Raw genomic sequence first — 72,089 nt, 5'->3', positions numbered from 1 at the left:
CACCTTTAAAACCAATAAGTATGGGTTGCCGTTATATGCAGCTGTTGTACCAAATAAAAAAGGTAATGGTATTCCCATATGTTTCATGTTATGTAGCAAAGATCCTAGACAACAACATGAAAATATTGCCTTGGAAACAACATTCACTATATTGTTTTCTAGACTTGGCTCTCTTAGGCCAGGAGCCATAGTTACAGATAAGTCTAAGGTGGTGTTCAATGCAATATATAAGGTTGTCAAGAATGATCCCTTTTGTCGGGATACAAACCATACAAGGAGATACCATTGCCATATTTTACTATGTTAGTTTCACATGAAGAAGGCATGGGTGGAATTAAGGATGAACTATATGCAGCCATGTATGGAATGATATATGCTCCCACCCTTGAGGAATTCAATACTCGGTATGAAGCACTATTAGGGGCATTCTCTGGATATCCAGGTGTGGGTCCCTATGTTACAAATTGTTGGTGTGGACCAAACTATAGGATGTGGGGCCGTTATGGTAGGTTATTTCCACATGGAGGAATGGAGACAACCAATCTTGTGGAGAGATTGTGGTAGTACTATTAAGTATACATTATTGGATGGGTAGGTAAATCTCATTAACGAGTTGTTGATAGCTTTGGTAGGAGATGTAAAGACAAGCTCATGCTCCCTTATTGTGGAGGCTTAGTAGTAGGTAGCCTAAAAGAGCAAAAATTACCAGATAGCCAACCGCTATCGTAGTTGTAAATGATTACAGATAAGGACTTATGTAAAAGCAATATATCCAACTATACAAGATACGGAAAGGAGACACTTCTCTGGCTATATTTATCATAAAAAATTCCTCTATTGTGCACTTATTTGTTTTCCTTCAAGGTAAATCTCATAAGCCTCAAAACACATATAAGATATCCTTACCATAAGCACCCGAAGACTTAGCATCTTGATTATTCATTTTCAAAAGTGACACAAGGGCCCTTCGGCGAGATAGAGCATCTTCCTTCTTGAACGAGGCTCTTGCACCACATAAAAGAAATGGACACTCCCTGTCAGCTCTTCGAGTTGGAAGAGGGGGGCCACGATATAATACGGGGCAGTAGCTTAGAAAGCTAGAGGTGGATTCTTCTCCCTTCAAGCACAAAAGGATACTTCTTGCTTTGCTAGTCTAGGATGGAAAGATATCAAAGATATGAAAAGACGAGCCAGCTCCAAAGCAAATCAACAGTAAACGAGGAAACTCTAGCTTAGATCTCTTGAGAACTTGATCGAGGTGAAAGAGGAAAGGGAAGAGCCAGCGAGATGGAGAAGGATGTAAAGAAGGAACTAGTGCCTCCAGAGGTGTTCGAAGAACAAATCAAAGAGACCCCCGAAGCGGGGATGACAGGGGGCGTGGAAGAGAACATGAAGGAAATGAAAAGAACTTTCACGATGAGGAAGAAAAGAAAGACCCACAGGACCCAGGCAATTGCTCCACCCCCGTGTGGACTAACAATAGAGGACTAAGAATTGGAAAGGGAAATGGCAAATGCATGAGGTGCCCCTTTATAAATGAAGATATTTTCCATCTCTTTGTTGCCTGTCCTGTTGCTAGAAAGGTGTGGAAAATAGTACAATTTGAAACAGGGGAGCCAATAAATTGGAAGGCCATAATACTAGGAGACTCTTCAAGGACAAAACATGAGATGTGGACACCTATCAGAGCACATGCACTATAGTTTATTTGGATAACCAGAAACAATTCTCAATTTGTCGAATAGAAAAAATGAGCTTCCAAAAATTCTAAAAATGTGTAGCAGGCCAAAAAAATGTCGATGTAATGAGGAAAAGTATTTATCAAATGCTCATTAGAGAATGGAAATCGCTTAGTCAAAGACCGAAGGTATCTTCCACACGTTGCTTTGAGCATTATCTTTACATTGCCTGCTAAACCTTCCCATTCGCTATGGCTTCGCCCCTTCCTACACGTTTCGACTCTCGGCCGTTGATTCTCCGTCGTTGCGCTCCCTTGTGGTTGTCCACCCTGCTGCTCTTCCTTCCCCACGCTTCTTCGCAGCCTTGCTCCAACCAGCAGTGTGGCAATGTTACCTTCGGCTACCCTTTCAGTGCAAGTCCTGCCTGCCCTGCTTTCTCCACTCATTTTGAGTTACTATGCAAGTCTGGTGGCGTCGCGGGCGATATACTGTACTTGAATACAACCGTAAGCGGGAGTAACTTTCCAGTTCTCCACATATCCAGTGATAGCGTGATCGTTAATATCACAGACGCAAGATCCATCTTACCTGCTGATAACTGCGGAGCATCCAACTCTTCAGGGAATCTTACAACTCTAGCACTCCCTGACTATCCTGGTCCATTTCTTCTATCTGGCGACAACAAATTCGGAAGCTTCAATTGTACTATTGGTGAGCTCCTTACACCGGATACAGCTTCTCTTGCGGACTATGCCGTAGGAGGATGCGAAATAGTCTGTTCGGGAAACAATTCCAACCCGGAATGTGGCAATAGGACCTGTTGTGTTACCTCTTTTCCGTCGGACATTCGGACAACCTTTTATCAAGTGTCAACCTTCAGTGTCTTGAACGGCACCTGTGCAGGCTTCTGCACGCCATTCTACAAGAACTACACAGACTTCGAAAGTCTGTTCGGTTTGAAGCTCGAATGGGCATTGCCCTCTAAGGGGAACGACCCAGAGTCTATCACAAAAGAAGCGAACTACGCTTGCACCCAATACTCCAATATTACCCTTGTATCGGCAGTTCCCGGATACCGGTGCGATTGCTTGGTCGGGTTTCAGGGAGACGGATACTCTCAGGGAAGAGGCTGTACAGGTAAAATCCAGGAATCCTAGTTTACACCTGTGAGTTCCGTATTTAAAATCGAGAGTCCAGGAATGCGTTGATATCATCTTTATGCTAAATTTGGACGATGTAAGGAGCCTGTCGTTGATAAACTGTAATTTGACACAGATATCGACGAGTGTGCAAATTCGACTCTGAACGACTGCATCGTAGGTCGCACAGTTTGTGAAAATTCAATCGGCAACTATCGATGCCGTTGCAAATCGCGTTTATTTGTGGGTGATGGAACTAGAAACGGATCGGGCTGCCGGCTTTCGCCCGCCCTGAGGAAAGCTGTGGGCATCAGTGGTGGTAAGAAGACCTCTGTTTCTGTTGTATCTATTGAGGACGCCAAAGATAGGGTATTTTACCGTAAAAGAACTATGTGGAGAAATTTCAAAAGACTGGATTTTTATCAGGTTTCGTCGGCTGTATCGTTTTTGTCTTGGTTGTTATCCTCATCGCCCTATACTGGAGAAGGCGGCGACGACGCAAGTACTTTCTCTTAAACGGGGGTTTGCAGCTGGAGGCGTACATCGCCGGGAGCACAGGAAGACAAACCACCAGGCTTTTCACCATCGAGGAGCTCCAATTGGCGACCCAAAACTTCTCGGAGCAGTTCAAGGTCGGGACGGGGGGCTTCGGCACAGTATTCAAGGCCACGTTGAGGGATGGGAGGATCGTCGCCATCAAGAGGGCAAACCGTTCGGGAGACGAGAGAGACAGCCAGCAATTTCTGAACGAGGTAGCCATTCTGACGCAGATCAATCACAGGCATATAGTGCGGCTACTGGGGTGCTGTTTGGAGACGGCAACGCCGCTGCTGGTGTACGAGTTCGTGTCGAACGGAACGCTCGCGGAGCACCTACAGGGAGGGAAGCCGGAGAAGCAATATATGGGGTGGAGGAGGAGGCTACAGGTAGCGATTCAGACAGCGGAAGCGCTGGCATATTTGCATGGGGCGGCGTCACCGTCCATATTGCACAGGGATGTGAAGACGGCGAATATATTGCTGGACGGGAATTTGGAGGTGAAGGTGGCGGATTTTGGGGTGTCGAAGCTGGTGCCGGAAGGGGAGAAGCAGGTATCGACAGCAGTACAAGGAACGATAGGATACTTGGATCCGGAGTACTTCCAGACGCTGCAGTTGACGGACAAGAGCGACGTATACAGCATGGGGATGGTGCTCATCGAGCTGATCACGGGGCTCAAGCCGGTTGACAACCACGATCGGGAGGCTCAGTTCGCTAATCTGGCGCTCCTCTTCATCGAGAGGATGAGAGAGGGCAGGGTCCCAGAGCTCATCGACCTCCGCCTCGTGGCCGAGGCGGAAGAGACGGCGGCAGAGGCGGCGCTCACAGCCTCTGTCATGCGTCTAGGCAGACTCGCTCGTCGGTGCTTGGCCCTTCGAGGAGCGGAGCGTCCCTCAATGGGCGAGGTAGCCGAGGATCTCCGTCGCATTGAACGCGACTTGCCAGGTCTGGATGCATTTGAGGAGGCAGCGCCGTTGCTTGCCGCTGCCAAATGCAACTCACAAAACGGCAATGACTCGCCTGAGGCGGGCGCAATTGTGGCGTCGAAGTCTACTTTCTACGTACAATCGTCGCCCTCATCCTCTTCCGTCACCACAATGTCCTTCAGCTTAGCGTCTTTGCTACCCGGTTATGCATCTCCTCGCTAAAGATCACCCCTTGTAGTAGAATGTATATTATAGAACCCTATGCAAATGTAAAGGAGTAAATTCTCTACACATGGATTGGGCTAAGCACTTTAGAAGCTATTACAATGACATGATTTGAGTGTTCGTCCACATGAGTTATCTTCGAATGGCCCTAGCCACACTAAATTGTATATTTTACTACCTCGACTATTCACCTTATGGAAATGTGAAGTAGATTCTACATATATGGCTTTAACTAAGAATGATCACACTTTGCCCTAGACTCATTCTCAATTGTACATTGGTAATGGAAATATGGTTTCTTTCTAAGATCATCTTGAAGAACTCTCCTTCTACTACTTGGTTTCTTGTGCACACTTTGTGTCCATCTTTTGAGTGTAGCCTCTTTCTAGCTTAAGTAGTGTATGCCCCCTAATACTTAGGGGGGGTTTAAATGTTCTTCCTATCAAGACATACATCGAAGTCTTGCTTAGATACTCCAAGAAATGTTGGTTTACACAACAAGGTTATGGAATTCATTTACACCAAGGGCTTTGTTGCTTCTTCAAGCCTCCTCTTTATTTATTTATATATAGATCTGGATTCATCCATGAACATGTCTAAAGGCATCCTCTACAAGGATTTTCAAGGGATTTAAACCATTTGATTCACAACAGTCAATTTCTGAAATTAAAAATCACTTTACAAAATTGCTCAATCAAGAGTATTTTTAGTTGATGTTTGGTGGATTGAGCTTATATTCAAACATGGTTTTCTTACTACCATGTGGTAGATATTACTTTTATCTAGCATACCATGAAAGAAAGCCAAGATATGAAATGGTATATTCTTGGTCAAATAATTACCGCATTTTGCAAGTGATTTTAATTATTGAAATCTCTTGAATCGATTTAAATTGATGTAAAACATATTTTTTGAAGAAAAAATGTTATTTAAAATCTCCTTGCAAGGGATTTAAATCATTTGGCTTAAAATTATGATTGATATTGATTGAATCCTTTGGTTTAAAATGGGGGTTGCATTAAAAATATTGCTCAATCAAGGAAAAAAAATTCCTTGGTGATTGGTGAATTCGTTAATTCTTATCAAGACATGGTTTTCTTACTACCATGTGCTAAATTATTTTTATATAGTATACCATGCAAAAACGCAGATTGATTTGAAAGTATTTTTTGAATGAAGAACGTTTCAAAGATTCCTTTGGAAACAAATACTATATCGACATAAACAACTTGGTCACTTGTGTGTAAACTTATATTGTGTATGTGAACCTCTTCAAGTACGAGCATATATGCTCATCAGTGACATCATCTTGATCACATACTCATCACACTACAAGTTCTCCAATTCTTTAAGAAGCCTTAGTATGTAGCATGGATGGTTAGTTTTGTTAGGAAGTGAAACTCTCATATTGGAATGGAAGTTTGAGTGGCCTAATAAAAACAATAAAATTTGTAAACATTTTAAAACTTTTAATATAAAATTCTTATAGTATTACCCAGATATAAATTTGCAAACATTTGCTAGTAAGTAAAAATTGTATTATAAAATTCTTGTAGTGTTATCAAGATTTACATCGAAAAGAGAATACCTCTTACTTTAGAGATTCTTTTACATATTATATTATTACCAAAACACATTTCATCAATTTTGGACTATGCAATGTGCAAAATCATTTTTGTAAGTACTTTTGGAAAGTGTACTCTCCAAAATCATTTGTATACATATTTTGAAGTACTTTTAGACGTATTTTTTAAAACATATCCACCCTTAAAGAAACAAATTAAAACAAGAAAGTAAGCTAATTTTGTAAGTTTTTGGAAGTGCAAAAAATAAAAATTGTAAAAATTAATGCAACATGTGATAGATGCTTAGACCTAAATTTTTCTTGCCTTATGAACAATTTAAAATTCTAAAAATAATTTTAATGCATACATATAAATATAAATATAAATAAATAAATATATATATGTATGTATGTATGTATGTATGTACGTACGACCCATGCAGGACATTAATTTACCATAAAATCTTCAAGATATCATAACGGTATTGATAAACACCGTTTGAGAGTTTCAAAACTCTAAAATCTAGAAGATATGGCTGCACATGCATGCATGGCACGAACATTCCTTTGGTTCATCGATGGAAGGCCATTGGTACATATGACAGGACAGGTGCACTACACTTGCCCATGTGGCACATCGATGGAAGGCCATTGGTACATATATGGCGAGACAGGTGCATTGCACTTGCCCACGTGGCACTGACATGCCTGCGGGGTTTTTAGCTCATTCGTGTCAGTGTGGGATTCATGCAATAGCTATTGATAGAGGGGAGGGAGGAGGAAAGAGAGATATGCTTTGGATGGTCAAAATTGCCATAAACCCTTTTTTTAACCAAGTGTTATGCACAACCATCAAAAAATCTCCAAAAAATAGAATCTGAGGTGTGTTATTCAAACATACTCACAGCCGATGGGCACGATGTTTTGCAACTGCATCAATCCTAGCTATGTTGAGATGCCCGTAGAGTATCATGTGCATCTGATATGATTTGGCTGGTGGAAGTTGCCATAAACCCTATTTACCACTAAGTGTTATGCACACCATCAAAAAACACGCTTTGAGTTGTGTTATTCGAACAAGTACATACCCGATGGGCACAATACTTTGCATGCATATCAATCCCAATGCAAAGTAATGTGCCCATCAGATATGCTTGGGATGCTTGAGGTCACCACAAATCCCATTTTCCACTAAGTGTAATATACAACCGTCAACAAACACGCTCTCAAGTGTGTTATTCGTATGCGCACATATCCAATGGGCATGAAACTTTTCACATGTGTCAATCCCATTTATGCTGAGGTGTGTGCAAAGTATCATTCCCATCAGATATTCTTTGGATGATCAAAGTCACCATAAACCCCATTTTTCACCAAGGATTATGCACAACTATAAAAAAATATGTTGTTACTCGAACGTGTGCATACCCCATGGGCACGATACTTTGCACGCACATCAACTCCACATCTATTGAGGTACGTGCAAAGTGTCATGCACATAATATATGATTTGTACTATTGAAGTTGCCACAAACCCCGTTTTGCACCAAGTGTTACATATGCATGCACAGAACCATAAAAAAATAGTATCTGAGGTGTGTTATTCGAAAACACACATACCTAATGGGCATGATAATCTCCACACATATCAAACCCACATATATTGAGGTGCATTCAAAGTATTTTGTCCATCAGATATGATTTGGATGGTTGAAGTTGCCACAAATCCTATTTCTTACCAAGTGTTATGTGCATCGTCAAAAACACGCTTTGAGGTGTGATTCGAATGCACACATACCAAATGGGAACGATCCTTTGCACACACATCAGTACAACCTAAATTTAGATGTGTAAAAATTACCAGGCCCATCGAATATGCTTTGGCTGGTGGAAGTCGCCACAAATCCCATTTTTCACCATGTGTTATGCACAACCATCAAAAAACATGCTCAAAGGTGTATTATTCGAATGCATACATACCCTATGGGCACGACACTTTTCACGCGCTTGAATCCCACTTATGTTGAGATGCTTGTAAAGTATCATAACCATCAGACATGCCATGGATGGTCCAGGTTTCCACAAACCTCATTTTTCACTAAGTGTTACGCACAACCATTATTCAAACACGCACATACACGATGGGTACGAAACTTTTCATGCATATAAATCCCACATACATTGAGGTTTGTGCAAAGTTTCATGCCCATCAGATATGATTTGAATGGTCGAAGTTGCCATAACCCCAAATTTTCACCATGTTGTATACACAATCATTACAAAACATGCTCTGAGGTGTGTTATATTCAAATGCACACTGCATGCCCGATAGGCATAATACTTTGCACATTCATCAATATCACCTACACTAAGTCATGTGCAAACTATCATGCCGGTTGGATATGATTTTAATGGTCAAAGTCACCACAAACACTATTTTTCACCAAGTATTATGCACAACCGTAAAAAAATATGCTTTAATGAAGTGTGTTAGTCGTATGGGGTATATACCCTGATGGGCATGATAATTTGCAAGTGAATCAATCCCACATATGTTGAGGTGAAATTAAATTATTGTGCCCATCAGATATGTTTTGAATGGTGGAAGTCACCACAAACCCTGTTTTGCACCAAGCATTATGCACAATGGTAAAAAAATAGTATGTGAGGTGTTATTCAAACACGCACATATCCCATGGGGAAGATACTTTGCATGCATTTCAATCCCACCTATGTTTAGGCTCCTGCAAAGTATCATTCCTGTCCGATATGATTTGGAATGGTCAAAGTCACCACAAACCCCGTTTTTCACAAAGTGTTATGACAACCATCAAAAAATATGCTTTGAAGTGCATTTGTTGAACGTAAGAACACGTGGTAATGATATGCCCTTACTATACTCACATCCGGAAAGCATTTAGCTCTCTTCTCGAGGGACATAATAGACTGGCTGATATGCTACATAGCGGGTCACCCCCAGCTTTAGGAACGTTTGTCTATAAGCTTTTCAAGCACAGGAACTCACCTAAGACATAAAGGTAGTTTCTCTTAATACCCTCCCCTCCAAGGGAGGAGTCTTTGTGTACGAGGATTTTGTATTGCTCAGGTCCAATAGGCCGATTTTTTGGTCTTCAGAGGACGATAATATATTCTTCTTCTTCTTCTTCTTCTCTCTCCCTAAGTCTCCCTCCTCTCTTCTCTCTCATCTCTCTCTCTCTCTCTCTTTCTCTCTCTCTCCCTCTCTCTCCCTCTCTCTCTTTCTCTCTCCCTAAGTCTCCCTCCTCTCTTCTCTCTCTCTCTCTCCCTCTCCCTCCCTACTCTCTCCCTCCCTCTAGCACAGAAGTTTCATTCCCTCTCTCTCCCTCTCTCTCTTTCTCTCTCTCTCTGTCTCTCTTTCTCTCTCCCTCTCTCTCTTTCTCTCTCCCTAAGTCTCCCTCCTCTCTTCTCCTTGGGGGGGTCACTCATCATATGTAACCCTATCACGTGAGTTCAACATAAGGATTTTTTTTATTTCTAAAATTTGAGAAATAAATATACATAAGGGACTATTTAAAATAGTTTCGAAAAAAATTTACAGATTTGTATAGAAAAGGGGTACATTTTATTCATGAAATTTTTTACTGATAAGGGACTTTAAATATAGGCCTTGAACGCACGTGATATAGAGGGTTTATACATAGTGACCCCCCCGAGCTCTTCTCTCTCTCTCTCCCTCTCCCTCCGTCTAGCAGCCATGGCCGCCAGGAGACTCTCTTCTCTCTCTTAATCTCTCTCTCCCTCTCTCAGTTCTCTCTTTCTTTCCCTCCCTACTCTTCTCTCTCATTGCCGCCAGGAGACTCTCTTCTCTCTCTCCCTCTCTCAGCTCTCTCTTTCTTTCCCTCCCTACTCTTCTCTCTCATTTAAGGAGCCCCTCTTCTCTCTCTTAATCTCTTGTCTCTCTCCCTCTCTCTCTTTCTCTCCCTCCCTACTCTTCTCTCTCATTTCTCATTCTCTCTCTCCCTTTGGCGGCCACGGCCGCGAAGAGCCCCTCTTCTCTCTCTTAATTTCTCTCTTTCCCTCTCTCCTCTCGCCACATTTCATTCTCTTAAACTTCTCTCTCTCTCCCTCTCTCTCCCTCTCTCTCTTTCTCTCTCTCTCCCTCTCTCTCCCTCTCTCTCTTTCTCTCTCTCTCCCTCTCTCTCCCTACTCTCTCCCTCCCTCTAGCAGCCACGACCGCCAGGAGACCCTCTTCTCTCCCTTAATCTCTCTCCCCCTCTCTCCTCTCTCTCTTTCTTTCCCTCCCTACTCTTCTCTCTCATTTAAGGAGCCCCTCTTCTCTCTCTGAATCTCTCTCTCTCTCTCTCCCTCTCTCCTCTCTCTCTTTCTCTCCCTCCCTACTCCTCTCTCATTTCTCATTCTCTCTCTCATTTCTATTCTCTCTCTCCCTTTGGCAGCCACGGCCGCCAAGAGCCCCTCTTCTCTCTCTTTCTCTCTCATTTCTCAAATTTACAAACTCAAATATAAATAAGAAACTAATTAAAATAGAACTCAAAAACTCAAATAAGAAACTAATTTAAAAAGAATTGTAATGCCTTCTAAAAAAACCCCCTCCTCTAGCTGCCACGGCCGCCAAGAGTTTGCTCTCTCTCCCTTCGCCCCTCTTCTCTCTCTTAATCTCTCTCTCTCTTTCTCTCTCTCTCTTTCACTCTCTCTCTCTCTCTCTCTCTCTCTCTCTCTCCTACTTTCTCTCCCTCCTTTCTTTTCTCTCTTAATCTGGTGCTATCTCTCTCACACACTCTCTCTCTCCTCTCTCTCTCTAGCTCTCTCTTTCTCTCTATCTCTCTTTTCAAATTTAGAACACAAATTTCAATAAGAAATTAATTCAAATAGAACTCAAAAACTTTAACAAGAAACTAATTGAAAAAGAATTGTAAGTAAAGAAAAAGAATTACAAGACGAATGAAAAAGAATGCAAGTACCTAGAAAAAGTGAAAAAAGTAAGGCTTCGCTTATCCTTTCTCTTCCGCTCTTGGTTGCTTCAATGAAATGAGGAGAGAATGAGAATGAATGAATGGAAAGAAGAGTATATATAAGAAAAACTAGCCCATTCCTCCCACGCATAAATTTGATTTTTTAAAAAAGAGAGGGAAATTTGAGTTCATTATAAATTTGAATTCAAATTTGTGTTCAACATTCTTCTTGATACTTTCTTCTCGTACGTTCCTTTTGAATTCAAATTTGTGTTCAACATTCTTCTTGATACTTTCTTCTCGTAAGTCCCTTTCATTCTTCTCGTAAGTCAAATCTTATTTGTTGCTCTTGCTCGTGATAGTAAGTTAAATCTTATTTGTCTCTCTTGCTCGTGATAGTAAGTCAAATCTTATTTGTCGCTCTTGCTCGTGATAGTTCTACTTTTAGTTGTAAGAATTCAAATTTGTGTTGAAGAGCTCATGATAGTTCTACTCTCAGTTGTAAGAATTCAAATTTTTGTTCAACATTCTTCTTGATACTTTCTTCTTGTAAGTCCCTTTCATTCTTTTCCTAAGTCAAATCTTATTTGTCGCTCTTGTAAGAATTCGACCTCTCTCCCTCTAATCCTCTTCTCTATGTAGTGGCTCTCTCTCTCTCTAATGGAGCTCCCTCTCTATGCGATGGAGCTCCCTCTCTAGTTGCATATCTCTCTCTCTCTAGTCCCATACCTTCCCAACCTCTCACTCTCTCTCTCTCTTTCTCTCTCCCTCACTCTCTCTCTTGCTCCCATACCTTCCCCCCCTCACTCGCTCACTTTCTCTCTCCCTCCCCTCACTCTCTCTCTCCCTCCCCCCCTCTCTCTCTCTCTCTCCCTCCCCTCCCTCCTCTTCCCTCTCTCTCCTTCTGCTCCCTCCTCTGCCCTCCCTCTCTCTCTCTCTCTCCCTCCCCTCCCTACTCTCCCCTCTCTCTCCTTCCGCTCCCTCCTCTCCCCTCCCTCTCACTCTGGCGGTCGCGGCCGCCAGGACCCCCCCTCCCCTCCCTCCTCTCCCCTCCCTCCTCTCGCTTTCTCTCTCCCTCCCCTCCCCTCTCTCTTTCCCTCCTCTCCCCTCCCTCCCGTCCTCGTGGCCGCGACTGCCAGGACCCCCCCCCCTCCATCCCCTCCCTCCCTTGAACCCCCCCGCCCCTCCCTCCCATCCTGTCGGCCGCCACTGCCAGGACCCCCCCCATCCATCCCCTCCCTCCCTCCCGCCTCCCTCCCCTCCCTCCCCTCCCTCCCGTCCTGGCGGCCGCGGCCGCCAGCACCCCCCTCCATCCCCTCCCTCCCTCGACCCCCCCTCGCCCCTCCCTCCCATCTTGGCGACTGCGGCCGCCAAGACCCCCCCTCCATCCTCTCCCTCCCCTCCCTCCCGTCCTAGGGACCGCGGCCGCTAGGACCCCCCCCTCCATCCCCTCCCTCCCTCGACCCCCCGCGCCCCCTCCTCTCGACCCCGTCCCCCCTCCCCCCCCTCCATCAACCCCGCCCCCCCTCCATCCCCTCCCTCCCTCGACCCCCCCCGCCCCTCCCTCCCCTCCCTCCCGTCCTGGCAGCCGCGGCCGCCAGGAACCCCCTCCCTCCATCCCCTCCCTCCCTCGATCCCCCTCGCCCCTCCCTCCCCTCCCTCTTGCCCTAGCGGCCGCGGCCGCCAGGACCCCCCCCTCCATCCCCTCCCTTCCTCAACCCCCCCCGCCCCTCCCTCCCCTCCCTCCCGTCCTGGCGGCTGCGGCCACCTGGACCCCCCCCATCCCCACCCTCCCTCCCGCCCCCCTCCCCTCCGAGCCTCCTGCCTCCCTCCCCTCCCTCCCGTCCTGGTGGCCGCGAGGACCCCCCCTCCATCCCCTCCCTCCCTCGACCCCCCCTGCCCCTCCCTCCCCTCCCTCCCGTTCTGGCGGTCGCAGCCACCAGGACCCCCCCTCCATCCCCTCCCTCCCTTGACCCCCCCCCCGCCCCTCCCTCCCGTCCTAGCGGCCGCGGCCGCCAGGACCCCTCCCCCCCCTCCATCCCCTCCCTCCCTCGACCCCCCTTGCCCCCTCCTCTCGACCCCGCCCCCCCTCCCCCCCCCTCCATCCCTTCCCTCCCTCCACCCCCCCCGGCCCCTCCTCTTACCCCGCCCCCCCTCCTCTGGATGCCGCCCCCCCCTCGTCGCCCCTCCCTCCTCTCGACCCAGCTGCCCCCCCTCTCCTCTCGACGCCGCTCCCCCTATGGATGCCGCCCCCCCTCCCTCCAGTCCCGCCTTCCTCCCTCCCTCTTCCTCCCTCCTCCTACCTCCCTCCCTCTCTCCCCCTACATCCGCTCCTCCCTCCCTCTCTCCCTCTTCCTCCCTCCCCTCTTCCGTCGCTCCTCCGTCCCTCCTTGGCTCCTCCCTCTCATCCCCCTCCACTTCCCTCTTCCTCCTGGAGGCCGCGGCCTCCAAGGCTTCTCTCCTTCTCTCTAAACTTTCTCTCTCTCTCTAGTTTCTCTCTCTCTTTCTGTCTTTCTCTCTCTTCAAATTTTTAAAAAAAAATCTAGATAAAGAATTAATCAAAAAAATTTACAAGTACCTGGAAAAAGTTTGTAAGTTTCCTCTTTCTTGCTTTCTTGCTCTTCCTTCCTTGCTTTCTTGCTCGTCCTTGCTTTCTTGCTTTCTTGCTTCAATGAATGAAATGAGGGGAGAATGAATGAAGAAGGAAGAATATATATAAGAAAAATTAGGTTTTCCTCCTCTCCTATTGGCTTTCCATTCCTCTCCTCTCTCCTATTGGCTTTTCATTTCTCCCCTCTCCCATTGGCTCCCATTACTCCCCCTCTCCCATTGGACCCCCATCCCTCATCCCAATCTTCCATTGGCCCTCCCCCCATCCATTTCTTCTTCCTCCCCCATTGCCACCACTCCCATCCCACATTTCCACCACGTCCCATACTCCTCCCATTTCCCAAAATCCCATATTTCCCCATCTCACCCTCCTCTTTTTCATCCCCTATTAACTCCCCTCACTCATTTCACTCTGTTATTATCCTACTCCCCTATTACCTCCCCCTCTCCCATTCCATTCTTCCCTCCCCATTCTCACTTCCACTTCCCATTACTCACTTGCCATTTGAAAACTATCAATATATTATTATACTATTTTTAATACTTATTATCATACACCCCTATTACTTCTCTCTCCCATTCCACTCCTCCCTTCTCACTCCCACTTCCACTTCCCATTACTCACACATTTGCAAACTATTAATATATTATTATATGATCTTTTATACTATTTGCAAACTTACATGTGGGCAAAATCACAGGTGTCAAAGCGATCCTATTATGGTCATACAACAACTGTGCTTTTATTCAAGGGCGTATTTACAAGAGTGTATTTATCCTCATCAACAAGCTTATTTCAGCTTTTATTTTGACACAATACTCAAGGTATGAAGTGCATAATTTGTGCACTAGGTGTTTACTTTGTTGTATCAAAATTTGTTTGCCACACACACGCACATATACACATACCGAGAATTTTCTAATCTTATCGCATCTACATTTCTCTGATGGGCACAAAAATTTGTACACAGCTCAACCTAGGTCGTATTGACTTGCATACAAAGTGGTGCACTCATCCCATAAGTACTTGTTCAGATAACACACCTCCAAACGTATTTTATGACGATTGTGCATAACACTAGGAACAAAATGGTGTATAATGTGCGATCGACTATGCAAAGCATATCCAATGGATACAAGACTTTGTACATTCCTTAACCTAGGCAGTATTGACTTGTGTGCAAAGTGGCATCCCCATCCGATAAGTACTTGTTTGAAAAATACACCTAGAATCATGTTTTTTGACGGTTGTACATGACACCAAGGCAAAAACGGTATTTAATACTCAATCTACCATGTAAAGCATATCCGATGGGCACAATACTTTGCACGTGCCTCAAAAGCGGTGTTATGGTGTTCCATGCAAAGTGGAATGCCCATTCAATAAGTACTTGGTATGATAATACACCTAAGAGCGTGTTCTTTGACGGATGTGCATAACACTAGGGGGAAAACCGTGTATAATGTGTGATCCCCCATGCAAAGCATAACCCATAGACACAATACTATGCATGCACATCAACCTAGTTGAAATTGAATTTCTTCAAAGTGGCTCCCCCATCTGACAAGTACTTTTTAGAATATCACACCTAGGACCATGTTTTTTATTGGTTGTTGTCCATGACACTAAGGCAAAAACGTTGTTTTATGCTTAATCGACAATGCAACGCATATCCGATCATCACAATACTTTGCACACATCTCAACCTAGGTATTATTGACTTACATGCAAAGTGGCGTGCCCATCCCATAAGTTCTTAGTCGAATTACACATCTAGGACCACGTTTTTTGACGGTTGTGCATGACACTAAGACCAAAACAGTGTTTAATGCTTGTTCGACAATGCAAAGCATATCCGATGGGCACAATACTTTGCATGAGTCTCAAAAATTGTGGTATTGCATTGCATGGAAAGTGGTACAACCATCTGATAAGCAGTTGGTCGGATAACACACCTAAAAGCGTGTTTTTTTATGGTTGTGCATGACATTAATGCACAAACGGAGTTTAATACGTGATATACGATGCAAAGTACATCCGATGGGCACAATACTTTGAACCCACCTCAACCAAGGTGTTATTGAGTTGCATGAAAAGAGTCGTGTCGGTTAGATAAGTACTTGATCCGATAACACACCTAGGACCGTGTTTTTTTACAAATGTGCTTGACACTAAGGCAAAAATGGTGTTTTATGTTTGATCGACAATGCAAAGCATATCCGATGTGCACAATAATTTGCACACACCTTCAACTAGGTGGAATTGACTTACATGCAAAGTGGCACACCCAACCCATAAGTGCTTGATCAGATAACATACCTAGCAGTGGGTTCTTTTACAGATGTGCATGACACTAGAGCAAAAATAGTAATTAATGCTCGATCGACCATGCAAAGGATATCCAATGGGCACAACACTTTTCCTACACTACTGCAACCTAGGTGGTATTGAAATGTTCTTAAAGAGGCACACCCATCCGATAAGTTCTTGGTTAGATAACACACCTAAGGGCGTGTTTTTTTACGGATGTGCATATCACTAGGGGGAAAACGGTGTATAATGCATGATCGACCATGCAAAGCATATCCGATGGTGACAATACTTTGCACGCACCTCAACATAGTTGAAATAGACTTGCGTGCAAAGTGGAGCCCCCATCCGATAAGTATTTGTTTGATTAACACACCTAGGACCGTGTTTTTTCATGGTTGTGCATGACACTAAGGCAAAAAATGTGTTTTATGCTTGATCGACAATGCAAAGCATATCCGATGGGCACAATACTTTTCACACACCTTCAACTAGGTGGAATTGACTTACATGCAAAGTGGCACTCCCATCCCATAAGTGCTTGATCAGATAACATACCTAGCAGCAAAAATAGAGCAAAAATAGTATTTAATGCTCGATCGACCATGCAAAGGATATTCGATGGGCACAACACTTTTCCTATGCTTCAACCTAGGTGGTATTGAAATGTTCTCAAACAGGCACACCCATCCGATAAGTACTTGGTCAGATAACACACCTAAGGGCGTGTTTTTTTGCGGATGTGCATATCACTAGGGAAAAAATGGTGTATAATGCGTGATCGACCATGCAAAGCATATCCGATGGTGACAATACTTTGCACGCACCTCAACGTGCAAAGTGGAGCCCCCATCCGATAAGTACTTGTTTGAATAACACACCGAGGGCCGTGTTTCTATATGGTTGTGTATGACACTAAGGAAAAAACGGAGTTTTATGCTTGATCGACAATGCAAAGCATCTCAAATGGGAAAAATACTTTGCACACACCTTCAACTAGGTGGAATTGAATTACTTGCAAAGTGGCATTCCCATCGCAAAAGTACTTGATCGGATAACACACCTAGCAACGTGTTTTTTTACGGATGTGCCATGACACTAAGGCAAAAATGGTATTAATGTTGGATCGACCATTCAAAGCATAACCGATGGGCACAATACTTTTTCTATGCCTTAGCCTAGGTGGTATTGAAATGTTCTCAAAGAGGCACACCCATCCGATAAGTACTTGGTTAGATAACATACCTAAGGGCGTGTTTTTTTGCGAATGTGCATATCACTACGGGAAAAACGTTGTATACTGCGTAATCAACCATGCAGAGCATATCCGATGGTGACAATACTTTGAATGCATCTAAACCTTGTAAAAACCACTTGCGTAGCGCCCATCCGATAAGTACTTGTTTGATTAACACACCTAGGACCGTGTTTTTTCACGGTTGTGCATGACACTAAGACAAAAACGGAGTTTTATGCTTGATCGACTATCCAACGCATATCAGATAGGCACAATACTTTGCACACACCTTCAACTAGGTGGAATTGACTTACATGCAAAGTGGCATGCCCATCCCATAACTCCTTGATCGGATAACATAACTAGTAGCTTGTTTTTTTACGGATGTGCATGACACTAGAGCAAAAATAGTATTTAATGCTCGATCGACCATGCAAAGGATATCCGATGGGCACAACACTTTTCCTACGCCTAAACCTAGGTGAAATTCAAATGTTATCAAAGAGGCACATCCATCCGATAAGTACCTGGTCGGATAACACACCTAAGGGCGTGTTTTTTTGCGGAAGTACATATCACTAGGGGAAAAACGGTGTATAATGCGTGATCGGCCATGCAAAGCATATCCGATGGTGACAATACTTTGCACGCACCTCAACCTAGTTGAAATGGACTTGTGTGCAAAGTGGAGCCCCCATCCGATAAGTACTTGTTTGAATAACACACCTAGGACCGTGTGTTTATATGGTTGTGCATGACACTAAGGCAAAAACGGTGTTTTATGCTTGATCCACAATGCAAAGCATATTCGATGGGCACAATACTTTGCACACACCTTCAACTAGGTGGAATTGACTTACATGCAAAGTGGCATTCCCATCGCACAAGTACTTGATCGGATAACACACCTAGCAGCGTGTTTTTTTACGGATGTGCATGACACTAAGGCAGAAATGGTATTTAATGCTCGATCGACCATGCAAAGCATATCCGATGGGCACAATACTATTTCTATGCCTTAACCTAGGTGGTATTGAAATGTTCTCAAATAGAGACACCCATCCGATAAGTACTTGGTCAGATAACATACTAAGGGCGTGTTTTTTTGCGGATGTGCTTCACTACCGAAAAAACGTTGTATAATGCGTAATTTACCATGCAGAGCATATCCGATGGTGACAATACTTTGCATGCATCTCAACCTAGTTGAAACCGACTTGCGTGCAAAGTGGAGCCCCCATCCAATAAGTACTTGTTTGATTAACACACCTAGGACCATGGTTTTTTATGGTTGTGCATGACACTAAGGAAAAAAGGTGTTTTATGCTTGATCGACAATGCAAAGCATATCCGATGGGCACAATACTTTCCACACACCTTCAACTAGGTGGAATTGGCTTACATGCAAAGTGGCACACCCATCCCATAAACGCTTGATCAGATAACTTACCTAGTAGTGTGTTTTTTTTGGATGTGCATGACGCTAGAGCAAAAATAGTGTTTAATGCTCGATCGACCATGCAAAGGATATCGGATGGGCACAACACTTTTCCTATGCCTCAACCTAGGTGGTATTGAATTATTCTAAAAGAGGCACACCCATCCGATAAGTATTTTGTTAGATAACACACCTAAGGGCATGTTTTTTTGCGGATGTGCATATGACTAGGGGAAAAACGGTGTATAATGCGTGATCGGCCATGCAAAGCACATCTGATGGTGACAATACTTTGCATGCACCTCAATCTAGTTGAAAAGGGCTTGCATACAAAGTGGAGCCCCCATCCGATAAGTACTTGTTTCATTAACACACCTAGGACCGTGTTTTTTCATGGTTGTGGATGACACTAAGGTAAAAACGATGTTTTATGCTTGATCGACAATGCAAAGAATATCCGATGGGAAGAATACTTTGCACACACCTTCAACTAGGTGGAATTGACTTACATGCAAAGTAGCAGGCCCATCCCATAAGTCCATGATCGGAAGTCCATGATCGGATAGCATACCTAGCAGTGTGTTTTGTTACGGATGTGCATGACACTAGAGCAAAAATAGTATTTAATGCTCAATCAGCCATGTAAAGGATATCCGATGGGCACAACACTTTTCCTACGCCTCAACCTAGGTGGTATTGAAATGTTCTCAAAGAGGCACACCCATCCGATAAGTACTCAATGTCAGATAACACACTTAAGGGTGTGTTTTTTTGCGGATGTGCATATCACTAAGGAAAAAACAGTGTATAATGCGTGATCGACCATGCAAAGCATATCCGATGGTAACAATACTTTGCATGCACCTAAAAGTAGTTGAAACGGACTTGCGTGCAAAGTAGTGCCCCCATCCGATAAGTACTTGTTTGAATAACACACCTAGGGCTGTGTTTTTATATGGTTGTGCATGACACTAAGGCAAAAACGGTGTTTTATGCTTGATCCACAATGCAAAGCATATCGAATGGGCACAATACTTTGCACACACCTTCAAATAGGTGGAATTGACTCACATGCAAAGTGGCATTCCCATCGCATAAGTACTTGATCGGATAATACACCTAGCAGCGTGTTTTTTTACGGATGTGCATGACACCAAGGCAAAAATGGTATTTAATGCTCGATCGACCATGCAAAGCATATCCGATGGGCACAATACTTTTCCTACACCTTCAACTTGGTGGTATTGAAATGTTCCCAAAGATGCACACCCATCCGATAAGTACTTGGTTAGATAACATACCTAAGGGTGTGTTTTTTTGCGGATGTGCATATCACTACGGGAAAAACGTTGTATAAGGTGTAATCGACCATTCAGAACGTATCCGATGGTGACAATATTTTGCACGCATCTCAACCTAGTTGAAATGGACTTGCGTGCAAAGTGGAGCCCCCATCCGATAAGTACTTATTTGATTAACACACTTAGGACCGTGTTTTTTCATGGTTGTGCATGACACTAAGGCAAAAACGGTGTTTTATGCTTGATCGACAATGCAAAGAATATCTGATGGGCACAATACTTTGCACACACCTTCAACTAGGTGGAATTGACTTACATGCAAAGTCGCACGCCCATCCCATAAGTGCTTGATTGGATAACATACCTAGCAGCGTGTTTTTTTACGGATGTGCATGACACTTATAGAGCAAAAATAGTATTTAATGCTCGATCAACCATGCAAAGGATATCGGATGGGCACAACACTTTTCCTACGCCTCAACCTAGGTGGTATTGAAATGTTCTTAAAGAGGCACACCCATCCGATAAGTACATGGTCAGATAACGCACCTAAGGGCCTTTTTTTTTGCGGATGTGCATATCAATAGGGAAAAAACGGTGTATAATGCGTGATCGACCATGAAACTGATGGTCACAATACTTTGCACGCACCTCAACGTAGTTGAAACGGACTTGCGTGCAAAGTGGAGCCCCCATCCGATAAGTACTTGTTTGAATAACACACCTAGGGCTGTGTTTTTATATGGTTGTGCATGACACTAAGGCAAAAATGGTGTTTTATGCTTGATCCACAATGCAAAGCATATCCGATGGGCACAATACTTGGCACACACCTTCAACTAGGTGGAATTGACTTACATGCAAAGTGGAGTGGATCCCCCATCCGATAAGTACTTGTTTGATTAACACACTTAGGAACGTGTTTTTTCATGGTTGTGCATGACACTAAGCCAAAAAAGGTGTTTTATGCTTGATCGACGATGCAAAGCATATCTGATGGGCACAATACTATGCACACACCTTCAACTAGGTGGAATTGACTTACATGCAAAGTGGCACACCCATCCCATAAGTGATTGATCGGATAACATACCTACCAGCGTGTTTTTTTAGAATGTGCATGACACGAGCAAAAATAGTATTTAATGCTCGATCGACCATGCAAAGGATATCCGATGGGCACAACACTTTTCCTACGCCTCAACCTAGGTGGTATTGAAATGTTCTCAAAGAGGCACACCCATTCGATGAGTACTTGGTCAGATAACACACCTAAGGGCGTGTTTTTTTTGGATGTGCATATCACTAGGGAAAAAATGATGTATAATGAGTGATCGGCCATGAAAAGCATATACGATGGTCACATTACTTTGCACGCACCTCAATCTAGTTGAAAGGTACTTGCGTACAAAGTGGAGCCCCCATTTGATAAGTACTTGTTTGAATAACACACCTAGGACCGTGTTTTTTTATGGTTTGCATTACACTAAGGCAAAAACGGTGTTTTATGCTTGATCCACAATGCAAAGCATATCCGATGGGCACAATACTTTGTACACGCCTTCAACTAGGTGGAATTGAATAACATGCAAAGTGGCATTCCCATCGCATAAGTACTTGATCGGATAACACACCTAGCGGCGTGTTTTTTTACGGATGTGCATGCGACTAAGGCAAAAATGGTATTTAATGCTCGATCAACCATGCAAAGCATATCCCATGGGCACAATACTTTTCCTATAACTTAACCTAGGTGGTATTGAAATGTTCTTAAAGAGGCACACCCATCCGATAAGTACTTGGTCAGATAACATACCTAAGGGCGTGTTACCTCATAGTAAATGGGAATGACACACATGCAAATTATCATGCCCATCGGGTATGTGCGCATATGAATAACAGAGCTCAAAGCGCGTTTTTTGATGATTGTACAATATAAGACAGTGGAAAATGGGATTTGTGGTGACTTTAAGGATCCTAAGCATATCTAATGGGAAAAATAATTTGAACACACCTCGAAGTAGGTGGAATTTGTGCGTGTGCGAAGTATTGTGCCCATTGGGTATGTACACATGTTTTCTGATGGCGTGCATAATCCTTGGTGGAAATAGGGTTTATGGCACCTTCCACCAACCAAAACATATCTAATGCACATGATACTTTGAATGTGCCTAAACATAGATGATGTTGATGCAAGTGCAAATTATTGTGCCCATCGGGTATGAGCATGTTCGAATAACATGCCTCAGATACTATTTTTTGACGGTTGTGCATAACACTTGGTAAAAAACAAGGTTTGTGGCAATTTCGACCATCTAAATCATATCCAATGGGCACAATACTTTTCCCATGCCTCAAAATAGGTGGATTTCATGTGCTTGCAAAGTATCATGCCCATCGGGTATGTACACGTTCAACAAATGCACTTCAAAGCATATTTTTTGATGGTTGTCATAACACTTTGTGAAAAACGGGGTTTGTGGTGACTTTGACCATTCCAAATCATATCGGACAGGAATGATACTTTGCAGGAGCCTAAACATAGGTGGGATTGAAATGCATGCAAAGTATCTTCCCCATGGGATATGTGCGTGTTTGAATAACACCTCACATACTATTTTTTTACCATTGTGCATAATGCTTGGTGCAAAACAGGGTTTGTGGTGACTTCCACCATTCAAAACATATCTGATGGGCACAATAATTTAATTTCACCTCAACATATGTGGGATTGATTCACTTGCAAATTATCATGCCCATCAGGGTATATACCCCATACGACTAACACACTTCATTAAAGCATATTTTTTTATAGTTGTGCATAATACTTGGTGAAAAATAGTGTTTGTGGTGACTTTGACCATTAAAATCATATCCAACCGGCATGATAGTTTGCACATGACTTAGTGTAGGTGATATTGATGAATGTGCAAAGTATTATGCCTATCGGGCATGCAGTGTGCATTTGAATATAACACACCTCAGAGCATGTTTTGTAATGATTGTGTATACAACATGGTGAAAATTTGGGGTTATGGCAACTTCGACCATTCAAATCATATCTGATGGGCATGAAACTTTGCACAAACCTCAATGTATGTGGGATTTATATGCATGAAAAGTTTCGTACCCATCGTGTATGTGCGTGTTTGAATAATGGTTGTGCGTAACACTTAGTGAAAAATGAGGTTTGTGGAAACCTGGACCATCCATGGCATGTCTGATGGTTATGATACTTTACAAGCATCTCAACATAAGTGGGATTCAAGCGCGTGAAAAGTGTCGTGCCCATAGGGTATGTATGCATTCGAATAATACACCTTTGAGCATGTTTTTTGATGGTTGTGCATAACACATGGTGAAAAATGGGATTTGTGGCGACTTCCACCAGCCAAAGCATATTCGATGGGCCTGGTAATTTTTACACATCTAAATTTAGGTTGTACTGATGTGTGTGCAAAGGATCGTTCCCATTTGGTATGTGTGCATTCGAATCACACCTCAAAGCGTGTTTTTGACGATGCACATAACACTTGGTAAGAAATAGGATTTGTGGCAACTTCAACCATCCAAATCATATCTGATGGACAAAATACTTTGAATGCACCTCAATATATGTGGGTTTGATATGTGTGGAGATTATCATGCCCATTAGGTATGTGTGTTTTCGAATAACACACCTCAGATACTATTTTTTTATGGTTCTGTGCATGCATATGTAACACTTGGTGCAAAACGGGGTTTGTGGCAACTTCAATAGTACAAATCATATATTATGTGCATGACACTTTGCACGTACCTCAATAGATGTGGAGTTGATGTGCGTGCAAAGTATCGTGCCCATGGGGTATGCACACGTTCGAGTAACAACATATTTTTTTATAGTTGTGCATAATCCTTGGTGAAAAATGGGGTTTATGGTGACTTTGATCATCCAAAGAATATCTGATGGGAATGATACTTTGCACACACCTCAGCATAAATGGGATTGACACATGTGAAAAGTTTCATGCCCATTAGATATGTGCGCATACGAATAACACACTTGAGAGCGTGTTTGTTGACGGTTGTATATTACACTTAGTGGAAAATGGGATTTGTGGTGACCTCAAGCATCCCAAGCATATCTGATGGGCACATTACTTTGCATTGGGATTGATATGCATGCAAAGTATTGTGCCCATCGGGTATGTACTTGTTCGAATAACACAACTCAAAGCGTGTTTTTTGATGGTGTGCATAACACTTAGTGGTAAATAGGGTTTATGGCAACTTCCACCAGCCAAATCATATCAGATGCACATGATACTCTACGGGCATCTCAACATAGCTGGGATTGATGCAGTTGCAAAACATCGTGCCCATCGGCTGTGAGTATGTTTGAATAACACACCTCAGATTCTATTTTTTGGAGATTTTTTGATGGTTGTGCATAACACTTGGTTAAAAAAAGGGTTTATGGCAATTTTGACCATCCAAAGCATATCTCTCTTTCCTCCTCCCTCCCCTCTATCAATAGCTATTGCATGAATCCCACACTGACACGAATGAGCTAAAAACCCCGCAGGCATGTCAGTGCCACGTGGGCAAGTGCAATGCACCTGTCTCGCCATATATGTACCAATGGCCTTCCATCGATGTGCCACATGGGCAAGTGTAGTGCACCTGTCCTGTCATATGTACCAATGGCCTTCCATCGATGAACCAAAGGAATGTTCGTGCCATGCATGCATGTGCAGCCATATCTTCTAGATTTTAGAGTTTTGAAACTCTCAAACGGTGTTTATCAATACCGTTATGATATCTTGAAGATTTTATGGTAAATTAATGTCCTGCATGGGTCGTACGTACATACATACATACATACATACATATATATATTTATTTATTTATATTTATATTTATATGTATGCATTAAAATTATTTTTAGAATTTTAAATTGTTCATAAGGCAAGAAAAATTTAGGTCTAAGCATCTATCACATGTTGCATTAATTTTTACAATTTTTATTTTTTGCACTTGATGAAATGTGTTTTGGTAATAATATAATATGTAAAAGAATCTCTAAAGTAAGAGGTATTCTCTTTTCGATGTAAATCTTGATAACACTACAAGAATTTTATAATACAAGTTTTACTTACTAGCAAATGTTTGCAAATTTATATCTGGGTAATACTATAAGAATTTTATATTAAAAGTTTTAAAATGTTTACAAATTTTATTGTTTTTATTAGGCCACTCAAACTTCCATTCCAATATGAGAGTTTCACTTCCTAACAAAACTAACCATCCATGCTACATACTAAGGCTTCTTAAAGAATTGGAGAACTTGTAGTGTGATGAGTATGTGATCAAGATGATGTCACTGATGAGCATATATGCTCGTACTTGAAGAGGTCTCCTTTTGAAAATTTAGGTAGTGAAATTATCGAGGCTGATGATGATAGGGTCACATACACAATATAAGTTTACACACAAGTGACCAAGTTGTTTATGTCGATATAGTATTTGTTTCCAAAGGAATCTTTGAAACGTTCTTCATTCAAAAAATACTTTCAAATCAATCTGCGTTTTTGCATGGTATACTATATAAAAATAATTTAGCACATGGTAGTAAGAAAACCATGTCTTGATAAGAATTAACGAATTCACCAATCACCAAGGAATTTTTTTTCCTTGATTGAGCAATATTTTTAATGCAATCCCCATTTTAAACCAAAGGATTCAATCAATATCAATCATAATTTTAAGCCAAATGATTTAAATCCCTTGCAAGGAGATTTTAAATAACATTTTTTCTTCAAAATATTTGAGCTCCAAAGAGTCTTCCGATGAGATATGTGGCTTAAATGAGAAAATTTCTTTAAAAATCAACATGCAGGTGTAGGCAACTCTCCACCCACAACTATGCCCATCTTCTTGCTCTACTACTAAATGCTTTTGGAATTTTGTATTGTCCTGTTTCTCTGATAGCAAATACCAAATTCTCAATCGACCTACTCATCATGACATATTAAAAAAACTTAGTGTGTCTATTACATAAGGTACATAATATAGAAGTAACAACAGATTAATAGAATACTTACATTTGCACTGAGCCATGAAAGCCTGCAATCGAGTTAACAAACCAACAATAGTTGTCTTCAAGGTCCCAAACCACCAGACTTCTCAATCGACCTGCTCATCATGACATATTAAAAAAACTTAGTATGTCTATTACATAGGGTACATAATATAGAAGTAACAATAGATTAATAGAATACTTACGTTTGTATTGAGCCATGAAAGCTTGCAATCGAGTTGACAAACCAACAATAGTTGTGTTCAAGGTCCCAAACCACTAGACTCCAATGTTCTCTACACGAATAATTAAGAACCATTATTATTTAACACAATGTTGCCAGTATAAGATGAAAATAAAGGTTGCCATGATACTTACATCTCGTGATATGCCATAAATAGGACTCGCACGCCATGTAACTGTAAAGGCTGTAACCATATACAAACATCGGCTATCGTCTTTCTGCTATCGCTAAGTATAGGAGAAAGGAGGGAATCCAACATATACACACGGTTTTGTACGGCTCTACAAAATCATGAGATAACTATAGTGCACCAACAAATAAATGAATATTAGCTTATTAGATTTAATCAAAATATTGAATTATCAAGCAGAGAAAAAGTTTGTATCAAACCTGAGAATGGCCATCATAACATTGTTATTGACCTCATTTGAAGCTCTAGAGAGGATTGAAATCTCCTCTCCCCCAAATTCAAGATACTGAGGTCTATGTTGAATCATAACCCTAAAATTAAAAGAGCTTCCCAATTCTTCCAATGAAGCCATGTTTGTAGAGTTGAGGTCTTCTTTCCCCGTTGACTCTTTGACAGCATTCATTTCGCACTCCTCTTAGCCATTATCTATTTGCCTTGTGGGAGGGTCCATAATGTCGCCCTTAATGATTGCTCGAATGGTACATGTTATAAATGCATAGAGATGCAAATCCATATATGTTGACAGTGTGGTGTCATTTTGTATCTCAAAAATTTGACCAAGTACCAAAAAGCAATTGTAGCCCACCCTCCATCCACAATTATAGATGTGGCATTACTATGTCGATAGCACCTACTAAGTTTCGAGCTGATCTACACATCAAAACATATAACAATAGTGAATATGTGCATTGCATATCAATCTACATGTCAAGAAGTGACAACAAGTGTAGTCTATACTTACTCTAACACAGTGCCATGGACGGATGTCATTGCGTTGGCAAAGAAGCACTTCTTAGCAAATATGTCCACGACTACCAAACTCCAATGTGAGATGCATTAACAATAAAGAATAATTACTGTGTTTGAGACAATTCTAGCAATGCAACAGAAAAAACAAGTAGGGTTTGATGCTTACTTCTCATAATATGCTGTAAAAATAACTCGTGCCTCATTCATAGGAACGTGCTTCAACCACTTGCAAACATCCTCTATGGTTTCTTCTTTGTTGCTAAGCACTTCTGAAATACGAGGATCGAGCATATATGAAACGCTTTGTATATTTTGCGGAAAATTTGCTATAACATTACTATATTTAAAAAAAAAGTATTAGCTTCTTGGGTTTAATCAAAATAAGCAAAGTATAAAGCCAAGGAAAAGGCTGCATCAAACCTGAGGATGGTTGTAATGACTTTGACATTAACCTCTTTCTTAGGATTCAAGAGGATTAAAATCTCTTCTTCACCAAATCTGCTCCAATAGATTCATATTTTCATGACTCATCTTATTAAGAGAGTAGTCTACATCGTATTCTTCTTCACTTGCTATGTCTTCTACATCCTCCTTCTACTATAAAAATATAAAAAAGTTATGCGATGTACACATCCCAAATAAAGGCTTAAACAAGCAGATAAGGTTTCATACATGCTTTCATTAGAGTGAGTCTCTCCTCCTCTTGGAGCAAAAATTTAAAAAGTAAGGTTTCATACATGCTTTCATTAGAGTGAGTCTCTCCTCCTCTTGGAGGAAAAATTTATAAAGTTATGAGATTTACACATCCCAAATAAAAATAAAGATTTAAATAATCATAGAAGTATAAAGATAGCATGCTTTCATTAGAGTCAGTCTCTTCTCCTCTTGGAGGAAAATATAAAGAAGTTATGAGATTTACACATCCCAATTAAAGGCTTGAACAAGCATACAAGTATAAAGATAAGGTTTTATACATGCTGCAATGTAGTCATATTTTCAGGTTGTTTCCCAATGGTAGCAATTAGACGCTGAATACTCAACCCGAAACGCTAGCAGATCGGCTTCTGTATATGATTTTATTTTGACTGGAAACTCCAAATCAAAAATCTCTCTAAGAAACAACATGCAGTTGTAGGCAACTCTCCACCCACAGCTGTGCCCATCTTTTTGCTCCACTAGTAGACATCTTTTGAATTCTACTTGGTCTTGTTGCTCCCTCGGGGGGGTCACTCATCATATGTAACCCTATCACGTGAGTTCAACAGAAGGATATTTTTTATTCCTAAAATTTACAGAAATAAATATACATAAGGGACTATTTAAAATAATTTTGGAAAAAATTTACAGATTTGTATAGAAAAGGGGTACATTTTATTAATAAAAAAAATTACAGATAAGGGATTTTAAATATAGGCCTTGAACGCACGTGATATAGAGGGTTTATACATAGTGACCCCCCCGAGGTTGCTCCGTGGTTGTTCTGATAGCAGATACTAGCCGATATGTAGCACTGTCCATCATGACATATCAAATATATTAATATGTCATGATCATAAGATACAAAATAAGAAAGTAACAAAAATATTAAGAGAATAATTACCTTGGGGAGTTGGCATGATAGCCTTCCATTGAATTCACAAACCACAAACGGTTGACTTCAAGGTCCCAAGCGATCAGACTCCAATGTGAGCTACACGACTAGAATAAAAATTATTATTGTTTTACACAAACATGCCAAAGAAATAGTAAAAATAAGGTTAGAGTTGATACTTACTCCTCATGATAAGGCATAAAGATGACTCGCACCCCATCTAAATTCAAAGGGCTTAACATCTTCTATAGTCTTTTGAGGAGAGCTAAGAATAGAAGAAAGGAGAGCATCGAGCATGTAGACACCATGCTACACTACTGCACTGGGAAGCTGAGAAATAACTACACTGCACCAAGAAATAAACAAACGTTAGCTCATAGAATTGATTTGCATTCTGCACTAGGAAACTGATATATAACTACACTGTAAACAAATAAACAAATGTTAGCTCATTGAAGTAGCAACAAATAAACAAACGTTACCTGAGAATGGCCAGGATAACATTGTCATTAACCTCTTTTAAAGGATTGGAGAGGATTGAAACCTCCTCTCTACCAAATCTCAAATACTGAGGTTCTCATTTCAAAACGATCCTAACTTCAAATGAGCTCTCCATTTTATCCAATGCAACTAAATTTGCAGAATGGGTCTCTGTCATAGCTTGTATTCTATGTTTGCGGTCATTCTGCTTTTCCATGGTGTCTTTAAAGCTCTTGTGCTCATGGGATTCTTCAATCAAATTTAGAGGTGGTTGCATTGCTGAAGTAGAAGGGAGTGCCTCCATATTGACTTCATCCAGTTCTTCTCCCTCTATTGCCTGTAAACAAATATGAGAGATTAGATTCATTATCTTTAAATTTAAATCTTATACAACATCCATAAGTGCATGCTAAAACATTGAGGTTTCCTAGGTTACACTATGGGAGTTTTTTTAATGATTTTGGGAAAATTTTACAGATTTATACAAAAAAAGGGTACATTTTATTAATGGAAAAATTACAGATAAGGGATTTTACAAATAGGCCTTGAACGCACGTGATATTGAGGGTTTATACATAGTGACCCCCCCGAGGTAAATGGTAAAAGGTCTTATTTAATAGCATGTTATGAGTGTTAAACTGCATGTGAGCGAAGGGACTGACAACGATTAGTAGGAACTAGTTAGAAAAATTTGAGCATGGCTTCGATTGGCAACTTGGAGAATTATCTCTCCTCTAAGGCAATCTAATCTATGCTAAACTATGCTAAACCAATCGTCGAAGCAAAAAAAAGCAAGAAATAATTTCTTTTTGTGTGTTCATTTTAATGTGCTGGGGTTTAAGAGGCTTAAATATGCAAAAGAAGGGGTTTTGATATAGAGGCTAGACCTGCATGTGAGACAAATGAAGAACAAGTATCTAAAGAAAAGTTAACATTTTTCAATTTAAAAGATGAATATATATATAAATATTATCTCACCTTCAAAACCAACCATAAATTCACTCTTTTATAATTTTTTAAAAGTATAATATAAAACATGTAAATATATAAAACTCTCTTTCCTCTGAACTTTCTCTCTCTCTCTCTCTCTCTCTCTCTCGACTCCTAATTCTCTTTGTAGCCATAGTCAAGACACCTCATTCTCTCTCTTAATCTCTCTCTCTCTCTCTCTCTCTCTCTCTCTCTGACAACTCTTATGTGTTTCCCTCTCTGTCCTCATCCCACCCATTCTCTCTCTTAGTTTATCTCAAGTCCTTCTTTCTCTCCCTCCCATGGCGGCTAAGATTTATCATTCTCTCTCTTTATCTCTCTCTCTCTCCCTAGGATTTGTAATTATTTCTCTCTCTCTCCACCTCTCTCCTCTCTCTCTCTCTCTCCTCTTCTCTCCTCTTCTCTCTCTCTCTCTCTCTCTCTCTCCTCTACCTCCCTACCTCTATCCTGTTGGCAGCTAGGATTTGTCATTCTTTCCCTCTCTATGTCTCTCTCTCTCTCTGAATTCTCTCTCTTAATCTCTCCCAGCCTTCCTCCCGCCCTCCCTCCATCCCTCTCTCCCTTTCTCTCTCTCCTCTGTCCCTCTTCTCACTCTTAATCTCTCTTTCTCTCCCTCCCGTCTTCTCTCTCATTTCTCATTCTCTCTCTCTCTCTCTCTCCCTCCCTCCCTCCCTTGGCGGCCACGGCCGCGAGAAGTCTCACCAGATGTATAGAAGTAGGTTGATATTCTCTATGAGGTTAACATGCAGTTAAAGCATAGTTTTGGTTGTAAGGAGATGTTAACTTCCATGTTCAACCGCATATGGAACTCTGAATTCAAGCATGTAACTTTGTAAAAAACATGTGAATTCTCTAAGTGTGGTTTATGTAGTGCAATCAAGGCTCATCTTGTAGTGACAAAATGCCAAAATATTTGAACGTAATAAGTTGATGGAAGATAGAAGAAAGCACATGTTACAACAAAAAAGTTATAGAAATGTGTACTTGTTAATTATCCATGATGAGATGGACCAAAAAAAGATAGCCATCCCTAGATTACGTAATCGTTCAAAGGACACAGACAAATCCTTTTAGCTTCCAGTGGCTTTCACTAGCATGATAACACATGGACATGGTCAAGGACATTATGGTCACTTTTCTTTATCCTTGTGGCCATCGGATCCTAACTTCACAATTGGTTCATTGGCTTTGTGTTTGAGAAATCTTGAAAGATTTGATAACCATGCACTTGGAGATTTGGTAAATGATGGGATGCCAAGGTCTAACAACGCTCTGCTAAATGCACTAACCTCAAGAGAAGCATTGGATTCTCACTATGTCTCTAATGACAAGCAACAACTTCATCTTGGAGCAGTGGGTGGAACATTGAAAGACCTTGGACTTGGAAGTTCCAATCAAGAAAGTCCTTATAAGAAACTACCCAAACAACTATTGTTGCAGTTGGATAATTGTGGTTCTGAAAACAAGAATAGGTACTTGTTTACATACCTATCATTACTTGTTGCTCGGGGGATTTTCAAGTCAATCCAATTGGGATTCTTGATGGTTGGGCATACACATGAGGATATTGATGCAATGTTTAGCAGGTTTTTAGAGAGGTTAAGAACTAGCCAAACATTGACATTTGCACATCTCATGGATACTTTTAGACAATGTGAGGAGTCTTCTCCAACACAATTTTTGGTAATGGAAGTCCCTGATTTCAAGAGCTATGTTGATGGATGCCTATGCGATGGGCAAGATGCCTTAGTGGGACACTCAAAGCCTCTCCAATTTTGGTTCTTTATGCAAAATGAAGTTCCTATCATGCAATATAAAGTGCATCCATGATCATTAGATTGGCAACCAAGTGAAGATGGCATTGAGTTGTGGAAGAGACATCCGAATGGTCATCCAATGCTACCAAGTGGAGAGCAAGGATGTTTTTATCAAAGATATGCTTATATATTATTAATATAAAATCTTGGCAAAAGTTTTTAAGATCATTTTTTTAGTTTCAGAGTACTAGTAGAATGTAGTATTTTTTTATATTTTTTCTTTTGAATTTTGAAGGAAAAAATGTAAATCTTGGCGAAATTTTATTTTTTTTGCATAAAAGTTTCAGAATTGGCAAATATTCTTAACATTTATTTTTATTAGGTCATACAAAATTTCAATGCCAAAATAAAAGTTTAGCTTCTTAACGAAACTAACATGAAAAAATCATCCATGGTGGAGAGCCACATTGTGTACCCATGTTTGAGTATGTGAAGGATCGCTCAGATGTGATAGTTGGTATTAAGGAGTCTATATACTTTTGGGAAAAATGGGCACACATGCAAGGTCCAGAAGCATCTTTCACAAAGTTTTACAAGCCGGTAGTGAAGTACTGGAAGAACATGATTGATGAGCTTGATAAACCAAACAATAGTGTAGAGGGCATGTACGAGAGATTTTGGCCAAAGACACAACATATCAATTGTGTGCAAGTAGTTAATAATGAAAATGATGAGTTTCAAGGAATTGAAGAGATGAATGATCACTATTGTGGACCTCAAAGGAAAAAGCCAAAACAATCGTTTGACCCAATGGTTGATGTACAAAAAGGACACTTTCTTTTGGTCCAAACAACAGAAAACATTTACCCAATTTGGCTAGGCATTGCTCAAACTGATGTACAGAAGAATAATAAATATGAAGGTTTTCATACAATATTGGGAACCTATGTGCAAAAGATGCAATGCACAAATTGAGGAGGTGGATGCAAATTGTTGGAACAAGATTTGGATGTGCAATAAATGTGATCCTCCACATTGGGAATATGTTGATGCTATTGTATGGTCATGGGTTACAAAAGGTAACCTCTCAACAAAGAAGGTTTCCTCGAAGAGCAACAACCTCCCCATCAAGGTGAAGATACCAACCATTGCACGCAAGCGAGCTTTATCCAATTTGTCTCATAGAACAAATGTCGACTTTGATGCTGACTCCACAATGAAGTGAAGGTACTTGAAAAGCATGACATTTTGTTTCTTGCACAACAATAATTTAATTTAATACTGGCAAATATTTTGGAAGGTATGGCATTGATCTTTTTTCTTTATCTTTTTTTTGCACACCATTGCTTTGTGTTGCAGGTCCCGCACACTTGGTAAAATATCAAGGACTAGTGTTGCATTCTTACTTTTTTTGCAACTAAACTAAAATGGTGTTTTTGAACGCCACCTTTTTTTAGAAGAGGCAAAAAATTCTTGGTTGAACTCGAACTTATGATGTTTTTTCCCCGACTAATGTAGAACATGCACACTCCAAATTGTGAGTTTCATATACACGGCCGAATCTAGGGAGAAAGTCAATGGAGTGCACTCAATGCATTGTAATTGCAACCCCTCAAAAAATACCATGCATTGGTTGAAACCTCAACATTTGACATTTTATTTATTTCGATGCAAACCATGCACATTTGCGAGATTTGGATGGACTGTCAAATCTAGGGGAAAAATCAATGAAAAATATTGAATGTTACATAATTGCAACCCCTCGAAAATTCCCAAATATCAAGATTTTCCCAAATTCTCTAATATGGTGTTAAGATATAAATGGATTCAAGTTCATAATCACAAAGTTTACCACATAAATGGAAGTCGTGCACAATAATAAGCTATAAATTGATTCAAGTTTCATAATCACAAAGCTCACCACATAAATGGAAGTCATGCCTGATAATAATAATTAGATTTAACAAAGATAACTCCGAATTCAATTTGTTGTGCAGTTTAAAGTAGAGACATGTTCTGTATGCCTATGCAAACGATTGTTGTTGCCCATGTGCTATCTAGACTACTGTATGCATGACTTATCTACTCTATCACTTTGTAATTATATTTTATGGGTTTGCAACATTGTATGCTCAAACATACTGATCAAATACAGAAACCATATCTTACTTCAAATACTCAACAATGAAATTCAATAATATTGTCTAATATCAACAATTTACTCAACACAACAAAGTGGAAAGGATTACAAATAAAAATGCCATCATCATTAGGATCTTTATTCCATTATATCATATAGTACAAGAACATCCTTAACAATAAGCAGCAAAATGTCAACTTGACTTTAAATTTGCAAAATCTTCTCTTTCAAAATGTTCTAGGATATCCTTCTCAGAGGAGCCACTTGAAAGGATTACAAATAAAAATGCCATCATCATTAGGATCTTTATTCCATTATATCATATAGTACAAGAACATCCTTAACAATAAGCAGCAAAATGTCAACTTGACTTTAAATTTGCAAAATCTTCTGTTTCAAAATGTTCTAGGATATCCTTCTCAGAGGAGCCACTTGAATCATACAAATTGGAAAGACAAGGGATTGCAAGTAGAACCTTAGATCACCATAGAAATTGTCTATTCTCCCACCTACACAAGTAACAATTTTATTATAAAATAATGGAAAATAATCCAGCCTTCAAATTGGTAAAGTGCACAAAACCAAAGATTACATGAAGATACAAACATTGTTCCCTTCACACCTTTGCCCTCATTTCACTGCCTCCTGAGTAACATAATAATAAGCATGGCTTTTGGGTATTTATTATATGTATTTGTCAAAGATAATCATCTAGACTCATATTTAATAAAATAAAAACACTCTAAAAAGGAAAATTTTCTTGCATTTTGGTTGGCCAAAGTTTTGTAAGCAAGAAACCATTTGCAAACTCTATCCATGGGAGCTTGTACAGACCATATCATGCATAATCTTTATGTGAACCATGAAAGTTCGCACTCAATATATGTGCATAGCAGCTAAATATGTTGCTTATTATAAGCCCGAATGCTGGCCACATGATAGTCACATATGTCATCAAAGTGGCAACCTTATTGCTTCCCATAAGATAGCAATTATGGTCCCTACACATGGGAAATATGATAATAATTAGCATGGATTTTGGGTATCCATTATATGTATTTGAATGAGGTAGCCATATAGGCTCATTTTTAAAAAAATCCTCACACTCTCTAAATGCAAAATTACTTGCATTTTGGTTGGCCAGAGTTTTGTAAGCAACACCCCATTTGCAAACTCTATCCATAGGAGCCTGTACAAAGCATATCATGCATAATATTTATGTGGACCATGAAAGTTCTCACTATTGTTCCCTACAATACCAACATTCCATGGCACCCAGAAGTGGAAAGGATTGCAAATAAAGATGCCATCAACATTAGGCTCTGCATTCCATTATATCAATAGTACAAGAATGTCCTTTACAATGACACAACAACACAAAGCAACTATAGACGCACTTGGTAGATGCGTAAAAAAGTGGGCGCATCTATAGGCGTTGCTTTAGTAGAGAAATTACGGGCGCGTCTAAATGCGCGTCTAAAAGCTCGTCTATTTGCACGTAAATTACCGCGTCTATGTGCGCGTCTGACCTGAGAATTTGCGCGTCTATTTGCGCGTGTATTTGCTCGTGTATTTGTGCGTTTATTTGCACGTGTATTTGCGCGTGTATTTGCGCATTTATTTGCGCGTTTATTTGCGCATTTACACTGAGAATCAGATGCGCATTTAGACGCGTAAATAGTTGCAAACCAGAGAATACAGAAAGTGAGATTTTGGTGTACATCATTGCTTTCCAAACATTGCCCATGATTACCAAAGCACATAATTTTTTGCAAGCCCACATATACAAGAATTAAGTGAGATGAGGAGAATGAGACAATATGTAAAATAGTTTTGCCAATATCAATTATGGGGCTACGGTTCAATCTCATCCTCAATGAGATCAACCCTTGGCAAACTATCTACTTCAAAATCCAAACAAGTGTTTAGATCTACAAATACATTCAACCCACTACTACTTGTGCCACTCATGTGCTCATCGAAATCAGCATCTCGAATGGTAGGCTCGTCCTCACGGGTAATGGCCTCAATATCTATATCTCCTATCTCATGATCATCCTCCTCTCTTGTATCACGGTCATCATCACGTCCATGGCCATGATCATCCTCCATACGCTCCATATTAGTAAATGTACTATACATCACTTTGGAACGTGGCATAATAGGTATGACATGCCACCATCTATTATTATCCACCATTGGTTGATAGACAACCTAATTCAAACACAAATACAATCATGTTACTTTTCTTGCATCAAATATTTAAAAGCGAGTATTTTTATATGTGTGCACAGTACCTGTTCACATTGTTGCGGTAGTACTAGTGTGTCTTTCCTACTTTGCCAAAACTCTATGGAGTCAATAGTTACAAAGCCACTTGCATGGCGTTTGATTGTTGCATTAGGGCCTCTTTCCACCATGTCCTTAAACCACTTTACATCCAAAACATACACAAAGAAGCGTCGAAAGTCAAGCATAATAATATCTTGGATTATGCCACAATAATCATCCATGGCTCCATTGGCTCCCTCAAAGCTAGCAATGACGCCGCAATCTTGTGTGTTTCTCTTATCATCAATCCGTTGTGTTCGAAAATGCTTGCCCTCACACCATATAGCATTGAACATAGTGCACTACACCAAGAAAAAATCAATTAAATAAGCAATCTAAATTATAAAAAGCACCTAACTTATGCATAACATTCTATATACCGACCTTGCTCATGCATCCCCTAGCATACTCCCATTCTTCCATTGTGATATGCATCCCCTCGTCTTTCTCTGCTTTCTCCATTTCATCAAGTAGCCAATCCACATGAATATCGTTTGGAAGTGCTCTTAGATGCTAAGGGTATGGCACACGAGATCCGTGGTGTGTACGAAAGAGGGCCCTTTCTTCTTGTCTTCTTGCCTTTGCATCCTTGTATCTTGTCACCCATCTTTTCATCACATCACTATTAAGCACGCAAAAGAGGTTGATACTATTATGCAACTCCGTGTGTATTACTTTGTTGCGTCCTTTCCCTTGAGGCACAATAGAGGTCATCCTTAGGTCTTCATCATCTCTCCATAGTCGTGTGAGAGAGGTATCCACATCAACAAGAAACTCAGAAATATATACAAGTGACTCTTGTACCAACCAACCCTCGGCCATGCTACCTTCGGGTCTTGCATTTTGTCTCACAAAGCCCTTCAAGGTCTTCATGAAGCGCTCGAGGAAGAACAACCATCGTGCATGTATAGTACCGCATATAGCAATCTCATCCACCAAATGCACTATGAGATGTAGTTGGCTTGTGAGAATAGAACGTGGAAATGTCTCCTCCACTAAACAAACCGCCTCCACTGACATGACTCGAGCATTCTCAAGCGCGTGGTGGGATCTATTTCCTTTGAGCTCACATACCTCACAAGCTCGCCCATCTTGTAAATACAATCTTTCACGTCCTTCGATGCACTACGTGAAATGCTAGTAGGTAGTATGAACTGAACCCGCGAGGAGGTGGTTGATTAGTTGCTTATAGCTATTCACTCACAAATTTGAAAGGAAAAAGATATTATGCATATAAAATACTTACTTGGAGCATCTTGTGCCAATCATGAGATTTCAAGCCATATAATTGCTCTACACCTCTTTTTTTGCTCTTTGTAAAGGCTCCCTTCAAACACCCCATGCATCCAGTGGGAGTACGAATTGTAGTAATAGCGCGCTTTATTGTCGCCATCTCTAGCTTTGATAACATCCACGGTGCACGAGGTAAAAAAACACGCCCATTTGGTCTCTCTTGAGGCCAAGCTTCACGCATCCTCCCTGTGGTACGTAGATCCTCCCTTATGCCTACCGAATCTCATGTCGCATTCAAATGCTCCCAAATGGTAGATGCCACATTCTTGAAGATATGCATGGGATCAAGCAGGTGATTGATGGGACCAATATGGTAAACGATAAAAGATGGAGTATCTAAACAAAATAAAGTGTTAGCGTGCAATCTTTACTTTCAGCCAATATAGCCAATCTTTACTTCTAGCCAATAGTTACAAACCCTTACCGGCTCATGCCAAGTGGTGGAGTCGTCGTGGAACCGTCCCAAATTCTCATCCAATCTCCCGCGGTGAGTGATTGTGGGAGGACTTCATTCCAAGGGGCAACATATTTAGGATGATCAGGTGGAAGAAATCGATGGTGATTCTCATAGATGACCTTATTCAATGCGTCTGCCCGTGAGGCAACTAGCAAAGGACCACAAATAGGACATGCATGGTAACCCGATGTAGTGAGGCCTGAACAATAGATGCAATTAAGAGTGGAAGGTGGGTTTAGGGTGCCACATCCTTTGCCTATTCATAATTAAAAAATGCAATGCTTACCTGAACACTCGCCATAGCCTGGGAAGTCATGCATCGTCCACATCAAGACTGCTTTGCAGTTGAAGTCTCGTGATGAGGGAGGCCTGCTCACATCATGCAGCTCGATACCTCTCCAAAGTATCTCTAGCCCATCAATCAAAGGCTCCAAATAAACATCAGGGTTTTTGACTTTATGTTTCCTTGGAATTAGAAGGGACAGCATGACATGTCCTTTCTTAATAGCCATAGAGGGTGGAAGATTGTAATTCACCAATACCAATGGCCATACACTGTAAGACATGCTTTTGAGACCAAATGGGTTCACACCGTCCATACCCAATCCAAGTCTCAAGCTCCTAGGTTCTTCCTTGAAGCTTGGCCATGTGTCTTCAATATGCTTCCACGCAGGAGAGTCCGCGGGAGTTCTCCACTTGCCATCGGTTGATCGATGGGAGGAATGCCATGACATGAGCTCTGCAATAGATTTGCACTTGAACATATGTTGGATGCGAGGGATTATGGGAAAATGTCGCAATACCTTACGAGGCACGTCCAAGGTTTTGAGATCTGCTCTATATCTTGCCTCTCCACAAGTAGGACACTCTCTTGCATCCTTATGTAGTCCACGAAACAAAACGTAATCGTTGACACATGCATGGATGCGCTTGTAATCTAATCCTCCAAGAGAGGTCACATGTTGCCTTGCCATATCTCTTGAGGTCGGTAGTTTATTCTCCCTTGGAAGCATTTTACACAATAGCCTACACGTGAAGACCATAAATGAGGAAAAGCATTCGAGTAATTGACCCACTAGCATAATTCACCATGTTTGCAAAATCGACTTTAAAGCTTACTTGAGTAATGCATTCAAACTTGCATTGCTCCATCCATAGATGGTTTGCAAGTTAACTCAAGGGAGGCACGTAGAACAGAGAATGTGCACCCCTCAAACAGTGGAGTCGATGCTACGGTAAAAAGATCATCCTGCTCCATGCTATTATCCCTCCCTTGATGGACATATAAATCCCGCACCATATCATCAAACACCTCCTCCTCCACGGCTTCATGAGGTAATGGCGGAGGGCTACTATCACCATCACTCCATGCATCCATAACGGTCCCTCCTGAAGATCCCACCTCATATCGCCGACGCTTCGCCTCCTCACGACGGGCATAGGGTAACATATGCGGGTGTGGCACTGCATCCTGTATCAAATTAAAACGAGATCATAACTCAAACATATGAACACCCATAGGTATCTTCTTCAACCTTAACTTAGAAACCCTTACCCTGTTTACGGTCACATCCCATTCTCCATACTTTGAAATATGATTGAGTGTAATCCTACGTGCACGATACATGTTTCCTCGACATCGATCACACAGACATTTGATTTTTTGCTCCAACCACATTTTGCAATGGTGGATACGGAGGGATTCATCCTCACTGGAGCTACTTGTTGAAGATGGAGACATCCTACAAACAAACAACCCACCGAATTTGCTCTTCTTTAAATGTTTAATTTAAACTCTGTGTTGCATCTATCGCTGCATCTATAGTCGCGTCTAACATCATGTCTAACGGCGCGTCTAAATGCGCGTCTACTCTGTGTATTTAGATGCGCCTATAGACGCGCTATTAGACGCGACTATAGACACAGCTTTTAAACCTGCTTTTCGGTGCGCGGCTCGCTTTGCTTTTCTTCACATTACTTAAACTTCGTGTGGCTTGCTTCCTTCTTTATTAGCAGATCCATAGTTTCGAAGCTTAAGCGGGAGGCTCCCATACTTACTTCCAAGCTTACACTCAAGAGAAAGGCACCCACACTTACTTCTAAGCTTAAAGGAGAGGAGGACGAACAAGGAAAAGAAGCAACTTTGAAAAAGAAAGAAGAACCTTCCATTCCTCTATCCAAGTAAGTCTTTTTGCAGTTGATCTTGTTTGGAAGTTTGCTCTCTCCAGTTTTGTACTTTCTCGTATCCAAGAAGCGCATGATCTGGGTATCAATGTCACGTTTTTGTGTCGGGCGCAATGTCCTTTTCTACTTTTTAGAAATCTCGTCTGTCGGGGCGCATCTATAGTCACATCTTAGGGCGCGCCTAAAAGCGCATCTACAGGCGCGTCTAACCGCGCGTCTGGCTTGTTGCAGACACAGACAGACGTGTCTATAGACGCTCTGTTAGACGCTCTGTTAGATGCTCTGTTAGACGAGTAGTTAGACGCTCTGTTAGACGCGGCTATAGACGCGCAAATCAGGTGCATCTATAGATGCGCTCTGACAATAAACCTCTCTTTTCTTCCCCTTTCTTCTCAGCTCATTAGTAATAGATTTTTTTCCTTTTTTCCAGTTCAACATGTGGCCAGGAAGCACTTCTAGCTCACCTGATCCCCGGGAATCTATTTGGAAGGACTTATATAACCTTTTAGGGCACCCTCCTAGTCCTGCGGAGTTATACAGGTATATGACGGGTACTCTAAACACTCCCCAGGAGTCGGCACTACAGACTCCAAGCCACCCCACACCACCTGAGATCACCCCAGCGGAGTCAGCACAGGCGTCTTATGCCCCTTCTTATGCCCCTTCCCCCGTACCGTCTTATGCCCCTTCCCCCATGCCGTCTTATGTCCCTTCTGCCATCTCGTCTTATGCCCCTTCCCCCATGCCGTCAGGTCGTCCTTCTGTCTCGGCGAGCCTTCGACGTACTCCTGTGCCGTCGAGACTCGGTTCTCCAGGTACGAGTGCCCAGCGTAGTCCCGTGCAGTCCCTAGCTACGATCCCTAGCTACGAGTGGCCAGCGTACGAGCTCGACACGACAGGGTAGCAGGTGTAGTAGCACGGAGAGCGGTGGGGGATGCATGGCACAGTGCTTTGGGCCATGTGGCGGTGGAGAGGATGATGATTCAGATGATTTAGACGTGCCTCTGGGTGATGGTACGATTTATTATGACATCACTCAGACAGGAGGCATCTTGATGGATGTGTAGGGGAAGGACATCATGGCCTTCATGCGCTCTGTAATTGCTAACAATTACAGAGATTGCTTTATCCACTACAAAGACCACCCAAAGAGGTTGGCTGATGAGACCCTCGCTACTGTTCGCTCTAGGTATCCTAACCCCCCCAATCGCCAGTTCACAGATAAATGGGGGAAGTCAAATATTGTTACGATACTTAGCAATAAAAGATCTTCGCTTAAGAGACAGGCACTAGCGGAGCTTGCCAGGCTTAAGGCACGTCAACCACTAAGGGGCCCGCCCCACACCGCTCACAAGCGTGAGTGGAAGAAGGCAATGAAGTCAGCGAGGGAGAACCCCAGTCTGCAGCACGTGGAGGCACGGAGGATCCAGATGGAGGAATATGGAAGCGCGCATTTTGGAGCAGGGGGTGTTGAATCATGGGAGGCCCAATTTGTAAGTATCAATCTCAAATTATATTGCTTATGTAGTTTATTAGGAGGTTGGTTGTTTCTTTGTACTAATCCCTCCGCAAAGTGTGTTGCGGTCATGCAGCTTGAGATCATGGGCAGATACCCTACTCCAGTGGAGACAGCCTACCACCGCCACCATTGCAGAGGAGATACATGGAGGCACTTCTATGATGACGGGTTGATTACTGAGGAGCAGTATACCCGAGCTACTGGAGCGGCCCCCCAGGTATTTGAAAGTAATTAAATAATGCCAAAATTATAAGTAAAGATTTGATTTTTCATACATTGATATATGTTATCCCTTGTTTACAGGCCCGTGCACAAGACGATGAGGAAGAGGAGGAAGGAGGCGCAGAAGGGAGCGCAGAAGGGAGCGCAAAAGGGAGCGTGGAAGGGAGCGAGGACCTGGAGAACATAGATTAGTCGTATAAGTAGTGCTAGCTACTCTTTTTTGTACTTAAAGCCACTGGCTTGGCTTTGTGCCTCTTGTATATACACTCCTCTTATTTTTTGTACTTGAAGCCACATGACATGGCTTAGCTTCGTGCTATATGTATATACAAGCACTTTTTGAGGTTTCAATTTTATTGCGTTTTGGAGTTGTAATGTTTTATTTGGAATTGTAATTAAAATGCGGTTGGCTGTAAGAATTGAATTAACTATGGCATTCTTGTAACTATATATGGGATTCTTGTAACTATATAGCATACACAACATACACAGTATTCTGTAAAATTTATTTTAAAAAAAAGCGCATCTATCAGTGCGTTTAGAAACGCGTTTATATGCGCGTCTGTCTGTTCGACTTGCGTCTATATGTGCGTCTATAAATGCGTTTATAAGCGCGTCTATTTATGTGTCTAACTGCGCGTCTATATGCACGTGTGTCTGATATATAGACGCATAATTACACGCGGGTCTCCAGACGCGAAAATAGACGTGCAAATAGACACGCCCGTAACTTTTTTATTTAGTTCATGAAACGCGTCTGTGCACACGTCTATGTGTGCTTTGTCTTGTTGTGTAAGCAGAAAAATGCCAACTTGAATTTACATTTGCAAAATATTCTCTTGTAAAATATTCCAGGATATCCCTCTCAAAGGAGCCGCTTGAATCATACAAATTGGAGAGACAAGGGATCTACCTCTTGTACTTCACGTGCCAAATCAAGTAGAAAGGTTGGATGTCCATTCCTTGTTCGAGTATATTGTAGAAAGGGAAATATGTGTGACATTAAGGTGTCCAACCGCCATAAAGGACATGTGCTAGGAAGTCGATCAGATTTATATCACACAGCAGACGTATACGATGTTGGAATTGCACAACATGTTAGTAAAATGTCAAACTGAAAGGAGAGTCTACTCAAAGAACACGTGTCCATTTTTTAAGCAACAACTTTTAGATTTTTCATGATGTACATAAGGAGATTAGTAGGCTCTCTTGCAATCTATGAGTTGGAGGTAAATTCATTTCACTTAATATATTTCATGATTGTTTTTTGGTGCTATTACAATAATGTTAGATCATATATTGATTGTAATATTTTTTTAATTCTTTATTTTCATGGACAACAACCATGAACATGTCTAATTGGGATGCTATGACATTGGAAGCAAAGAAATTACTTCAACAAAGCAAGGTAACGTAGTATGAAAGGTACTAATCCTTATCTAGAGCAATGCAAGTTATGAGTATAAATAATAAATTTGACCTCTTTCCATAATGTGGTTTTAGGTGATTTCCCACCAACCCTACAATCCAATTGCTGAAGATCCAAGGCAAAGACCATTTATTTTGGTATTGCAAGATGACTTTATGCTTGAGGTATCATGAAGATTCTCTACTTGATCAGCAGGCTTGGGCTGTGGATAGCACCTTTAAAACCAATAAGTATGGGTTGCCGTTATGTGCAGCTGTTGTACCAAATAAAAAAGGTAATGGTATTCCCATATGTTTCATGTTATGTAGCAAAGATCCTAGACAACAACATGAAAATATTGCCTTGGAAACAACATTGACTATATTGTTTTCTAGACTTGGCTCTCTTAGGCCAGGAGCCATAGTTACAGATAAGTCTAAGGTGGTGTTCAATGCAATATATAAGGTTGTCAAGAATGATCCCTTTTGTCGGGATACAAACCATACAAGGAGATACCATTGCCATATTTTACTATGTTAGTTTCACATGAAGAAGGCATGGGTGGAATTAAGGATGAACTATATGCAGCCATGTATGGAATGATATATGCTCCCACCCTTGAGGAATTCAATACTCGGTATGAAGCACTATTAGGGGCATTCTCTGGATATCCAGGTGTGGGTCCCTATGTTACAAATTGTTGGTGTGGACCAAACTATAGGATGTGGGGCCGTTATGGTAGGTTATTTCCACATGGAGGAATGGAGACAACCAATCTTGTGGAGAGATTGTGGTAGTACTATTAAGTATACATTATTGGATGGGTAGGTAAATCTCATTAACGAGTTGTTGATAGCTTTGGTAGGAGATGTAAAGACAAGCTCATGCTCCCTTATTATGGAGGCTTAGTAGTAGGTAGCCTAAAAGAGCAAAAATTACCAGATAGCCAACCGCTATCGTAGTTGTAAATGATTACAGATAAGGACTTATGTAAAAGCAATATATCCAACTATACAAGATACGGAAAGGAGACACTTCTCTGGCTATATTTATCATAAAAAATTCCTCTATTGTGCACTTATTTGTTTTCCTTGAAGGTAAATCTCATAAGCCTCAAAACACATATAAGATATCCTTACCATAAGCACCCGAAGACTTAGCATCTTGATTATTCATTTTCAAAAGTGACACAAGGGCCCTTCGGCGAGATAGAGCATCTTCCTTCTTGAACGAGGCTCTTGCACCACATAAAAGAAATGGACACTCCCTGTCAGCTCTTCGAGTTGGAAGAGGGGGGCCACGATATAATACGGGGCAGTAGCTTAGAAAGCTAGAGGTGGATTCTTCTTCCTTCAAGCACAAAAGGATACTTCTTGCTTTGCTAGTCTAGGATGGAAAGATATCAAAGATATGAAAAGATGAGCCAGCTCCAAAGCAAATCAACAGTAAACGAGGAAACTCTAGCTTAGATCTCTTGAGAACTTGATCGAGGTGAAAGAGGAAAGGGAAGAGCCAGCGAGATGGAGAAGGATGTAAAGAAGGAACTAGTGCCTCCAGAGGTGTTCGAAGAACAAATCAAAGAGACCCCCGAAGCGGGGATGACAGGGGGCGTGGAAGAGAACATGAAGGAAATGAAAAGAACTTTCACGATGAGGAAGAAAAGAAAGACCCACAGGACCCAGGCAATTGCTCCACCCCCGTGTGGACTAACAATAGAGGACTAAGAATTGGAAAGGTAAATGGCAAATGCATGAGGTGCCCCTTTATAAATGAAGATATTTTCCATCTCTTTGTTGCCTGTCCTGTTGCTAGAAAGGTGTGGAAAATAGTACAATTTGAAACAGGGGAGCCAATAAATTGGAAGGCCATAATACTAGGAGACTCTTCAAGGACAAAACATGAGATGTGGACACCTATCAGAGCACATGCACTATAGTTTATTTGGATAACCAAAAACAATTCTCAATTTGTCGAATAGAAAAAATGAGCTTCCAAAAATTCTAAAAATGTGTAGCAAGCCAAAAAAATGTCGATGTAATGAGGAAAAGTATTTATCAAATGCTCATTAGAGAATGGAAATCGCTTAGTCAAAGACCGAAGGTATCTTCCACACGTTGCTTTGAGCATTATCTTTACATTGCCTGCTAAACCTTCCCATTCGCTATGGCTTCGCCCCTTCCTACACGTTTCGACTCTCGGCCGTTGATTCTCCGTCGTTGCGCTCCCTTGTGGTTGTCCACCCTGCTGCTCTTCCTTCCCCACGCTTCTTCGCAGCCTTGCTCCAACCAGCAGTGTGGCAATGTTACCTTCGGCTACCCTTTCAGTGCAAGTCCTGCCTGCCCTGCTTTCTCCACTCATTTTGAGTTACTATGCAAGTCTGGTGGCGTCGCGGGCGATATACTGTACTTGAATACAACCGTAAGCGGGAGTAACTTTCCAGTTCTCCACATATCCAGTGATAGCGTGATCGTTAATATCACAGACGCAAGATCCATCTTACCTGCTGATAACTGCGGAGCATCCAACTCTTCAGGGAATCTTACAACTCTAGCACTCCCTGACTATCCTGGTCCATTTCTTCTATCTGGCGACAACAAATTCGGAAGCTTCAATTGTACTATTGGTGAGCTCCTTACACCGGATACAGCTTCTCTTGCGGACTATGCCGTAGGAGGATGCGAAATAGTCTGTTCGGGAAACAATTCCAACCCGGAATGTGGCAATAGGACCTGTTGTGTTACCTCTTTTCCGTCGGACATTCGGACAACCTTTTATCAAGTGTCAACCTTCAGTGTCTTGAACGGCACCTGTGCAGGCTTCTGCACGCCATTCTACAAGAACTACACAGACTTCGAAAGTCTGTTCGGTTTGAAGCTCGAATGGGCATTGCCCTCTAAGGGGAACGACCCAGAGTCTATCACAAAAGAAGCGAACTACGCTTGCACCCAATACTCCAATATTACCCTTGTATCGGCAGTTCCCGGATACCGGTGCGATTGCTTGGTCGGGTTTCAGGGAGACGGATACTCTCAGGGAAGAGGCTGTACAGGTAAAATCCAGGAATCCTAGTTTACACCTGTGAGTTCCGTATTTAAAATCGAGAGTCCAGGAATGCGTTGATATCATCTTTATGCTAAATTTGGACGATGTAAGGAGCCTGTCGTTGATAAACTGTAATTTGACACAGATATCGACGAGTGTGCAAATTCGACTCTGAACGACTGCATCGTAGGTCGCACAGTTTGTGAAAATTCAATCGGCAACTATCGATGCCGTTGCAAATCGCGTTTATTTGTGGGTGATGGAACTAGAAACGGATCGGGCTGCCGGCTTTCGCCCGCCCTGAGGAAAGCTGTGGGCATCAGTGGTGGTAAGAAGACCTCTGTTTCTGTTGTATCTATTGAGGACGCCAAAGATAGGGTATTTTACCGTAAAAGAACTATGTGGAGAAATTTCAAAAGACTCGATTTTTATCAGGTTTCGTCGGCTGTATCGTTTTTGTCTTGGTTGTTATCCTCATCGCCCTATACTGGAGAAGGCGGCGACGACGCAAGTACTTTCTCTTAAACGGGGGTTTGCAGCTGGAGGCGTACTGCGCCGGGAGCACAGGAAGACAGACCACCAGGCTTTTCACCATCGAGGAGCTCCAATTGGCGACCCAAAACTTCTCGGAGCAGTTCAAGGTCGGGACGGGGGGCTTCGGCACAGTATTCAAGGCCACGTTGAGGGATGGGAGGATCGTCGCCATCAAGAGGGCAAACCGTTCGGGAGACGAGAGAGACAGCCAGCAATTTCTGAACGAGGTAGCCATTCTGACGCAGATCAATCACAGGCATATAGTGCGGCTACTGGGGTGCTGTTTGGAGACGGCAACGCCGCTGCTGGTGTACGAGTTCGTGTCGAACGGAACGCTCGCGGAGCACCTACAGGGAGGGAAGCCGGAGAAGCAATATATGGGGTGGAGGAGGAGGCTACAGGTAGCGATTCAGACAGCGGAAGCGCTGGCATATTTGCATGGGGCGGCGTCACCGTCCATATTGCACAGGGATGTGAAGACGGCGAATATATTGCTGGACGGGAATTTGGAGGTGAAGGTGGCGGATTTTGGGGTGTCGAAGCTGGTGCCGGAAGGGGAGAAGCAGGTATCGACAGCAGTACAAGGAACGATAGGATACTTGGATCCGGAGTACTTCCAGACGCTGCAGTTGACGGACAAGAGCGACGTATACAGCATGGGGGTGGTGCTCATCGAGCTGATCACGGGGCTCAAGCCGGTTGACAACCACGATCGGGAGGCTCAGTTCGCTAATCTGGCGCTCCTCTTCATCGAGAGGATGAGAGAGGGCAGGGTCCCAGAGCTCATCGACCTCCGCCTCGTGGCCGAGGCGGAAGAGACGGCGGCAGAGGCGGCGCTCACAGCCTCTGTCATGCGTCTAGGCAGACTCGCTCGTCGGTGCTTGGCCCTTCGAGGAGCGGAGCGTCCCTCAATGGGCGAGGTAGCCGAGGATCTCCGTCGCATTGAACGCGACTTGCCAGGTCTGGATGCATCTGAGGAGGCAGCGCCGTTGCTTGCCGCTGCCAAATGCAACTCACAAAACGGCAATGACTCGCCTGAGGCGGGCGCAGTTGTGGCGTCGAAGTCTACTTTCTACGTACAATCGTCGCCCTCATCCTCTTCCGTCACCACAATGTCCTTCAGCTTAGCGTCTTTGCTACTCGGTTATGCATCTCCTCGCTAAAGATCACCCCTTGTAGTAGAATGTATATTATAGAACCCTATGCAAATGTAAAGGAGTAAATTCTCTACACATGGATTGGGCTAAGCACTTTAGAAGCTATTACAATGACATGATTTGAGTGTTCATCCACATGAGTTATCTTCGAATGGCCCTAGCCACACTAAATTGTATATTTTACTACCTCGACTATTCACCTTATGGAAATGTGAAGTAGATTCTACATATATGGCTTTAACTAAGAATGATCACACTTTGCCCTAGACTCATTCTCAATTGTACATTGGTAATGGAAATATGGTTTCTTTCTAAGATCATCTTGAAGAACTCTCCTTCTACTACTTGGTTTCCTGTGCACACTTTGTGTCCATCTTTTGAGTGTAGCCTCTTTCTAGCTTAAGTAGTGTATGCCCCCTAATACTTAGGGGGGGTTTAAATGTTCTTCCTATCAAGACATACATCGAAGTCTTGCTTAGATACTCCAAGAAATGTTGGTTTACACAACAAGGTTATGGAATTCATTTACACCAAGGGCTTTGTTGCTTCTTCAAGCCTCCTCTTTATTTATTTATATATAGATCTGGATTCATCCATGAACATGTCTAAAGGCATCCTCTACAAGGATTTTCAAGGGATTTAAACCATTTGATTCACAACAGTCAATTTCTGAAATTAAAAATCACTTTACAAAATTGCTCAATCAAGAGTATTTTTAGTTGATGTTTGGTGGATTGAGCTTATATTCAAACATGGTTTTCTTACTACCATGTGGTAGATATTACTTTTATCTAGCATACCATGAAAGAAAGCCAAGATATGAAATGGTATATTCTTGGTCAAATAATTACCGCATTTTGCAAGTGATTTTAATTATTGAAATCTCTTGAATCGATTTAAATTGATGTAAAACATATTTTTTGAAGAAAAAATGTTATTTAAAATCTCCTTGCAAGGGATTTAAATCATTTGGCTTAAAATTATGATTGATATTGATTGAATCCTTTGGTTTAAAATGGGGATTGCATTAAAAATATTGCTCAATCAAGGAAAAAAAATTCCTTGGTGATTGGTGAATTCGTTAATTCTTATCAAGACATGGTTTTCTTACTACCATGTGCTAAATTATTTTTATATAGTATACCATGCAAAAACGCAGATTGATTTGAAAGTATTTTTTGAATGAAGAACGTTTCAGAGATTCCTTTGGAAACAAATACTATATCGACATAAACAACTTGGTCACTTGTGTGTAAACTTATATTGTGTATGTGACCCTATCATCATCAGCCTCGATAATTTCACTACCTAAATTTTCAAAAGGAGACCTCTTCAAGTACGAGCATATATGCTCATCAGTGACATCATCTTGATCACATACTCATCACACTACAAGTTCTCCAATTCTTTAAGAAGCCTTAGTATGTAGCATGGATGGTTAGTTTTGTTAGGAAGTGAAACTCTCATATTGGAATGGAAGTTTGAGTGGCCTAATAAAAACAATAAAATTTGTAAACATTTTAAAACTTTTAATATAAAATTCTTATAGTATTACCCAGATATAAATTTGCAAACATTTGCTAGTAAGTAAAACTTGTATTATAAAATTCTTGTAGTGTTATCAAGATTTACATCGAAAAGAGAATACCTCTTACTTTAGAGATTCTTTTACATATTATATTATTACCAAAACACATTTCATCAATTTTGGACTATGCAATGTGCAAAATCATTTTTGTAAGTACTTTTGGAAAGTGTACTCTCCAAAATCATTTGTATACATATTTTGAAGTACTTTTAGATGTATTTTTAAAAACATATCCACCCTTAAAGAAACAAATTAAAACAAGAAAGTAAGCTAATTTTGTAAGTTTTTGGAAGTGCAAAAAATAAAAATTGTAAAAATTAATGCAACATGTGATAGATGCTAAGACCTAAATTTTTCTTGCCTTATGAACAATTTAAAATTCTAAAAATAATTTTAATGCATACATATAAATATATATATATATATATATATATATATATATATATGTATGTATGTATGTATGTATGTACGTACGACCCATGCAGGACATTAATTTACCATAAAATCTTCAAGATATCATAACGGTATTGATAAACACCGTTTGAGAGTTTCAAAACTCTAAAATCTAGAAGATATGGCTGCACATGCATGCATGGCACGAACATTCCTTTGGTTCATCGATGGAAGGCCATTGATACATATGACAGGCAACAAGGCAAAGCACCCATAGACGCGCGCACAGACGCGTTTAATGAACTAAATAAAAAACTTACGGGCGCGTCTATTTGCGCGTCTATTTTCGCGTCTGGAGACCCGCGTCTAATTGCGCGTCTATATATCAGACACACGCGCATATAGACGCGCATTTACACGCTTAAATAAACGTGCTTATAAACGCGCTTATAGACGCTCATATAGACGCATATCGAACAGACAGACGCGTAGATAGACGCGTTTTTAACCGCACTGATAAACGCGCTTTTTTTAAAAAAAGAAAAAATAAATTTTACAGAATGCTGTGTATGTTGTGTATGCTATATAGTTACAAGAATCCCATATCCACATTGTGTAATTCAATTCTTACAGCCAACCGCATTTTAATTACAATTCTAAATAAAACATTACAACTCCAAAACGCAATAAAATTGAAAGCTCAAAAAGTGCATATAGCACAAAGCTAAGCCACGTCATGTGGTTTCAAGTACAAAAAATAAGAGGAGTGTATATACAAGAGGCACAAAGCCAAGCCAGTGGCTTTAAGTACAAAAAAGAGTAGCTAATCTATGTTCTCCAAGTCCTCGCTCCCTTCCACGCTCCCTGATGCGCCTCCTTCCTCCTCTTCCTCATCGCCGTGTGCACGGGGCTGTAAACAAGGGACAACATATATCAATGTATGAAAAATAAAATCTTTACTTATAATTTTGGCATTATTTAATTACTTTCTAATACCTCGGGGGCCGCTCCAGTAGCCCGGGTATACTGCTCCTCAGTAATCAACCCGTCATCATAGAAGTGCCTCCATGTATCTCCTCTACGATGGTGGCGGTGATAGGCTGTCTCCACAGGAGTAGGGTATCTACCCACGATCTCAAGCTGCATGACGACATACTTTGCGGAGGGATTAGTACCAAGAAACAACCGATTAATAAACTACATAAGCAATATAATTTGAGATCGATACTTACAAATTGGGCCTCCCATGAGTCAACACCCCCTGCTCCAAAATGCGCGCTTCCATATTCCTCCATCTGGATCCTCCGTGCCTCCACGTGCTGCAGACTGGGGTCCTCCCTCGCTGACTTCATTGCCTTCTTCCACTCATGCTTGTGAGCGGTGTGGGGCGGGCCCCTTGGTGGTTGACCTGCCTCAAGCCTAGCAATCTCCGCTAGTGCCTGCCTTTTAAGCGAAGATCTTTTATTGCCAAGTATCGTTACAATCTTTGACTTGGCCCATTTTTCTGTGAACTGGCGATTGGGGGGGTTAGGATACCTGGAACGAACAGCAGCGATGGTCTCATCAGCCAACCTCTTTGGCTAGTCTTTGAAGTGGATGAAGCAATCTCTGTAATTGTTACCAATTACAGAGCGCATGAAGGCCATGATGTCCTTCCCCCGCGCATCCATCAAGATGCCTCCTGTCTGAGTGATGTCATAATAAATCGTACCATCACCCAGAGGCACGTATAAATCATCTGAATCATCCTCCTCCTCACCGCCACATGGCCCAAAGCACTGTGCCATGCATCCGCCACCGCTCTCCCTGCTACTACGCCTGCTACCCTGGCGTGTCGAGCTCGTACGCTGGCCACTCGTAGCTGGGGACTGCTGCACGGGACTACGCTGGCCACTCGTAGCTGGAGAACCGAGTCTCGACGGCGGGGGAGTACGTCGACGGCTCGCCGAGACAGAAGGACCTCCTGACGGCATGGGGGAAGGGGCATAAGACGGGATGGCAGAAGGGACATAAGACGGCATGGGAAAAGGGGCATAAGACGGTACGGGGGAAGGGGCATAAGAAGGGGCATAGGACGGCTGTGCTGACTCGACTGGGGTGATCTCTGGCGGTGTGGGGTGGCTCGGAGTCTGTAGTGCCGACTCCTGGGGGGTGTTAAAGGTACCCATCATATACCCGTATAACTCCGCAGGACTAGGAGGGTGCCCTAAAATATTATATAAATCCTTCCAAATAGATTCCCGTGGATCAGGTGAGCTAGAAGCGCTTCCTGGCCACATCTTGAACTGGAAAAAAGGAAAAAAAATCTATTACAGATGATCTGAGAAGAAAGGGGAAGAAGAAACAAGCTTACTGTCAGAGCGCGTCTATAGACCCATCTAATTTCCACGTCTATAGACGCGTCTAACAGAGCGTCTAACTGCACGTCTAGCAGAGCGTCTAACATAGCGTTTAACAGCTCGTCTAACAGAGCGTCTAACTGCGCGTTTATCAGAGCGTCTGCAAGAAGCAAGACGCGCAATTAGACGCGCTTATAGACGCGCGTTTAGACGAGCCCTCAAACGCCCCTATAGACGCGTTCCGACAGTCGAGATTTCCAAAAAGTCGAAAAAGACGTTCTACCCGACACAAAAACGTGACGCTCATACCTAGATCCTGCGTTTCCTGGATGCGATAAAGTACAAAACTGAAAAAAGCAAACTTCCAAACAAGAACAACTTCAAAAGCACTTACTTGGATAAAGGTATGGAAGGTTCTTCTTTCTTTTCCAAACTTGCTTTCTTTCCTTGTTTGTACTCCTCCTCTCCTTCAGGCTTAGAAGTAAGTGTAGGTACGGTCTTTTTCTCTTGAGTGAAAGCTTGGAAGTGTGTATGGGAGGCTCTCTCTTGAGTGAAAGCTTCGAATCTATGGAACTGCTAATAAAGAAGGAAGGAAGCCGCTCGTGAAGTTTAAGTAATGTAAAGAAAAGCAAAGCGAGCGGCGCGCCGAAAAGCCTGTTTAAAAGCTGCGTCTATAGTCGCGTCTATAAGCGCATCTATAAGCACGTCTAAATACACAGAGTAGACGCGCGTATAGACGCGGCAATAGACGCGATGTTAAATGCGATAATAAACGCCTTGATAGACGCACCACAGAGTTTAAATTAAGCATTTGAAGAAGAGCAAATCTGGTGGGTTGTTTGTTTGTAGGATGTCTCCATCTTCAACAAGTAGCTCCAGTGAGGATGAATCCCTCTGTATCCACCATCGCGAAATGTGGTTGGAGCAAAAAATCAAATGTCTGTGTGATCGATGTCGAGGAAACATGTATCGTGCACGCAGGATTACACTCAATCATATCTCAAAGTATGGAGAATGGGATGTGACCATAAACAGGGTAAGGGTTTGTAAGTTAAGGTTGATTGAGATGTCTATGTTATGTTCCCGTTTTAATTTGAGTTATGATCCCGTTTTAATTTGATACAGGATGCAGTGCCACACCCGCACATGTTACCCTATGCCCGTCGTGAGGAGGCGAAGCGTCGGCGATATGAGGTGGGATCTTCAGGAGGGACCGTTACGGATGCATGGAGTGATGGAGATAGTAGCCCTCCGCCATTACCTCATGAAGCCGTGGAGGAGGAGGTGTTTGATGATATGGTGCGGGATTTATATGTCCATCACGGGAGGGATAATAGCATGGAGCAAGATTATCTTTTTACTGCAGCATCGACTCCACTGTTTGAGGGGTGCACATTCTCTGTTCTACGTGCCTCCCTTGAGTTACTAAACTTGCAAACCATCTATGGATGGAGCAATGCAAGTTTGAATGCATTACTCAAGTAAGCTTTAAAGTCGATTTTGCAAACATGGTGAATTATGCTAGTGGGTCAATTACTCGAATGCTTTTCCTTATTTATGGTCTTCACGTGCAGGCTATTGTGTAAAATGCTTCCAAGGGAGAATAAATTACCGACCTCAAGAGATATGGCAAGGCAACATGTGACCTCTCTTGGAGGATTAGATTACAAGCGCATCCATGCATGTGTCAACGATTGTGTTTTGTTTCGTGGACTACATAAGGATGCAAGAGAGTGTCCTACTTGTGGAGAGGCAAGATATAGAGCAGATCTCAAAACCTTGGACGTGCCTCGTAAGGTATTGCGAAATTTTCCCATAATCCCTCGCATCCAACATATGTTCAAGTGCAAATCTATTATTGCAGAGCTCATGTCATGGCATTCCTCCCATCGATCAACCGATGGCAAGTGGAGAACTCCCGCGGACTCTCCTGCGTGGAAGCATATTGAAGACACATGGCCAAGCTTCAAGGAAGAACCTAGGAGCTTGAGACTTGGATTGGGTATGGACGGTGTGAACCCATTTGGTCTCAAAAGCACGTCTTATAGTGTATGGCCAGTGGTATTGGTGAATTACAATCTTCCACCCTCTATGGCTATTAAGAAAGGACATGTCATGCTGTCCCTTCTAATTCCAGGGAAACATAAAGTCAAAAACCTTGATGTTTATTTGGAGCCTTTGATTGATGAGCTAGAGATACTTTGGAGAGGTATCGAGGTGCATGATGTGAGCAGGCCTCCCTCGTCACGAGACTTCAACTGCAAAGCAGTCTTGATGTGGACGATGCATGACTTCCCAGGCTATGGCGAGTGTTCAGGTAAGCATTGCACTTCTAATTATGAATAGGCAAAGGATGTGGCACCCTAAACCCACCTTCAACTCTTAATCGCATCTATTGTTCAGGTCTCACTACATCGGGTTATCATGCATGTCCTGTTTGTGGTCCTTCGCTAGTTGCCTCACGGGCAGACGCATTGAATAAGGTCATCTATGAGAATCACCATCGATTTCTCCCACCTGATCATCCTAGATATGTTGCCCCTTGGAATGAAGTCCTCCCACAATCACTCACCGCGGGAGATTGGATGAGAATTTGGGACGGTTCCATGACTCCTCCACCACTTGGCATGAGCCGGTAAGGGTTTCTAACTATTGTGTGCTATATTGGCTAGAAATAAAGATTGCCCGCTAACACTTTATTTTGTTTAGATACTCCATCTTTTATCGTTTACCATATTGGTCCCACCTCAAGATCAATCACATGCTTGATCCCATGCATATCTTCAAGAATGTGGCATCTACCATTTGGGAGCATTTGAATGGGACACGAGATTCGGCAGGCATAAGGGAGGATCTACGTACCACAGGGAGGATGCGTGAAGCTTGGCCTCAAGAGAGACCAAATGGGCGTGTTTTTTTACCTCGTGCACCGTGGATGTTATCAAAGCTAGAGATGGCGATGGTGAAGCGCGCTATTACTACAATTCGTACTCCCACTGGATGCATGAGGTGTTTGAAGGGAGCCTTTACAAAGAGCAAGAAAAGAGGTGTAGAGAAATTGTATGGCTTGAAATCTCATGATTGGCACAAGATGCTCCAAGTAAGTATTTTATATGCATAATATCTTTTTCCTTTCAAATTTGTGAGTGAATAGCTATAAGCAACTAATCAACCACCTCCTCGCGGGTTCAGTTCATACTACCTACTAGCATTTCACGTAGTGCATCGAAGGACGTGAAAGATTGTATTTACAAGATGGGCGAGCTTGTGAGGTATGTGAGCTCAAAGGAAATATATCCCACCACGCTTGAGAATGCTCGAGTTATGTCGGTGGAGGCGGTTTGTTTAGTGGAGGAGACATTTCCACGTTCTATTCTCACAAGCCAACTACATCTCATAGTACATTTGGTGGATGAGATTGCTATATGCGGTACTATACATGCACGATGGTTGTTCTTCCTCGAGCGCTTCATGAAGACCTTGAAGGGCTTCGTGAGACAAAATGCAAGACCCGAAGGTAGCATGGCCGAGGGCTGGTTGGTACAAGAGTCACTTGTATATATTTCTGAGTTTCTTGTTGATGTGGATAGCTCTCTCCCACGACTATGGAGAGATGATGAAGACCTAAGGATGACCTCTATTGTGCCTCAAGGAAAAGGACGCAACAAAGTAATAGACACGGAGTTGCATAATAGTATCAACCTCTTTTGCGTGCTTAATAGTGATGTGATGAAAAGATGGGTGACAAGATATGAGGATGCAAAGGCAAGAAGACAAGAAGAAAGGGCCCTCTTTCGTACACACCACGGATCTCGTGTGCCATACCCTCAGCATCTAAGAGCACTTCCAAAGGATATTCATGTGGATTGGCTACTTGATGAAATGGAGAAAGCAGAGAAAGACGAGGGGATGCATATCACAATGGAAGAATGGGAGTATGCTAGGGGATGCATGAGCAAGGTTGGTATATAGAATGTTATGCATAAGTTAGGAGCTTTTTATAATTTAGATTGCTTATTTAATTGATTTTTTCTTGGTGTAGTGCACTATGTTCAATGCTATATGGTGTGAGGGCAAGCATTTTCGAACACAACGGATTGATGATAAGAGAAACACACAAGATTGCGGCGTCATTGCTAGCTTTGAGGGAGCCAATGGAGCCATGGATGATTATTGTGGCATAATCCAAGATATCATTATGCTTGACTTTCGACGCTTCTTTGTGTATGTTTTGGATGTAAAGTGGTTTAAGGACGTGGTGGAAAGAGGCCCTAATGCAACAATCAAACGCCATGCAAGTGGCTTTGTAACTATTGACTCCACAAAGTTTTGGCAAAGTAGGAAGGACACACTAGTACTACCGCAACAATGTGAACAGGTACTGTGCACACACAAAAAAATACTCGCTTTTAAATATTTGATGCAAGAAAAGTAACATGATTGTATTTGTGTTTGAATTAGGTTGTCTATCAACCAATGGTGGATAATAATAGATGGTGGCATGTCATACCTATTATGCCACGTTCCAAAGTGATGTATAGTACATTTACTAATATGGAGCGTATGGAGAATGATCATGGCCATGGACGTGATGATGACCGTGATACAAGAGAGGAGGATGATCATGAGATAGGAGATATAGATATTGAGGCCATTACCCGTGAGGACGAGCCTACCATTGGAGATGCTCATTTCGATGAGCACATGAGTGGCACAAGTAGTAGTGGGTTGAATGTATTTGTAGATCTAAACACTTGTTTGGATTTTGAAGTAGATAGTTTGGCAAGGGTTGATCTCATTGAGGATGAGATTGATGAACCGTAGCCCCACAATTGATATTGGCAAAACTATTTTACATATTGTCTCATTCTCCTCATCTCACTTAATTCTTATATATGTGGGCTTGCAAAAAATTATGTGCTTTGGTAATCATGGGCAATGTTTGGAAACCAATGATGTACACCAAAATCTCACCTTCTGTATTCTCTGGAGCGCGTCTATTTACGCGTCTAAATGCGCGTCTGAGTCTCAGTGTAAACGCGCAAATAAACGCGTAGATACACGCGCAAATAGACGCGCAAATAAACGGAATGTTAGACGGGCCCATATTTTCTCATGTTAGATGCGCTAATAGGCGCAGTTATTTACGCGTAAATAAACGCGTCTTTAGACGTGCCCGTAATGTCTCTACTAAAGCAACGCCTATAGACGCGCCCGCTATTTTGCGCCCGCTATTTTACAAGAATTAACTATGGGATTCTTGTAACTATATATGGGATTCTTGTAACTATATAGCATACACAACATACACAGTATTCTGTAAAATTTATTTAAAAAAAAAGCGCATCTATCAGTGCGTTTAGAAACGCGTTTATATGCGCGTCTGTCTGTTCGACTTGCGTCTATATGTGCGTCTATAAATGCGTTTATAAGCGTGTCTATTTATGTGTCTAACTGCGCGTCTATACGCACGTGTGTCTGATATATAGACGCACAATTAGACGCGGGTCTCCAGACGCGAAAATAGACGTGTAAATAGACGCACCCGTAAGTTTTTTATTTAGTTCATGAAACGCGTCTGTGCACACGTCTATGTGTGCTTTGTCTTGTTGTGTAAGCAGAAAAATGCCAACTTGAATTTACATTTGCAAAATATTCTCTTGTAAAATATTCCAGGATATCCCTCTCAAAGGAGCCGCTTGAATCATACAAATTGGAGAGACAAGGGATCTACCTCTTGTACTTCACGTGCCAAATCAAGTAGAAAGGTTGGATGTCCATTCCTTGTTCGAGTATATTGTAGAAAGGGAAATATGTGTGACATTAAGGTGTCCAACCGCCATAAAGGACATGTGCTAGGAAGTCGATCAGATTTATATCACACAGCAGACTTATACGATGTTGGAATTGCACAACATGTTAGTAAAATGTCAAACTGAAAGGAGAGTCTACTCAAAGAACACGTGTCCATTTTTTAAGCAACAACTTTTAGATTTTTCATGATGTACATAAGGAGATTAGTAGGCTCTCTTGCAATCTATGAGTTGGAGGTAAATTCATTTCACTTAATATATTTCATGATTGTTTTTTGGTGCTATTACAATAATGTTAGATCATATATTGATTGTAATATTTTTTTAATTCTTTATTTTCATGGACAACAACCATAAACATGTCTGATTGGGATGCTATGACATTGGAAGCAAAGAAATTACTTCAACAAAGCAAGGTAACGTAGTATGAAAGGTACTAATCCTTATCTAGAGCAATGCAAGTTATGAGTATAAATAATAAATTTGACCTCTTTCCATAATGTGGTTTTAGGTGATTTTCCACCAACCCTACAATCCAATTGCTCAAGATCCAAGGCAAAGTCCATTTATTTTGGTATTGCAAGATGACTTTATGCTTGAGGTATCATGAAGATTCTCTACTTGATCAGCAGGCTTGGGCTGTGGATAGCACCTTTAAAACCAATAAGTATGGGTTGTCGTTATATGCAGCTGTTGTACCAAATAAAAAAGGTAATGGTATTCCCATATGTTTCATGTTATGTAGCAAAGATCCTAGACAACAACATGAAAATATTGCCTTGGAAACAACATTCACTATATTGTTTTCTAGACTTGGCTCTCTTAGGCCAGGAGCCATAGTTACAGATAAGTCTAAGGTGGTGTTCAATGCAATATATAAGGTTGTCAAGAATGATCCCTTTTGTCGGGATACAAACCATACAAGGAGATACCATTGCCATATTTTACTATGTTAGTTTCACATGAAGAAGGCATGGGTGGAATTAAGGATGAACTATATGCAGCCATGTATGGAATGATATATGCTCCCACCCTTGAGGAATTCAATACTCGGTATGAAGCACTATTAGGGGCATTCTCTGGATATCCAGGTGTGGGTCCCTATGTTACATGAAGAAAAGTATTTATCAAATGCTCATTAGAGAATGGAAATCGCTTAGTCAAAGACCGAAGGTATCTTCCACACGTTGCTTTGAGCATTATCTTTACATTGCCTGCTAAACCTTCCCATTCGCTATGGCTTCGCCCCTTCCTACACGTTTCGACTCTCGGCCGTTGATTCTCCGTCGTTGCGCTCCCTTGTGGTTGTCCACCCTGCTGCTCTTCCTTCCCCACGCTTCTTCGCAGCCTTGCTCCAACCAGCAGTGTGGCAATGTTACCTTCGGCTACCCTTTCAGTGCAAGTCCTGCCTGCCCTGCTTTCTCCACTCATTTTGAGTTACTATGCAAGTCTGGTGGCGTCGCGGGCGATATACTGTACTTGAATACAACCGTAAGCGGGAGTAACTTTCCAGTTCTCCACATATCCAGTGATAGCGTGATCGTTAATATCACAGACGCAAGATCCATCTTACCTGCTGATAACTGCGGAGCATCCAACTCTTCAGGGAATCTTACAACTCTAGCACTCCCTGACTATCCTGGTCCATTTCTTCTATCTGGCGACAACAAATTCGGAAGCTTCAATTGTACTATTGGTGAGCTCCTTACACCGGATACAGCTTCTCTTGCGGACTATGCCGTAGGAGGATGCGAAATAGTCTGTTCGGGAAACAATTCCAACCCAAAATGTGGCAATAGGACCTGTTGTGTTACCTCTTTTCCGTCGGACATTCGGACAACCTTTTATCAAGTGTCAACCTTCAGTGTCTTGAACGGCACCTGTGCAGGCTTCTGCACGCCATTCTACAAGAACTACACAGACTTCGAAAGTCTGTTCGGTTTGAAGCTCGAATGGGCATTGCCCTCTAAGGGGAACGACCCAGAGTCTATCACAAAAGAAGCGAACTACGCTTGCACCCAATACTCCAATATTACCCTTGTATCGGCAGTTCCCGGATACCGGTGCGATTGCTTGGTCGGGTTTCAGGGAGACGGATACTCTCAGGGAAGAGGCTGTACAGGTAAAATCCAGGAATCCTAGTTTACACCTGTGAGTTCCGTATTTAAAATCGAGAGTCCAGGAATGCGTTGATATCATCTTTATGCTAAATTTGGACGATGTAAGGAGCCTGTCGTTGATAAACTGTAATTTGACACAGATATCGACGAGTGTGCAAATTCGACTCTGAACGACTGCATCGTAGGTCGCACAGTTTGTGAAAATTCAATCGGCAACTATCGATGCCGTTGCAAATCGCGTTTATTTGTGGGTGATGGAACTAGAAACGGATCGGGCTGCCGGCTTTCGCCCGCCCTGAGGAAAGCTGTGGGCATCAGTGGTGGTAAGAAGACCTCTGTTTCTGTTGTATCTATTGAGGACGCCAAAGATAGGGTATTTTACCGTAAAAGAACTATGTGGAGAAATTTCAAAAGACTGGATTTTTATCAGGTTTCGTCGGCTGTATCGTTTTTGTCTTGGTTGTTATCCTCATCGCCCTATACTGGAGAAGGCGGCGACGACGCAAGTACTTTCTCTTAAACGGGGGTTTGCAGCTGGAGGCGTACATCGCCGGGAGCACAGGAAGACAGACCACCAGGCTTTTCACCATCGAGGAGCTCCAATTGGCGACCCAAAACTTCTCGGAGCAGTTCAAGGTCGGGACGGGGGGCTTCGGCACAGTATTCAAGGCCACGTTGAGGGATGGGAGGATCGTCGCCATCAAGAGGGCAAACCGTTCGGGAGACGAGAGAGACAGCCAGCAATTTCTGAACGAGGTAGCCATTCTGACGCAGATCAATCACAGGCATATAGTGCGGCTACTGGGGTGCTGTTTGGAGACGGCAACGCCGCTGCTGGTGTACGAGTTCGTGTCGAACGGAACGCTCGCGGAGCACCTACAGGGAGGGAAGCCGGAGAAGCAATATATGGGGTGGAGGAGGAGGCTACAGGTAGCGATTCAGACAGCGGAAGCGCTGGCATATTTGCATGGGGCGGCGTCACCGTCCATATTGCACAGGGATGTGAAGACGGCGAATATATTGCTGGACGGGAATTTGGAGGTGAAGGTGGCGGATTTTGGGGTGTCGAAGCTGGTGCCGGAAGGGGAGAAGCAGGTATCGACAGCAGTACAAGGAACGATAGGATACTTGGATCCGGAGTACTTCCAGACGCTGCAGTTGACGGACAAGAGCGACGTATACAGCATGGGGGTGGTGCTCATCGAGCTGATCACGGGGCTCAAGCCGGTTGACAACCACGATCGGGAGGCTCAGTTCGCTAATCTGGCGCTCCTCTTCATTGAGAGGATGAGAGAGGGCAGGGTCCCAGAGCTCATCGGCCTCCGCCTCGTGGCCGAGGCGGAAGAGACGGCGGCAGAGGCGGCGCTCACAGCCTCTGTCATGCGTCTAGGCAGACTCGCTCGTCGGTGCTTGGCCCTTCGAGGAGCGGAGCGTCCCTCAATGGGCGAGGTAGCCGAGAATCTCCGTCGCATTGAACGCGACTTGCCAGGTCTGGATGCATATCTGAGGAGGCAGCGCCGTTGCTTGCCGCTGCCAAATGCAACTCACAAAACGGCAATGACTCGCCTGAGGCGGGCGCAATTGTGGCGTCGAAGTCTACTTTCTACGTACAATCGTCGCCCTCATCCTCTTCCGTCACCACAATGTCCTTCAGCTTAGCGTCTTTGCTACCCGGTTATGCATCTCCTCGCTAAAGATCACCCCTTGTAGTAGAATGTATATTATAGAACCCTATGCAAATGTAAAGGAGTAAATTCTCTACACATGGATTGGGCTAAGCACTTTAGAAGCTATTACAATGACATGATTTGAGTGTTCGTCCACATGGCCCTAGCCACACTAAATTGTATATTTTACTACCTCGACTATTCACCTTATGGAAATGTGAAGTAGATTCTACATATATGGCTTTAACTAAGAATGATCACACTTTGCCCTAGACTCATTCTCAATTGTACATTGGTAATGGAAATATGGTTTCTTTCTAAGATCATCTTGAAGAACTCTCCTTCTACTACTTGGTTTCCTGTGCACACTTTGTGTCCATCTTTTGAGTGTAGCCTCTTTCTAGCTTAAGTAGTGTATGCCCCCTAATACTTAGGGGGGGTTTAAATGTTCTTCCTATCAAGACATACATCGAAGTCTTGCTTAGATACTCCAAGAAATGTTGGTTTACACAACAAGGTTATGGAATTCATTTACACCAAGGGCTTTGTTGCTTCTTCAAGCCTCCTCTTTATTTATTTATATATAGATCTGGATTCATCCATGAACATGTCTAAAGGCATCCTCTACAAGGATTTTCAAGGGATTTAAACCATTTGATTCACAACAGTCAATTTCTGAAATTAAAAATCACTTTACAAAATTGCTCAATCAAGAGTATTTTTAGTTGATGTTTGGTGGATTGAGCTTATATTCAAACATGGTTTTCTTACTACCATGTGGTAGATATTACTTTTATCTAGCATACCATGAAAGAAAGCCAAGATATGAAATGGTATATTCTTGGTCAAATAATTACCGCATTTTGCAAGTGATTTTAATTATTGAAATCTCTTGAATCGATTTAAATTGATGTAAAACATGATGCATGTATGATGTTGTGTTTGTATATATGCATGAGGAGCATATTCTCATGATGTTGTTTACTCCATGAATATTATGGTTGACATTTATTTGTTGCAATGTATGAATCATGATGTAGTTTTTGTTGATTATACACCAATTTCCGACTTATTACTTAAGTGGAATTTAGTCATGATATTTATATATTTATTTCATGCACACAATTTTATGATATGAATGTGTGATGATGTGATTATTACAAAATATAACCTTTTGTGATGAGAATTTTGATATGAATATGTGATGATGTAATATTTGTAATATATTTCATGCACAACTTGAGACAAAGCACCCATAGACACGCACACAGACGCGTTTACTGAACTAAATAAAAAACTTACGGGCACGTCTATTTGCGCGTCTGGAGACCCGCATCTATCAACGCGTCTATATATCAAACACACGCGTGTATAGACACGCACTTAGATGCTTAAATAGACGCGCTTATAAATGCGTTTATAGACGCAAATATAGACGCTTGTTGAACAGACAGACACGTATATAGACGTGTTTATAGACGCACTGATAGACGCGCTTTATTTTTTTATTTTTTAATTTACAGAATGCTGTGTATGTTGTGTATGCTATATAGTTACAAGAATCCCATATCCACATTGTGTAATTCAATTCTTACAGCCAAACTGCATTTTAATTACAATTCCAAATAAAACATTACAACTCCAAAAAGCAATAAAATTGAAAGCTCAAAAAGTGCTTGTATATACATATTGCACGAAGCTAAGCCACGTCATGTGGCTTCAAGTATAAAAAATAAGAAAGCTAAGCCATGTCATGTGGCTTCAAGTACAAAAAATAAGAGGAGTGTATATACAAGAGGCATGAAGCCAAGCCAGTGGCTTTAAGTACAAAAAATAGTAGCTAGCACTACTTCTATGACTAATCTATGTTCTCGAGGTCCTCGCTCCCTTCCACGCTCCCTTTTGCGCTCCCTTCTGTGCCTCCTTCCTCGTCTTCCTCATCGTCTTCTACACGGGCCTGTAAACAAGGGACAACATATATCAATGTATGAAAAATCAAATCTTTACTTATAATTTTGGCATTATTTAATTACTTTCAAATACCTCGGGGGCCGCTCCAGTAGCTCGGGTATACTGCTCCTCAGTAATCGACCCGTCATCATAGAAGTGCCTCCATGTATCTCCTCTGCGATGGTGGCAGTGGTAGGCTGTCTCCACAGGAGTAGGGTATCTGCCCACCATCTCAAGCTACATGATGACACACTTTGCGAAGGGATTAGTACAAAGAAACCTCAGGGGGATCACTATGTATAAACTCTCTATATCACGTGCGTTCAAGGCCTATATTTAAAGTCCCTTATTTGTAAAAAATTTCATTAATAAAATTTACCCCTTTTCTATACAAATCTGTAAATTTTTTCCAAAACTATTTTAAATAGTCCCTTATGTATATTTATTTCTATAAATTTTAGAAATAAAAAAAATCCTTCTGTTGAACTCACGTGATAGGGTTACATATGATGAGTGACCCCTCGAGAAAGAAACAACCTCCTAATAAACTACATAAGCAATATAATTTGAGATCGATACTTACAAATTCGGCCTCCCATGATTCAACACCCCCTGCTCCAAAATGCACGCTTCCATATTCCTCCATCTTGATCCTCCATGCCTCCACGTGCTGCAGACTGGGGTCCTCCCTCGCTGACTTCATTGCTTTCTTCCACTCACGCTTGTGAGCGGTGTGGGGCGGGCCCCTTAGTGGTTGAACTCCCTCAAGCCTGGCAAGCTTCGCTAGTGCCTGCCTCTTAAGCGAAGATCTTTTATTGCCAAGTATCGTAACAATCTTTGACTTGGCCCATTTATCTGTGAACTGGCGATTGGGGGGGTTAGGATACCTAGAGCGAACAGTAGCGAGGGTCTCATCAGCCAACCTCTTTGGCTGGTCTTTAAAGTGGATAAAGCAATCTCTGTAATTGTTAGCAATTATAGAGCTCATGAAGGCCATGATGTCCTTCCCCCGCGCATCCATCAAGATGCCTCCTGTCTGAGTGATGTCATAGAATATCGTACCATCACCCGGAGGCACGTCTAAATCATCTGAATCATCATCGTCCCCACCGCCACCCCTCCCAAAGCACTGTGCCATGCATCCCCCACCGCTCTCCCTGCTACTACGCCTGCTACCATGTTGTGTCAAGCTCGTACGCTGGCCACTCGTAGCTGGAGACTGCATGGGACTACGCTGACCACTTGTAGTTGGAGAACCGATTCTCGACGGCACAGGAGTACGTCGACAACTCTGCCAGACAGAAGGACCTCCTGACGGCATGGGGGAAGGGGCATAAGACGGGATGGTAGAAGGGACATAAGACGGCATGGGGGAAGGGGCATAAGACGGTATGGGGGAAGGGGCATAAGACGGCTATGCTGACTCTGCTGGGGTGATCTCAAGCAGTGTGGGGTGGTTTGGAGTATATAGTGCCAACTCCTGGGAGTGTTTAGAGTACCCGTCATATACCCGTATAACTCCACAGGACTAGGAGGGTGCCCTAAAAGGTTATATAAGTCCTTCCAAATATATTCCCAGGGATCAGGTGAGCTGGAAGCGCTTCCTGGCCACATGTTGAACTGGAAAAAAGGAAAAAAATCTATTACTGATGAGCTGAGAAGAAAGCGGATAGGAAGAGAGGCTTACTGTCGGAGCGCGTCTATAGATGTGTCTGACTATCGCGTCTATAGACGCGTCTAATAGAGCGTCTAACAAAGCGTCTAATAGAGCATCTAACAGTGCGTCTATAGACGCGTCTGTCTATGTCTGCAAACAGGCTAGATGCGCGTTTAGACGCGCTTGTAGATGTAGTTTTAGACGCGCTCTGAGATGTGCCTATAGACGCGCTCCGACAGACGGGATTTCTAAGAAGTAGAAAAGGACATTGTGCCCAACACACAAACGTGACACTGATACCCAAATCGTGCGTTTCTTGGATACGAGAAAGTACAAATCTAAAGAGAGCAAACTTCCAAACAAGATCAACTGCAAAAGGACTTACTTGGATAGAGGTATGGAAGGTTCTTCTTCTTTTTCAAAGTTGCTTCTCCTCCTTGTTCGTCCTCCTCTCCTTTAAGCTTGGAAGTAAGTGTGGGTGCCTTCCTCTTAAGTGTAAGCTTGGAAGTAAGTATGGGAGCCTTCCTCTTAAGCGTCGAAACTATGGATCTACTAATAAGGAAGGAAGCAAGCCGCGCGAAGTATAAGTAATGTGAAGAAAAGTAAAGCGAGCGCGCTAAAAACAGGTTTAAAAGCCATGTCTATAATCGCGTCTAATGGCGCGTCTAAATACACAGAGTAGACATGCCTTTAGATGCACCTTTAGACGCGACTGTAGATGTGCTTTTCGATGCACCTTTAGACACGCCACAGAGTTTAAATTAAATATTTGAAGAAGAGCAAATTTGGTGGGTTGTTTGTTTGTAGGATGTCTTCATCTTCAACAAGTAGCTCCAGTAAGGATGAATCCCTCCGTATCCACCATTGCGAAATGTGGTTGGAGCAAAAAATCAAATGTTTGTGTGATCGATGTCGGGGAAACATGTATCGTGCACGCAGGATTACACTCAATCATATCTCAAAGTATGGAGAATGGGATGTGACCATAAACAAGGTAAGGGTTTGTAAGTTAAGGTTGATTGAGATACCTATGGGTGTTCATATGTTTGAGTTATGATCCCGTTTTAATTTGATACAGGATGCAGTGTCACACCCGCATATGTTGCCCTATGCTCGCCGTGAGGAGGCAAGCGTCGGCGATATGAGGTGGGATCTTCAGGAGGGACCGTTACGGATGCATGGAGTGATGGTGATAGTAGCCCTCCGCCATTACCTCATGAAGCCGTGGAGGAGGAGGTGTTTGATGATATGGTGCGGGATTTATATGTCCATCAAGGGAGGGATGATAGCATGGAGCAGGATGATCTTTTTACTACAGCATCGACTCCACTGTTTGAGGGGTGCACATTCTCTGTTCTACGTGCCTCCCTTGAGTTACTAAACTTGCAAACCATCTATGGATGGAGCAATGCAAGTTTGAATGCTACCTCCTCGTGGGTTCAGTTCATACTACCTACTAGCATTTCATGTAGTGCATCGAAGGACGTGAAAGATTGTATTTACAAGATGGGCGAGCTTGTGAGGTACTTTACATGATACAAAATATGATGCGTATCAATGCTCCATGCAAGTTTGAATGCATATTGCTAATATGCTGTACTTTTTCGTTTCTAGGTATGTGAGCTCAAAGGAAATAGATCCCACCACGCTTGAGAATGCTGAGTTATGTCAGTGGAGGCGGTTTGTTTAGTGGAGGAGACATTTCCACGTTCTATTCTCACAAGCCAACTACATCTCATAGTGCATTTGGTGGATGAGATTGTTATATGAGGTACTATACATGCACGATGGTTGTTCTTCCTGGAGCGCTTCATGAAGACTTTGAAGGGCTTCGTGAGACAAAATGCAAGACCCGAAGGTAGCATGGCTGAGGGTTGGTTGGTACAAGAGTCACTTGTATATATTTATGAGTTTCTTGTTGATGTGGACAGCTCTCTCCCACGACTATGGAGAGATGATGAAGACCTAAGGATGACCTCTATTGTGCCTCAAGGGAAAGGATGCAACAAAGTAATAGACATGGAGTTGCATAATAGTATCAACCTCTTTTGCGTGCTTAATAGTGATGTGATGAAAAGATGGGTGACAAGATACGAGGATGCAAAGGCAAGAAGACAAGAAGAAAGGGCCCTCTTTCGTACACACCACGGATCTCGTGTGCCATACCCTTAGTATCTAAGAGCACTTCCAAACGATATTCATGTGGATTGGCTACTTGATGAAATGGAGAAAGCAGAGAAAGACGAGGGGATGCATATCACAATGGAAGAATGGGAGTATGCTAGGGGATGCATGAGCAAGGTCGGTATATAGAATGTTATGCATAAGTTAGGAGCTTTCAATAATTTAGATTGCTTATTTAATTGATTTTTTCTTGGTGTAGTGCACTATGTTCAATGCTATATGGTATGAGGGCAAGCATTTTCGAACACAACGGATTGATGATAAGAGAAACACACAAGATTGTGGCGTCATTGCTAGCTTTGAGGGAGCCAATGGAGCCATGGATGATGGTGCATTGGATAACCCAAAAGGCATCACTCTGTAAGCAAAAACTCCCCAAGGTGTGACAAATGATGTTTTCTTTTGATCTTCCTCCCGAATAGGAATTTGAAAGTACCCAGAATACCCATCACATAGAGAATACATCTCATGCCCTACTACTTGGTCTAGTATTTCATCTTGGAATGGCAAAGGAAAATGATCCCTCTTAGTGCATGCATTCAAAGGATGAAAGTCCACACAAACCCGCCACTTATTTCCTTTCTTTGCTGTGACAACTACAGGAGATATCCATTCTGAATCATCAACAGGAAATATGAATCCTGCCACAAGTAGTTGTGTTACCTCTTTCTTTAGTGCCTCAGCTTGGATCACCCCCAATCGCCTTAAGCGTTGAACAACTGGCTTGCTTTCTTGCTTCAACTCAATCTTGTGCTCCACAAGAGAGACTGGATGAACCTGTGAATAGCTTGTTGCAAAGAGACATGGAAAATCATCTAACATATCCAAGTACTGGAGCTTCTCACTACCTGATAGAGAATCACCAAGAAGCTCTTCATTGCATTGGCATCATTTAGTGTGCTCCACATCCTCTACATGAAGTGTCTCTACAGGATCTTCTTGTACCACGACCTTGTTCCCTCCTCACTCATCCCCAATCAGCACTAAGACAAAGACCAAAGGCCACTCCTTCCACCTCACCCTCTGAGCTGGACTCCTTAGAGCTACACCCCATCTTTGCTTCTTCATTGGTTAAGTTAGAGCTCGAACTCTCTGATGTTGAAGACTCCTCCTTGACAACTTCCTTTTTATGACTTCTGATGTTGTAGTGCACCTTCTTATCATTTCCCTGCAAAACTAATTCTCCAGTATCTCACTTTTGAACAGCCTTCACCTTGCGTAGCCAAGGCCTTCTCAAAATCAATGGATAGGCCCGTGCATCTGGCTTGCTAGGGATCACCTGAAAAGTAGTTGGCACAGAAATTCCACATCCATCCACTTCTAGATTCTTCACAACTCCCAAGGTCTTAACCCTAGTGTTGTCAGGCAATTTGATGTGATAAGGAGAGGTGGTACTAGAGTATTTTAAATCAGCATCTATCATGGCCTTCGCACTGATGACATTAATCGATGCACCTCCATCAATGTACACATTAGAAATCACTTGACCATCAATGATCACATCAACCACAGGTACATCTACATAATAAATTTCACAATCTCTCTCTATAATCATCAGCGGAGAAATGGGGTCTCAAAAGGGCCTTCAATTAGTGTTTCCTAATTTCAAGGATATTTGGGAGGGATTTGAGGTGTACCAATGAGAGTGCTCCAAGGTGTGGGACGATGGTCTGTTGAGGTGGAGGGTGGGAAGGTCTGGAAAGAGCTTTTTTTGGTTGTTACCCTTATAGTAGGGACCACCCAAACCATCCAACCCCCTCCCTCCCCCCTTAATCCATGCTTAACCCTCCTCCCGTGTGACCCTTCCCCACATTAGCCCCAAATGGCATTGAAGAGGAGGTGGGCCATCTTGGGCGAGTTTTGATTACCCCTCCCAAATCAAAAGTTACTTTTTGACACTATCCTTTCTCAATAAAAATTATATTTACTCACACTATTAGTTTGGAATAATAATGCAAAAGCTAGGAAACATAATTCGTACCTTACTCTATATTGCAAAAATCCTAGCATTAATATTTATTTCAAAGAAATTTGGTCCTCTTTTAAGAACTAAAATTTTCTTAACTTATTAATAATTTAAATATACAAAAAACCATGAAAATGTTATATATATATAATATTTATTTATTTATATTTATATAGCTAATACTAGGTACGATCCTTAGCAAAGGCTTTACTTTAAGTAATTATAAGACCTAGCCAAAGTATCCTACTAATTAGGGATAAGCACATAGGCTAAAAGCACACCGATTCATATTTTCTTACATTCATGCTGCATGGTGTATCAAAAGAAATGAAGAATATTCAGGAGAAATATGTATTCCATATCATGGATTCATACCATGGATATCTGGTGGTTGCTAAAGTAGAAAAATGATATGGATTCAATGATACTGTAGTTTTGTGCAAAGCCTTAAACAAAGTTTAAGGCTTTTGCAAAGTATTACATACTATAACAAAGATAAGCAAGTACGCTAAACCTCTTCCAGATTCTATGGTTTTAAATACCTACCTTACAAATACATTCCCTAATTCTTGATTCTTTGACTCTAACAAGCATTAGACACATGGAAGAAAAGCATACATGCTAAAAGCACGTGTGTAAAATTTAATATTTCCTTATTTTTTAAATTAATTCAATTCTTTGATTGACTACCTTTTTAAAATTTAAAGGTTATTAGTATAGAATATACATAATTTTAAATGTTATTAACGTATAATATTAATAATTTATGTATTTATTTCAATTTATACAATAATTACAATGTATTTATATTAGTTTTTAAGTTAATAATGTATATTTTTATTAAAACTAAAATTTAATATCTAGTTAATAGGGGGACTATGAGAGAAAAAATTCAATTAGGCCATCCTCGGCCATGGGGAGGGGGAGAAGGGGGTGGGAGAGGTATAAAGTATAAATGCCATGTGTCATTGCATCAGGGCTTCCAATTTTTTGAACCGCCATCAAAATGGCATAAACAACCTCCTCTTCCTTCGCAGCTCGCTCTTTGTATGCGCCTCATCTCAGCTTGCAATTGCATTCCACCTCCTTTCTTTGCATCTCTATCCACCACCCTTCCTTCACATCTTCCTCATCCATACCACCTTGCCTTGCTTCCTTCCTCGCATGACACATGAAAGCCGTTGATGTGCTATCTTCATTTTTTGGGCTTCCCCTCTTTCCTCTTCTCTTACTGGCATCTGTTGCTCTTTGTGGCCTTCGATTAAACAATCTTCCATAGATTATTCTTAATTATTAGGATTGTGCAACTTGCTAAGGTACGCAGCGAGAGTATGACGAGGAGGCAATGAGGGATGAAGGGGAGGAGGTGGAAGACAGTGAGGTAGGCAGCGAGGAATGAAGGGGAGGCAACGAGGGATGAAGGGGAGGCGGAAGGCAGCGAGAATGTGAGTAGGGCAACAAGGGATGAAGGGGAGGAGGCCGAAGGCAACAAGGTAGGCAGCGACGGATGAAGGGGAGAGGCAGCAAGGGATGATGGGGAGGAAGGATTCAATGAGTGTAGTATCCCATGATACGATAGGGGAGGTGTTTCATTTTTTTGTTTCATCATGGTGAAGATTCCAGTGTTTCAAGGGACCCAAGGGGAAGACCCGGAGTCTTATCTTCGAGATTTTGTTCGAGGATGCCGGCTTTCTAGATGATCCATCAAGGATCGCGTGAAAATTTTGCCTAATTTACTTGAAGGTATAGCCTTGAGTTGGCATGAGACCTTGCCAGACTCTACCAAGGAGGACTGGGACCAAGTGGTGGCTGCAATGTGGTGGCTGCAATGAAGCACAAATTTGGGGCAGTGGAGTCGCCAAATGCTTTGATGTTGCACTTGGACTGGTTCTATCAAGGAGAGGGTGATATGGTCTCTGTGGTCTCTGCATTGGCAATCCGATATGAAACTTTATGGACAAAGTATGAAAGGGCAGCTTTGCGAGCTATGGCATCTGCATCATCGGCCCCTCAAAGTCTCATAGGGATGGAGCACTTAAAGATGAGCAAATTGGTTATGGCTTTGGAGCCTCGTCTTCGCTCGAAAGTAATGAGTAAAGATCCAACAACATACGTGGAGGCACTTCACATTGCAACCAAGAAA

At 42.0% G+C, this 72,089-nt stretch overlaps 3 protein-coding genes and 2 pseudogenes across 3 annotated transcripts; all 5 read left to right on the top strand.

Annotated features, from left to right (window-relative positions):
* LOC147890255 (uncharacterized) overlaps positions 1 to 370 on the top strand; it is a 666-nt pseudogene extending 296 nt beyond the window's left edge.
* Positions 371 to 1,930: 1,560 nt separating this feature from the next.
* Positions 1,931 to 4,506, top strand: LOC147890254 (wall-associated receptor kinase-like 8). Its single transcript, XM_087390244.1, has 3 exons — positions 1,931 to 2,816; positions 2,955 to 3,137; positions 3,245 to 4,506. Exons 1-3 carry the CDS (start codon positions 1,931 to 1,933, stop codon positions 4,504 to 4,506), a joined length of 2,331 nt encoding a protein of 776 aa, XP_087246370.1.
* Positions 4,507 to 45,699: 41,193 nt separating this feature from the next.
* LOC147890253 (wall-associated receptor kinase-like 8) lies at positions 45,700 to 48,275 on the top strand. The gene is made up of 3 exons (XM_087390243.1): positions 45,700 to 46,585; positions 46,724 to 46,906; positions 47,014 to 48,275. The coding sequence occupies exons 1-3, from the start codon at positions 45,700 to 45,702 to the stop codon at positions 48,273 to 48,275; spliced, it is 2,331 nt and encodes a 776-aa protein (XP_087246369.1).
* A 10,486-nt stretch (positions 48,276 to 58,761) lies between these two features.
* LOC147890252 (uncharacterized) lies at positions 58,762 to 59,421 on the top strand (annotated as a pseudogene).
* Positions 59,422 to 59,638: 217 nt separating this feature from the next.
* Positions 59,639 to 62,181, top strand: LOC147890251 (wall-associated receptor kinase-like 8). The gene is made up of 3 exons (XM_087390241.1): positions 59,639 to 60,524; positions 60,663 to 60,845; positions 60,953 to 62,181. The coding sequence occupies exons 1-3, from the start codon at positions 59,639 to 59,641 to the stop codon at positions 62,179 to 62,181; spliced, it is 2,298 nt and encodes a 765-aa protein (XP_087246367.1).
* The last annotated feature ends 9,908 nt before the right edge of the window (positions 62,182 to 72,089 follow it).

The sequence above is a fragment of the Dipteris shenzhenensis genome, chromosome 19 (assembly GCF_047967505.1).
Source record: "Dipteris shenzhenensis isolate YYH24624 ecotype China chromosome 19, Dip_SZ_1.0, whole genome shotgun sequence".
Classification (NCBI taxonomy): Eukaryota; Viridiplantae; Streptophyta; class Polypodiopsida; order Gleicheniales; family Dipteridaceae; genus Dipteris; species Dipteris shenzhenensis.
The sequence above is the reverse complement of the archived record's forward strand: the minus strand, read 5'-3'. Positions and strand labels throughout refer to the sequence as shown.

Excerpts from the sequence above, each read along its gene's own strand:
- LOC147890251 (XM_087390241.1), top strand. The coding sequence starts at position 59,639 with ATGGCTTCGCCCCTTCCTACACGTTTCGACTCTCGGCCGTTGATTCTC. Across the intron at positions 60,525-60,662 it reads TCAGGGAAGAGGCTGTACAG|ATATCGACGAGTGTGCAAAT; the intron begins GTAAAATCCAGG and ends AATTTGACACAG. Across the intron at positions 60,846-60,952 it reads AGCTGTGGGCATCAGTGGTG|GTTTCGTCGGCTGTATCGTT; the intron begins GTAAGAAGACCT and ends GATTTTTATCAG.
- LOC147890254 (XM_087390244.1), top strand. The coding sequence starts at position 1,931 with ATGGCTTCGCCCCTTCCTACACGTTTCGACTCTCGGCCGTTGATTCTC. Across the intron at positions 2,817-2,954 it reads TCAGGGAAGAGGCTGTACAG|ATATCGACGAGTGTGCAAAT; the intron begins GTAAAATCCAGG and ends AATTTGACACAG. Across the intron at positions 3,138-3,244 it reads AGCTGTGGGCATCAGTGGTG|GTTTCGTCGGCTGTATCGTT; the intron begins GTAAGAAGACCT and ends GATTTTTATCAG.
- LOC147890253 (XM_087390243.1), top strand. The coding sequence starts at position 45,700 with ATGGCTTCGCCCCTTCCTACACGTTTCGACTCTCGGCCGTTGATTCTC. Across the intron at positions 46,586-46,723 it reads TCAGGGAAGAGGCTGTACAG|ATATCGACGAGTGTGCAAAT; the intron begins GTAAAATCCAGG and ends AATTTGACACAG. Across the intron at positions 46,907-47,013 it reads AGCTGTGGGCATCAGTGGTG|GTTTCGTCGGCTGTATCGTT; the intron begins GTAAGAAGACCT and ends GATTTTTATCAG.